We start from the raw sequence: 72,089 nt of genomic DNA, 5'->3' as shown, positions 1-72,089 counted from the left end.
AAGTAAAGTCTGATGTGGTGATTGCCAAGATCGGTGTACACATGGCACCTATGAATGATGTGGTAACACGCGCGACCACGCCTGGAGTCTCCGCAATCTGTCCTGCAGCAACCACAACCTTTCAACCAAATGTTCTTCTGGCTCTACAGGAGCTTCATAACCAAACTCTTCATTCGAGCGCAGATGAAGAAGTCGAATGGAGTGAAATCCAGTGACCGTGATGGCCATGCGATTGGACGACTTCAGCTTACCCGTCTGTGCCCGAATCTTTGCTACAGACTGGAACGGGTGTGATTATCCTAAAGCAGCTTATTACGCTGTTGAACAGTAGGGCTGGACCAGAAGACAAGAAAGCTGCATTCACAGTTGGAAACATGCTTAATCTTTTATTTAAAGAAAAGTCAACAACCTTGTGACGTCAGTGGAATAACTGTTATAAACACATAATAAATTAAACAACTTGTCCAATATTAACGAGTAAATGAGACTTGCAATTGGCATCAGCAAATGCCTTTTAAACAATTGGGAAACTACGTGATTTGTCAGATATTAACAGGTTACTGAAGTTACTCAAGCCGTATAACGTTTACAAAATTTTTAAATTGGCTTTTAAATATAATTTTTAAAAGATCACAGTAACTTTGGTTTCAGCAGTGGCATCATAAGCAATGCATCACGTCCGTTGGTGTCACAAGCCCAGAATCAGGCGATGTTACACAATACAACCCCGCGTCAAGCACGATAGCACGAGGGTCAGACTGAGAGTACCAATAAGACCTATGTGCTCAAAGATTAATTGGCCAACAGTTACTTACGCTAATTACTAATTATGCAGCAGGAACACTCATTATGCACTATTTTGAAATGAAAGAAAATTCAAACTCGGAGCGAGACGTTACCTATAATTATCGAATGGGAATACATTATTTCAGACAGTAAGCAACCGAAACTCAGATGTCAAACTTGGTTTAAAAGGTTTCCCGTAGCAACTACAGTGGAAAAGTACATTCTTGTTTTAGCAGAATTGGCCACAGAAAATCTCAACCCCCACCAGAATGTTTTATAAATATTGAACTAAATTGATTGCAATGAAACGCACTCTAATTAATTTAGACCACACTAAAATTTCTTGCAAATGGTTAACTAAAATGATTACAGTGAAAATTAAATTCGAGTTCAGTGCATTTAAAAGGAAGAACGACAATATTCACCGCTCAACATGGTCCACAGTAAACCACTAAACATATGGCGATTTTAAACAGGCATTTCTGATTAATATAACTGTAACAGCTCTGTGTTACAGACCACACAACTTTCATACATTTCACTAACAAGGATTTAACGTCTGTAATGAAACAATTGCTTCCATTAAGGTAAACTTGAGTTCTTACAGAGGGAACCTGCATAATTCAGCAAACTGAGCACACCTTCCGGGAAGGAGAAAATAGTTCAAATGGCTCTGAGCACTATGGGACTTAACATCTGAGGTCATCAGTCCCCTGGAACTTAGAACTACTTAAACATAACTAACCTAAGGACATCACACACATCCATGCCCGTGGCAGGATTCGAACCTGCGACCGTAGCGGTCGCACGGTTCCAGACTGAAGCGCCTAGAACCGCTTGGACACAACGGCTGGCCGGGAAGGAGAAATTAGTCGCATCACTACGACTTTAACAAATTAAGGCGCAAAAGCTACAGAAAGAGTGTTACCAAAAATATTTGAGAGTGGGTAGCGAAGTGGAACTCAAAATCTCCATACCCTCGGCACAGGCAAAATTTCCAGATCCCCATCGCCACCACAAACAACCAAAAACACCGTGAGGTGATCTGTGCTCTGTAAAAGTCGCAGATGGAACCAGCCTCATGCCCCGCAAGTGCTCCTTCCAATTCTGCCCGCCATTTATGTCAACCTTTCTGCTGGTTAAAGCTCCTCTCATGGATAATCACCAATGATTGTATCCCATTACCGCAGTTTTGCGATCGACTGATAGATGCGATGAGGCACGGCTCACAGATGTTCCCGAACATAATGCGAAAAGTAAGCAGATGCTTTGTCATGCTGAAACCACGTTACTGGACATAAACAAGCTCAATAATTCTTGTAGTTAGGTTGAGCAGATGGGACCCGTCAGCTTGGGTGGAATCATGTATGGTCCTATCATTTGACCATCCAAAATAACTGTCCACATATTGTTACGAAATCTGTGTTTGAGCCGGTGGACGTGGTTGGCATGTGGGTTTCCGTCTGCTCAGACATGGTTGTTTCGAAAAATAAGAACACAATTCCTAGTAAATTTACATTGATCTGTGAAGATAATGCACAGTGGAAATATTAGAGGCTCATTGAGCAGCGGCGCAGAAACTGTGTCCAGAACTTAAGCGACAGTGGTAAATCAAATGGCACTGGTGACTGTATCTTTTGTAGGTAGTATGTGTGTATGATTGGTCATACAGAAGATCCTTGATGGTGATACAAGCCGCCTCCACTGCACTTACAGTGGCTCGTGTAATCGCTGACGGTTTCTCTTCAAAATGATGCAGTGTGGCGTCTTCTAGCAGCACCATAGTCACGCCTGCTGACAATGAAGGTATCCCTTTCTCGAAGCCGTTTAACTGTGGCGAAAAGGGCATGTGATGATGTCAGACGTTGTGGACAACGATCTTGATAAAGGTGATGAGCAGCTCTTCCATTACCGTGAGCTTCACCGTTCAGAAGGATCATGTCGGTGTATTCTGCAAAGGTGCCCTCAACCATGTTGGTCTCTCACAGACATGTAAATGAAACTCGAACCAGATCAGAGAGGCAGGATAGACATTCAATGACATCAGCCGATCGCACGTAGGCACCCCTTGTGTGGTCCTAAAGTATCGACTGCAAATCGACCAGCGCAACGCCGCCAAGCGGCATCGAGAAGTCGCTGACCGCTGCGCCAGTGGAAAGAGTGGGCAGCGCCACACCCCCAGGACGACAGGACTCAGCGCCTCCTTTCAACATTGACTTTAGCAGCCGCTCATCGTTGGTCGGGCCCAACATCAGTACTGAGTGATACGAAGACGATATTTAGCCTGCGTTCTGCGAATAGTATTAATGTGTAAGGCTACTGCTTGTAGGAGACACACGAAGCAAATCAAGCCACTTCTTGACGAGAAGTTACGTTTCTTTCCTTTACAGAAATAAAGAGTGTTATTTATCCACAAGTGTATGTACAGATTATTTTGGATTCCTGCCACCAGCCATCGCAACTTCTCTCCTTCCTTGTTTGTGTCAGTGCTAACTTCCACAATAGTCGACACAACGTCAGATGACTGGGACTGCAGAACCAACGCTGGCTTGGCTCTTCATAGCTCCGTCACCACGCGTCACTAATGTTTCTCTGTTTTCTGTCAGAGGAGCATTGCTACTAATTTTGTCTCTCTTACCGATTAGCCTCAACGCTTCTATTGTTTGTTTATCTAATTTGCTGATATTTTATTTTCTGCTACGCTCCTCTCATTAAAATGGTCTCCAACCCGCCTCCTACACCAGCTGCACCGACGCCTCCGGTTGCTACTGGCTTTGATCTAACGTAATTATAGAGCCACCAAACCTCGTAGCCGATGACGCTAGTCCAAACCTCATTAATATACAAGCCGCCACAACGGCCAGGCACATCCGCGGCACAGCCTCCGCGCATTCCAGCGTTCTGAGCTTTCAGCGAATAACAAGAGGAATGGAACGAGTAGCGCGCTCAGTTCACTGCTCGTTGTGCTACACATCAAGTTTCTTATTTTTTGGCAACAGCCGGCTCAGCAGTTTACTGTCTCGCTCAGAAGCTATTCTCGATTAGTAGAGAGGAGTTATTAATTTTGAAGATCTAGTTTCCACACCTCACTAGGTTTAATGTGGATCAGGTATAGGTTGACGCAGCTCGTTACAATTTCTTTCGATTGCAGAAAAAACCAGAACAGACACACCGTCAGCTGACCATTGAACTCCAGGTTTCGGCACGGCAATGTAATATGGGCAGTACTACAATGACGCAATGATTCCTGATGTAATTACATACGATATACCAGACGGTCGTATTCGTGAACACATTCTCAAACACTATTATCATACTTTGAAAAAGAGTTATACACTATTGAACATCAGGACTCGTGTGATAGCGCCGTGGGAAACTTTGAGATATCTCCCATCTGCTGTGTAACACGAAGTGACAAACACGTATAATCTTGCGACCGATCACCGCGTGCAAACAGATCACTGCACCGTGGGCAGAGTAAACAAGTGTAAACGCATATGCGTGCTGTGAAATATCCCTGCTGCTTTGCCACCCATGAAAAACAAAATCGCCCTTCTTGGAACGCGACTTGTTTTGCTTGTGGAAAGACAGGTCACGTACAGTCTGTGTGCTTGCAACAGAACCCAAGTTCGCTCTCGTAAGCGTGGAGCAACTTCACATCGAGTGAATGTCGCTTTTTTCTAAGACGTCTACCGGTATTAGTAATGACCAAATTCAGGATGTGCCTTCACCCGGCCGAACTGCTGTGCAATGACAGTCAAATAAAATATTTGTGAACTCAGCCACTGCTGGACGCTGTATGCGAATTCACTTAGACACTGGGATTTCCGTTACATTGCTAAATCGTGTCTCTTATGGACAGTTGGGCTCGACACAGCTGACAAAATCTTGAACGCAACCTACTGCGTCTAACGGTCAGGGCATTCCAGTGCTTGGTAAATGTAATGTGCCAGCCACATTCCACTCTCACAGCCAAACAGTAACATTTACAATTTAGCGTTCGCGAGAGTGAGAAAATATTTTTGGGTTAGATTCATTTGATTTAGAGGTTTCAGGAATTACTGCAACCAATAGCAGTTTGGTTGCAGTAATCCCTGAAGCCTTTAACAAGACAGTCGCAGTGTTCCAAATCCAGAATGGATAAAAGTTTCATCTGATTTATTTTGTCTCTGTATTTGGGACAATGTAGTTTCTGTTTCTGCTTTCAACCTAAAGGACAGTGTTGCTCAATTGACTGATTAGATTCCTGAATTATTTTCTGAAGATCTTGGCAGAGCAAATAGATTTGTGGCACACGCTACAAGAAAGGACAATCAAACCTAAGCAAGCAGTTGGAGACAAATTTGCCAGTGGCGAAACTATGGTTTATTGCTAATATCTAGGATAGTTAACGGGCGTCTCACTTAGCAATATCACCAAAGCCTTCTGGAAGATTTCGCCTTTGTGTTGACTTTTAAAACAGTGTAAATCACAACCAATAATTGATACCCATCCGTTGTGTCGCCCTGACGAATTAATTTACAGGCTTGGTACAAGCAGCTATTTTCCACAAATTCACTTACACGATGCGTATTTGCAAATTCCGCTAGATGAGGAGCTTGAGAAAGTGTTTGTGGTCAACACACATTTAGGGTTGTTCAAATATTTGTGCTTAACCTATGGCAGCACTTCCGCGGCTGTCATATTCCAACGCTACTTACAGTTACAACAGCTAACTGCCAAAGTTCCAATATGTTCAAATTACTTGGGCGATATTGTGGTGTCAGGACGTTCACCGGAGGAACGTTTCAGTAACCTTCGTACGGTCTTTCAAGTACTTTCAGCGGCAGGCTTGAAGTGCTGCCTCGACAAATGTGCCTTTTTTCAGACAGAAATTCAGTACTTAGGCCATGTTCTTAACAGCCAGGGTCTTCATCCCCTTCGTACAAATTTTCTGGCCATCCGGAACGTCCCTGTCCCGTGAAACGTGCCGAAACTGCACTCAGTCCTCGTGAGCACGATATATTATATCCGGTTTATACCTAACGCAGCCCATATCACCGCTCCGTTGTAATGTTTGCACTTGACGAATATGCCGTTAGTTTGGACCAAAGAGTGTTACGAAGCATTCCAGAAATTTAAAAATGCTTGGTTGAGTGACAGGTGCCTCGTTCATTTCTTTCCCGCAAAGCTTATGGTTTCGGCTGTGGATACTTCCCCGTAGGGTATGGAAGCTGTGCTCTCGTACAGATTTGGTTCATAGCACAGGCTGACTGCTTTCGCATCCAAGTTACTGACCAAGACTCAATGTAACCATTAACAAATCGAGAAGGAAGCTCTGAAGAAATTGATGAGACATGATGAAGAGCTACCAGAGGTTTCGAATATTTCTGTAATAAGTTCCATTTACAAAAAAGGAAACAGATAAGACTGTAATATTTGTAGAAGTATTAGTGAATCTAGCTAGATGCAAACGATTTATAATTGGATTTAGAGAAACAGAACCGAAGGAGAAATTATAGACACAGAAGAACAGAGTGGATTTAGAACAGGCAGATCGTATACTGATAATACATTCTCCCAAAACCAACAGATAGGAAGAAGTCTGATATCAATTTGGAAAAATATTTATGGTTTATAGATCTCAAGAGTCATATGCCAACGTCCCACTAACCAAGCTGCTCGAAGCACTCGAGCTGTATGGCGCTGACCTGTTATATGGACGAAGTGTATACAATATCTATAAATAAGTGCGTGGAAGAATAAATTTAGGATGTATCATGTCTAAATTTTTTAATACTATTCTAAATATTGCCTTGCACAATTGTAAACACAATGGAGCTCAATGGGAGTTCAGTCATGATAACACAGCTTGTATATCCATTTATTCGTAGATTACCAGCTTGTTTCCACAATCAATGAAGAATATATCGACTATACGGTGAGAGAATTTATAGAAAAACCCAGCAAAAGGAGACTGAAGTTGAAAGTCAGGAAAAGATAATAATTAACCACAGGATTGCAATCGATAAATCTTGAAATATGAGTCAATGTAACCACTGAAAATTGTGAAGGTTATAAATAACGAGGATCATAATGAATAAAGACGGTGCATGTGAATATGAGAAAGAGATTCAAGCCAGGAAGGAAAAAATATCAAAATGGAACTCCCATTTGTGGTCCAGTAAAATCGAATTAAAAATGAAACTTCATACACGTCAACCCATTATTGATCCAGTTAACAGAAATGGTTCCGAGTACTGGACGATTATAGAGAAAAACAACGATAATCTCAAAGCTGCAGGAATGGACTTTCTAGGGCGAGCATCAAGGCTCTCCCACTTGGAATATAGAACAAATGAGGACGTAAGGGAAATAACAGGCATGAAAGTTACCGTCATGCATGAAATAGGATGCAGGAAACATTTTGGTTTGACTTTAGCAGAATGGACATGAAGGAATATCCAAAAGTGTATCTGAATACAGACAGACAAACAAAAGGTGTAGAGGAAAACCGCAGCTGAAATGGATTCAGGGGATAGGAAGGAGTAGGGTTAATATAAAATTTGCCCTTGAAAACACGCAAAACAGGTTATAAGGGAGGATGAAACGTGGGATGCCGCAAGAACCGTAGAACTCACACCAATATGTAAATAAACAAATTGTTAAAATTGTTAAGTTTGTTATATTACAGATAAGGATAAAAATATAAACCTGCCTCTCAGTGTCAGTTCGGTTTAAGTGACTGAGTGAAAATTTTATAGAGCAATTACCGGTGTATTGTCTAGTCAGAAACAGCCAAAGATGGCAGAAGGTTACCGAAACTCTAGTACCGAAATTTAGTGTGCAAAGAATTTGGTCTTTCCTAGTGTCTACTCTCGAGAACAATGGGGTGTTACTAATCATGAACTGGTGATTGTATTTTGATGTGTACCACGACGATCTTTAGCTCCTGAGAGAGTGAATGGGGACATCAAAAATATTCCACAACACGAGCGAATTTTGTATAACATATGTAACTTACGAGACGAGACGTGAAGGGATAATGTGAGTACTGTACTAGTTTTTCAATTTCAGAAGGAAAGTACGTTCCGCTGCATTAAATAAACATTAATTAATGGCCTTCCTTCTAATTATTCAAGGTTACTGCAAAAATTCAGATGAAAACAATCAAGATCATGAAAGGTCTATCATGTTGAGCCAATAAATGTGAAGGAGAAGGACTGATAAACACAATGCTAAAAGGGTACTTCGCAAGAATGGAGACAGTTGCGTAAGTACAGAGGCTCAAGGATAATCGATTACAGGTCGCACTTACTGATAACATGAACTATCACTGAACTAATAGTGAAAGAACTGATCACCATAACCAGCTATCCGCAGAGATTAATGAGTACTTTTAACCTGCGAGTCAACGTAGAGATATGTACGTGGGATGCACATCCTGACAATCGAGAAGAATACATTTACACTTGGGAGAGTAGCATGCAGCCAAACTGGAGGGAACTTCACTGTTTCCTGGACGTAGCTTATGCCAAAATGTTAAGTATGAAAGTGGGTTGGGTTCATCTGCTTTGCTGACTCAAGAAATTTGTATCCTCAATCCAATGTACTCGTAGTTCATTTGTCAAGACAGTGACTGATGAAACAGTTAGAATTCGGGTTCACGCGAAGCACATACTATTTTTTTGTCACCGTATCAGAACGCAGTTACTTCTACCCTCATGTGGCACCATCTAATTTAAGAAATACTGCCTACAGAGAAAAAGAAAAATAACGGTAGCTCTCTCTCTCTCTTTAAGGAACTAGTTATTTACCTGTTAGTTTATTTTGTATTAAAATGTTTAGAATTACTGAAGATATCTTTTGGAAGTGTATGTGTAAATTAAGCCTATAGCCTCAAATTATTGACACTGAGATCAACTGAAGTGTTCTGTCCAATTGTCCAGTACCAATTAGTATTTGTTTTCTATTTTGTTTCAGAAGTGAATGAATGTGTATAACAGTTTTGAACATGGCTGTTATTCAGCAATCGTGTACTAGTTTCATATTAGGATTAAACAGCCAACCGGTTGCACATAAACGTTAGGTACATTGACCTTTTACGTTATTTTTATTTTTCTCTGTAGGCAGTATTTCTTAACTTGGTGTCTTAAACAGAATGAAATGTCGGTAATCATAAAATTACATTACTAGAAAGAAATAGTCAGAATTTGGAGCAGCTATGCTCATGTCAAAAGTAAAATATAACGTTCGAGCCTTTGCCACGTGTGTCCGTCTAGGAACAATATCAGACAAGTGGAAATTGAAAATATCTGATGTTGTTCCCAGCTATCGATTATTTGCAGCCAGTTGGCTGTTTAATCTTCTTGAAGCTGTATAATTTCCCTTTTAATTCACTCATTCAGCGTCCATTTTAAAATATACGATGTCTTTTCACATAGCTTTAGGTGCTCAATGAACTGTTGCTAGTCTTATCCGATCATACCTCAGATATTGCTTAATTAACACATTATCATTACTGATTATGTAATCCTATGCATGTAAACACAATTTTAAGTGCTTAAGACATTCTGCATAGCTTTTTTCGAATAGCTCCAAGACCTAGAAGTGGATTTGTAACGCAGAGATACTGAACGACTACCCGAACGTTCAGTCCGTTGTTTACAGAGACTTGGTCACTATGTTGAAAAATACTGTCGTTTACGTACTACTATTACTTTTGCGTGTAAAGGCGCATTCAATAAACATTACTTAGGGTGGAATAATAGTATGTGACTTACTTTTTGAAGCCCATCGTAAGTATGACACCGAACTTAGTCCGAGTCAGCTCAGAGTTCTATTGAAGCCAAACGCCAAATTTCTGGGAGATGTGCCCACCTGAGCAAATTTACAGTTGTCTTAGTACAATGTGCGGGTAAAGTGCCACGGCTGATCTATGATCGACCTACATCCAGGCAACGATGTTTCCAAATACAATGGGAGACTACGTAGACAAACAAAGAAAATACCAAACAGTCAATATAAAACAGCAGTTTAAGCAAGAATAGTAATAGAAGCTCTAAATGTTCAAAAAATTACCAAAAACGTAAATGGGCGATAGCCTGATGTGTAAGTATTATCAGAAACGACTGGAAAGCACTACATGTCAGTATCACTTTTTTCGAGTGTATGACACCATTTTAATTATCTTCCTGCAGGTGGGGACTGTCAGCTCTTGAACATAGCAAAGGAATCATGCTCAAGGACCGAGCACGAAATACATTTCTATTCACTACCAGTTTTGGTCAGCAGATAGTACGGTGAAACTGTTTCGATTACCTAGTATGGTATCATCTCACAACGGCACAGCGGTAAGAAATGTATTGTTCAACAGATTATTTTACTTTCAGAGTTTCATAACCGTTTGAAATTGATAAAATTGTAAGTGATGAATTTTTTGAAAACAATTAATGTGAATAAGATGGTAATCTGTCTATCAGATGTTGCTATTTAATTTTAGTACCGTTCTCACTTTTGGGTACTTTTTCGGACTCACAATCATGGTTACGTCCTGTCCAGCATAAAGCGTAATACGACAGTTTTAATGTGTATGAAGTCATGTCACCGTAAACAAAAGCTTGTAAGAAACGTACACGTTGTCCACCACATTTTCAATGTGCGCCCATCACAACACTAAATGAAATAAGTAAGTTTCCTTCTCAAAAATAAAATAAAAAGTAAAATCAAATCAGAAGACTCAATGAGAGACCGTGCGGTAAGACGAAGAATGTTTCATCTGTACTCTGTTTCCATACAGGTACGTTGCTGCACGCCTGGAGAGATGATACCGATGACCTCCATTATACGAGTACGGTGGTCATTAAGGTTCCGCACTGCTTTGGCGGACATCCTGTCTTTCATGTAGCTCCAGAAAAAAAAGAAAAAGAAAACAATGTTATGATGTCAGCAGAACGTGGTCCATTGTGTCCAATCCGGAGCCCTGGAAATGTTCGATTCAGAATTTTGCAAACGTCCAGTGACCAGAGAGGTGGAGAACCATCTTATTGAAATCAAAGGTTTGGTTTCAGGTATTCAGTCTGGGGAAAAGTGAACACCGTTAACACGTCTAGGTATATCGCTCCTGTGACGGTCTCCACAGCAAAAAATATCGATCACGTTATCCTGCCATACATGAGGCCACACCAAACATTCAGTTTCGTGCTACCTCGTATAATTGCTCTGATTCTATGACCCACAAATGCGAACGTTATACGTATGGCCAGATCCAGAGGTAGCGAATGTGGCACCTTCAGAATACATTACACTAGGCAAGGAAACAGGATTTCGGTTGATTAGGTTAAGCGTTTCAGATGCAAATCCAGATCGCCGTTGTGTTCATCGGGCTTTATGGCTTGCAGAATCTGCACCTTGTATGACTAATGACTCCACCGCTTTTCGAGACAACTGAAGTTCTTGTGAAGCCTGAAGAATTGTTTTACGTCGACTTTGTTGCAACTCATGGCGGATATTCGCAACTTGTTCTTCAGAGACTCGCCGACCGCATGCATGTCGCTTCAGGGTTCTCCCATGTCCAGAAACTGCCTATGCCATAAAATTATTTTAAAGCAGTCTTCATCGCAGCCGATGTTAACTTGGGACCTGTTTCGGCCCTTTAACTGCCGGCCATCATCAGAGTTTGCACCACCTGGATGACGGTGATGGCGCCTGACCCGCTGTGGATGCCTCAGTCACTGTAACTGATTACAGCTAATGGTTACAGTGACTGAGGCATCCACAGCGGTACAGGCGCCATCGCCGTCATCCATATGGTGCAAGCTCTTATGATGACCGTTATTAAAAGGCCGAAATCGGTCATAAGCTAACATCGGCTGAGATCAAGACTGCTTTAATAATTTGGTCACAATTAAATCACTGTCCCCCGACAATGTTTTATAAGATTATGCCTATGGCATGCTCATATCCTCTGGTCGCCTGGCGCTACTTTCTTGTCAGTAGGATGAAACTACATTTGCACCATAAGAATAGATTTATTCTCGGTGTACCTAAGTACATTTTGTGCCTTCTCTTAAACTGAAGCCGTTTTCGTTTGGTGGGAAAATAATAAGACAAGGAAAACGCTCAAACCTTGGCAAAAATTAGGCAGCAACTTCTTAGGTCCCTCTACGTGTAGTCAGACCCGAAACAAAGAAGTATTTACTACTTTAAAAACAGCCTCAAAAGTAGGGCATTTCGGTGCCGACATCCTGTAAATAAATCTCGCTATGAAAACGTTAGTGTTTGTCGTAAGTCGTCATGCGGTGCACAAAGAGCTTCCAAGTTTAGTAACAAACTCTCGCTTACAATAAATCAGCTCTGAAGTAACTGAAGATTCTCTTATAGGAATTCAGAAGGAGTCAGACGAAGTTGATCCTGGAAATCTGAACACCTGTAAAAGTGTTTTCGTCACATAACACATTTGCAAAATCGAACGCAAAAGAACATTATCCACTCAATTTACCAGAACAGAAATGCACTAGCGCTTTAATACAGTAATTAATCAAAGCCCGCATTTTTATGCATCAGTAATTACAATTCACGCGCATCACCGCACCGACCGCCGATGTAATTTATTAACACACGTTTTTCACAGTAGAAAGTGTTAAAATATTCATCTATGAACAGTGAACAGGTAAACTAATGGAACTATTTCCCACTCATGTGGATGAAAATTACAGCGGTGTTAGATAACGCAGCCGATTTTTAGGCAGTGTTTATCTCGAAGTCCAGAATGCGTTAAAGAGGCTAATTTACAAATTTATGAACCATGGACCTTGCCGTTGGTGGGGAGGCTTGCGTGCCTCAGCGATACAGATAGGCGTACCGCGGGTGCAACCACAGCGGAGGGGTATCTGTTGAGAGGCCAGACAAACATGTGGTTCCTGAAGAGGGGCAGCAGCCTTTTCAGTAGTTGCAAGGGCAACAGTCTGGATGATTGACTGATTTGGCCTTGTAACAATAACCAAAACGGCCTTGCTGTGCTGGTACTGCGAACGGCTGAAAGCAAGGGGAAACTACGGCCGTAATTTTTTCCGAGGGCATGCAGCTTTACTGTATGATTAAATGATGATGGCGTCCTCTTGGGTAAAATATTCCGGAGGTAAAATAGTCCCCCATTCGGATCTCCGGGCGGGGACTACTCAAGAGGATGTCATTATCAGGAGAAAGAAAACTGGCGTTCTACGGATCGGAGCGTAGAATGTCAGATCCCTTAATCGGGCAGGTAGGTTAGAAAATTTAAAAAGGGAAATGGATAGGTTAATGTTAGATATAGTGGGAATTAGTGAAGTTCGGTGGCAGGAGGAACAAGACTTCTGGTCAGATGACTACAGGGTTATAAACACAAAGTCAAATAGGGGTAATGCAGGAGTAGGTTTAATAATGAATAGGAAAATAGGAATGCGGGTAAGCTACTACAAACAGCATAGTCAACGCATTATTGTGGCCAAGATAGATACGAAGCCCACACCTACTACAGTAGTACAAGTTTATATGCCAACTAGCTCTGCAGATGACGAAGAAATTGAAGAAATATATGATGAAATAAAAGAAATTATTCAGATAGTGAAGGAAGACGAAAATTTAATAGTCATGGGTGACTGGAATTCGAGTGTAGGAAAAGGGAGAGAAGGAAACATAGTAGGTGAATATGGATTGGGGCTAAGAAATGAAAGAGGAAGCCGCCTGGTAGAATTTTGCACAGAGCACAACTTAATCATAGCTAACACTTGGTTTAAGAATCATGATAGAAGGTTGTATACATGGGAGAACCCTGGAGATACTAAAAGGTATCAGATAGATTATATAATGGTAAGACAGTGATTTAGGAACCAGGTTTTAAATTGTAAGACATTTCCAGGGGCAGATGTGGACTCTGACCACAATGTATTGGTTATGACCTGTAGATTAAAACCGAAGAAACTGCAAAAAGGTCGGAATTTAAGGAGATGGGACCTGGATAAACTGAAAGAACCAGAGGTTGTACAGAGTTTCAGGGAGAGCGTAAGGGAACAATTGACAGGAAAGGGGGAAAGAAATACAATAGAAGAAGAATGGGTAGCTTTGAGGGATGAAATAGTGAAGGCAGCAGAGGATCAAGTAGGTAAAAAGACGAGGGCTAGTAGAAATCCTTGGGTAACAGAAGAAATATTGAATTTAATTGATGAAAGGAGAAAATATAAAAATGCAGTAAATGAAGCAGGCAAAAAGGAATACAAACGTCTCAAAAACGAGATCGACAGGAAGTGCAAAATGGCTAAGCAGGGATGGCTATAGGACAAATGTAAGGATTTAGAGGCTTATCTCACTAGGGGTAAGATAGATACTGCCTACAGGAAAATTAAAGAGACCTTTGGAGAGAAGAGAACCAGTTGTATGAATATCAAGAGCTCAGATGGCAACCCAGTTCTAAGCAAAGAAGGGAAGGCAGAAAGGTGGAAGGAGTATATAGAGCGTCTATACAAGGGCGATGTACCGTATGAATTGTTATTTCTACAATTTAAATTCAGAACGCAGATACGTTACCTAAATTTGCGCAGGTATTGTGATGTTACCTTAAAAATTCTTAACTGTTAGGTGAAAATAACGCTGTTTCACGCGAATAAGCGAAATCTTCGTGTTCTTGACAGTGGCCACTCAACATTTAATGCGATTCACGCCATTTATACAGGGTGTTCAGAAATTCCTATTACAAACTTCTAAGAGTTAGAGAGGGGAGTGCGTACGTAATATTTTGAATGGAAACAACTGTTTGAATGCGTACAGTTTCCGTTCTACGACTGTTTTAGTTCAAATGTGTAGTGCGTCCACTTCCGCTGAGAAAAAATGACAAGTCGGAGAGTTACTTGTCCTGGTACGCTACAGTTCAGACAGCACGGCGTGTACTAGGTGCAACGAGCACCTAATTTCACATGACGTTTGCCTTGCTGCTGTACTCCTGTACAGACAGAGGAAGCGCAGCTGTCATGAGTTGTGGCTGCTGCATTAAAAATCGGAGAGCCAACAGGTGTGACGGAGCTTGGGTACCAGAACATGCTTCGCAGGTACTATGTCTGTAACAATGCTGGTGGTCGCCACGTCAAGTCGTTTTTATACTTCATCAGTATTGCTCTGAACTTATAGTATACTGGGTTCTTTTCTGTTTTGGAATAATGCAAACATGTAATGTTTAGGTTTTAGTACAAACAATTGGGCTTAAGGAATACATGGATGTTTCATTATGTTTCTTTTCCAATCGTTACCTAATAACTGTACTGCATCACACCTAATTCAAGTCCTCAAGCAGTAGTGGATGATTTCAAACAGTCGTAGAACTGAAGCGGAGTGTTTCCGGACATGGGTTCCTATTCCCAGTGTGACATATTCACTTCGTTCTACCAACGTACACAGTGTATAACTCTAAACACGAGCAGCACTTATAATGGACTCTGGTGGTTATTTCACCTCTCACTGAAAATTAGACCTCCAAACGTTACTCAATGACTGGTGGTGTGCACAAGCATGAAGCGACATTGACAACCGAGCACGTGTTCTGGATGCTTCACTTTTCTCGTCAGTCAGTCCACATGAAGCGAAATAATTTTATGTAACGCTGCTGGCTGCTAAACGCCTGAATGGCAAGGTTTTTAATATTTTGCGAGTAATGGTGTATCGCAAATGAACGTGACGACTGAAAAGTAGTGTGATGATTTCGCACACAAATTTGAAATCTTGCGGGCAGGAGAACCTTGCTTTGTCGAAGTAAACCATGGGGTAACAGCTGGAGAAGTAGTACGAGGTGTCGGGTCAAGCGTGGACGATTGCCTGATTTTTTAACTTCAAGCAAACCAATAGGCCTATCACTAAATGAGGTATACGTATATTTTTGGTATTTTATTCTACGTTAGGCCACGTGGTGCAATTTCTTTTGAAGTTTAATGCACACTGGCGTCCAAAATGAAATCAACAAAAGGAATTTTTGCGAGGTTGTGTTTACTTTTGCGCAATACTGTGTAAACGTGTGATATTAAAGTATAAAAAATGCAAACTACATAACGTAAGCAATTGCAACATGCATAACGATAGACCGAAATGTCCTTCGTTTTTTCTCACAACTTAACGGATTTGCGCACACATTCTGACAACTGACTAATTTGCTGAGTGTGACGTGTGACCACCTGTTCCAGCAATACAGGCCTGACAACGCCGGAGCACGCTGTGTATGATGTCATCAATCTCATGTTGAGGCAATAACTCCAGTTCTTCCTGCAGAGCTGCTCGCGAGTCTTGAGGAGTGGTTGGTGGACGCTGATGTCGTGCAATTAGTTTCCGCAGAGCAATGGAGACATGGCCTTTGGGATTCAAATCTGAAGAGCGAGCAGACCACGCCACGAGTGCAACATGTTCTGTTTCCAAGAAAACATCAACCACCTGTGCTCTATGAGATTGAGTATTATTGTCCATTAACGCGAAGTCTGGGTCCACATGACCTCGCAACAACTGCACGATACCTGATAATAGTTAAACCATGCCGATTCATCCGTACAATTTCATAAAGAGCTGTTCGAGTGGTCACCATAATCCCTGCCCACATCATTCGGGATCCTTCTCGATATCGATCTTTTTGCACAATTTTTACGTCCAAAAATCGTGTTGCACGTTCCCTCCAAATGCGAATGTCCCTCTTCAACCAGTTTGGGACTCATCTGTGAAAAGTACATTGGCCCACTGATCGACCGTCCAGGTGGCATGTTGACGACTCCAATCTAGACGTTCTCCTCTATGAAGACGCGTCATAGTTACCCATACAACAAGACTCCGACAATAAAGGCTACTCTGTCAAAGCCCTTTGCGCACCGTTTGTCTCGGTACAACACGTCCAGTTGATGCTGCAAGGCCAGATGGCAGTTTATGTGCAGTACTAAGGCGGCACCGTTGAATCCTTACAGCCAAATAACGGTCTTCTCTTTCTGATGTCATACATGATTGGACCTGCCTTGGTCTTTGGGACATGGTTCTGCTCTCTAAAAACTGTTGCCACATCAGTGAAACAACAGAATGATTCACTTTAAGACATTGGACCACATCAGTTTTGTGACTGTTCTGCTTCCAGTACTCTTACGGCTCTCCATTGTAAAGAGTGTGGAGGGCGCCTTCTACTTGCCATAGTACACCGTCTGCGGCTGTCTAAACAGAGATTGTGGATGTGGGACAACCAAACAAATACACCCCCGTTTGATGGGTGCCTTGACGTCATCGCTGGAGTGGCTGGCCTTTGACGACAGTCATCTTCCGTGCACAACACGATCGTACGGACACCTGTTGTCAGTTGGTACGATTATACCGTGACTTAGAAACAGGACGGAAATAGCGGTTTGTCGCTTTAATTTTGGAAACAGTGTATATATTAAGGATTGACCGGTTTTCGGCGTCTTTGCTGCGCGCTGCTCACTTCACAACCACATGCCTTAAAATGTATTTGTCCGATTGTAATGAAATTTTAGTAGGTTTGTAAGTACAGGTCTGGTATTGGAAATCTCAAGTAACAGAATTTTTCAAACACCCACAAAATACTTCTTATGATTTTTCAACAGTAACTTTTCTCATCCCAGAATAAACATGTAACAGAAAGCGTGGGGTTGTGTTGAAGATCTCTTTTGTGGCTGTAAGAAGATACCATCATAGTGACTGTAGAGTGTAATACAGATCGTACGAAGAGTGATTTTTAAGACAGGTTCTGTGCGTGCTGGACCTCGCGAATAACAGCACGCACGTAGGTGAAAATGAATGTTCGGCCTGTTGAAAAACGGTTTGCCCATGGCTGGCGAGGGAACACCTGATTTCTCCACTGCGCCCACTGTTATTTCCAAGGTCTCCCGCTTTAAAAACTAGTCTTAAATATCATTGTTAGTAAAACACGTGTCACACTGTACGGCCACAGTAGTTTTAGCTTGTTACAACCACAAATAGATACCTTAAAAACAAACCCTGGATTTACATTGTGTGTTTAACCTGGACTGAGAAAAAGCTACAGTAGAAAATCATAAGAACTTGCTTTTGGGCCACTGAAAAATTCTGTAACTTTAGATATCTACTAATAAATATGTGCCTAAAACGTATGACTACTTCATCAACATCAGCCAGATACATTTCAAGCAATATACTTTTGCCCACTGGGGACCGAACCGCCCAATAACCCTAGGTTCGGTGTAGGGCGGCGGTGGGGTGGGTCGACTGCTGTAACCAGTTTGGGTTGTGAACCACTGAGGCCTACGGCGGGACGAAGCCTCTCTGTCGTTTCTAGGTAACCCGTTTCATACAATACAACAACTGTAATATTCTGTTCATTACGCAACATTGGTTGAAAACTATCAGCCTAGGGAATTACAATCCAGTGCGTAGGCTTCCGTTAACACCACAATGAGTCTGCGTTTGGAGTGTGGTGCTGTGCTGCTGTGACCGGGAAGCATGGGAAATTTGTAAATTTGTGGTAAAGTATTATGGAACCAAACTGCTGAGGTCATCGGTTCCGAAGCTTATGCATTACTTAATCGAACTTAAACTAACTTACGCTAAGGACAACACACACACACACGCATGTCCATTGGAGGACTCGAACCTCCAGCGGGGGTAGCCGCGACGACCGTGACAAGACGCCTCAGCTCAACCGCGCGGCTACCCAGCGTGTCGGGAAGCATGGACCGATGGACAACGTCGTCGAGTGTGGCGGTGGCCTGGGAGAGATTCCGCTCTTCCAATTTCACGTTTTTCGGTAGGACAATGCTCGTTCACACATGGTATGTGTCTCTATTAACCAGCTGTGTGGTGTTAAAGCACTCTCGTGGCCAGCAAGACCTAGATCTGTTTCCCTCGCAGTGTCAGTATCCAGGATATCAAAGGCTAGCTCGAACAGTTGCGGGGCAGCATGTCTCAGCAGAGACTAAGCGGCTCTATGATATCCTTTTCTTCCCAGTCGGATCATGCATGCAGACGAGAACGCATGCAAAGTCACACTGATATGTGGGGACAGGCCTCCAAGTAAATTCGATTCGATTTTGTAATCACTGCGATATCATCGCATATACTCTCGAGAAGTGTAGTTTCACTTCGTTTCTATCGCTGCTTCTGGGTACAATACTTTCTTTTTGTCAAAGGATTACAAATGATTGATATCATGTGCATCCATTGCACTAGTAATACATTTCAGTTAATGAAAACCCCAACAGCTGGACCAAAATGATTTATTAATCACTAGTAGTAAAATGACATTATAGTCATGTCTTCAGATAACAGTTGACCTAAAAATGATACAAAACTCATAATTATAACCATTTAACACCAGGCTGTGTCGAGTTGGTACACTGTTAATTAACAAGTGAAGAATCAGACCATTCGACTCCTAACGTCTCTAAAATCTCCATAAGGGCAAATAATGGAAGATCCTTAACTTCCCACACAAAACTTGACTCATAAGAATTTTATACTCGTTTCTCTTCTTACCAAAGAATCTTTGTCCTTCCATTAGACACAAAAAGACGTGCGGATAACACTCCTTTAACATATCGAGTGTTCACAGTACCTGTTGCGACTGTTGGGCAATTATATATGTAGTTCAGACGGACCGAAGATCCAGTGTTAGATAAGACGAACTAGAAACACGACGCACGTTTATGTTCCGAAGGACAGTCCATTACTAATGTTTTAAAAATCTATTTTACAGGGGGAGCCTAACAGCCATCTGCTTAACACATGAAAAGAGGTAGAAATAACGAGGTGCCTTAGTTTAGCCTTAATTGGCAAAAATTATTGCGTCACTATTTCCTTTGGCAAGTTCAAATGGTTCAAATGGCTCTGAGCACTATGGGACTTAACTTCTGATGCCATCAGTCACCTAGAACTTAGACCTACTTAAACCAAACTAACCTAAGGACACCACATACATCCATGCCCGAGGCAGGATTCGTACCTGCGACCGTAGCGGTCGCACGGTTTCAGACTGTAGCGCCTAGAACCGCTCGGCCACTCCGGCCGGCCCTTTGGCGAGTTTTGATTGCACGAAGTACCCACGAGTGACGGGGAAGCAGGGAGGGGGAGACGAGATACATTATCAAGTATGTTCATCGTTCACTCTTCTTTGTGTGGTTTGACATTTGGCTTGTTATTGTGATACGGGCTTGTTGTCATGTGTTCATCTTAATTCCTCTCTGTAGTTTAAGAAAGCTCAAAAACTTGTCTATATATTGCATTTCAAAGATATCTTTTACCTCTGAAGTTTCACGTTTCGCTCACCTGTCATTTTATGCCTCTTTACACAACTAATGTGTACTTTCCCACATTGTAGCACATAAGGTCGAAGATACGGTGTGTGAGCCATGATATTTTATATCTTGTTGTTACGTGTAATGAAGTTAAGACCGACTGTCTTGGTTGTTGGGTTTTACTTAAGTTTCCCTATCCTCCGATGATTTTTGGTATCTATAAGAGGTGTTCAGGAAGAGCCTGAAATGCTTTCGAGAGTGTTGCGGGATATGGTGTGCTAATAAATAACTGTTACGAAATAAATTCTAAACGTTGCGCCCTTTCCGAGTAAATCACCATTTATGTTAGCCAATCAGGCTTCAGGGAGCGCAAATTCTAGCGGCCGGCCAGAGACGGTGTCGCCAGACGAGCATTTCTTTTGGTGTCCTAAAACTGAACAAGGGAGCGATACAGAAGTTTGACATTGGACGTCAGAAAGGCTCGAACGGGAGTCAAAGGCTGCGCAGTCTTGTACCCTATCATCTACTCTATGATAATAGCTGATACCAATTATATCTGGATGGTTGTTTGAATTTGCGGGCACAGTGGCCTTGTTTCTAACTTCGGTGGTAATAAACTCGGAAACGGCGCGATGTATCGAAGTTTTATCTGAAGAATTATTTCTCAGCACTATCAACCCTACAACACTCTTACAAGCGCTTCAGATTGTTTCTGACCACCAGGCATATCGGTTTGGTTTGGTTCCTTGTGGTCGCCTTTCTCGTACTAGTGACCTCTGGCCGCCTCTGTCGGTTTTTCAGGCTGCTGAGCGACATTCCGATTACGGCGCCCGCATACTCCACATGTGGCACTAGTGGGTTGGCCAAAGTCCCTGAGAAGACGCACTGCATAAGTCCGGTAAGCTTGTTTAGTTTGGGTGGTTCTTTTCCACGTTGATGATGGCGGTTGATATTAAAAAATATGTGGGGTTACGTCATGTTGTTGTTTCTCTGGTTATTTTATTGAGGACGGTTGTGTACCTCATGACAAGAGTTTTGTACAAGAACATACGGGACTTTATTATTTACCCTTACAGATATTTTAAGGACATTATATATTAATCTATTGAAAGGCGTGTATTCTTCACTTGCTAATCTGCATTGTATCAGTTCGGTACGTCCTGGTTTAAGATCTAATACGAATTTTGCATCTTCTTTAGGTAGACAGTTTGCCACCTGAGAGTGCGACTGTAATGTAATGATACTAGTCGTGATTAATCAGTCATTTTGACGCAGATTTTGCGGTTTTCACTAGCTGAAATGCATCCAACGATTGTTTCGTAGACACAAATTGCTGTCGCGCTATTTGTCATGGATTGCAGCACAAAATTTCGTTCCTAGCTCTGAAGACAGTCTAATATTTTATTAGATATTTTTTAAAGGAGGTATTCAAATACAACACATTGTTTTTTTCTAGAAAATCACGAATTGCGCAATATTTCTTATGTCATTTTGTTAAAAACAACCAGTGTCAGACAGAAGAGCATCCTCACGTATTAAGTACCTGAGAATGGTCTGTTGTTTGACTGAAATTAGTTAACTGAAGAATCCTTCCACCATAACTGCGTGTAACTTAATTATTAAAATTTTATTGATTAGCTTACTTGTGTATGATATACAACGATGAGCAAACTCATTATGATCATAAATAGCGTGTTGGTTCACTTTTGGAATGTAAAACAACAGCAGTTTTGTTGAGTCCTTTGTACGTTTCCAGAAATACCGAATGATCAAAAAGTCAGTATAAATTTGAAAACTGAATAAATCACGGAATAATGTAGATAGAGAGGTACAAATTGACATACTTGCTTGGAATGACATGGGGTTTTATTAGAACCAAAAAATACAAATGTTCAAAAAATGTCCGACAGATGGCGCTTCATCTGATCAGAATAGCAATAATTAGCATAACAAAGTAAGACAAAGCAAAGATGATCTTTTTTACAGGAAATGCTCAATATGTCCACATCATTTCTCAACAATATCTGTAGTCGAGCAATAATGTTGTGAACAGCACTGTAAAGCATGTCCGGAGTTATGGTGAGGCATTTGCGTCGGATGTTGTCTTTCAGCATCCCTAGAGACGTCGGTCGATCACCATACACTCGCGACTTCAGGTAACTCCAAAGCCAATAATCGCCAGACTGAGGTCTGGGAATCAGGGAGGCCAAGCATGACGAAAGTGGCGGCTGAGCGCACGATCATCACCAAACGACGCGCGCAATAGGTCTTTCACGCGTCTAGGAATGTGCAGCTGTTTTTTTTTTTTTTGTTGTTGTTCTAAGAAAACCCCATGCCATTCTAAGCATGTGTGTCAATTTTTACCTCTCTATCTACATTATTCCGTGGTTTATTAAGTTTTCAAATTTATACTGACTTTTTGATCACCCGGTATGTGGCCCCCGATGCATACGCACAGGCTTACGGGGTACGGAACTCCTTTCTAATTACCGCTGGTGGTGTTTCAGGTACTTGACGCGGCAAGGAAGGTATTTCAGCGAAGCAGAGATCAATGGGGAAGGTTCTAATGTCCAGACCGTCCACACACGGAGAAATTCAGTGATATGCTCGACTATGTAAAAGGGCAGATTGTTATGGTCTAGCGGCTCCGAAGGTGAGTATCGGCATAGACGAAGGTGATCGACTCCTCGCATGTTACAGACGTGAGTATCTATGGGAAGTGTTTGAAGGACGGTAAAACAACATATAGGCGACGACGTGCTGGACGTCCACACCTCATCAAACAAGCTGGAGATCGGAGACTTGCCCGCCCTGTGAAGCCAGCTAGACACTATTATGTGGTAGACTGAATGACAGAGTACAGTGTTGGGAAAGGCGCAAGTGTTTCAGAGCACACTTTTGAGTTCGCGTTGTTGAACATGTGTCTCCGCTACTGATGATAGCTATGTTTTCTAGCATTGATCCAAACGCATCGTCAATTACGACTGTTGCTCAACGTAACTGCTGTGACTACTCCGAGAAGTAGTCACTTCCATGTCACGCAGAGTCAGTATACATTGCGTTCCAAGGACGGTCATAATGTCTTAGCTCATCAATATTGAATATTGATCATAGTGCTATAAGTCCTTACGTCCTAGGCAACGTAAATGCACACGCGAGAATCGGCGTTGTTCGTATTAAAGTCATTAGCCATAAAGTATACCGCTCCACTTCGGTCCTAGTTGCGCACGAGGAACTCATTAATAAACATAATTTATGGTTTAGCCAGTGCGCTGTATCGAACACGTGCCCATAAACTGCCTCTACCTAGGCTTCCATAAAGTTGCAGGAAAGGGCGCTCCGCATGAACTTGATTCAGTTAACGACCCGGTATTAAAACTTCTACCAAAGAACTCGCCGTAAGGATTACGGCGTGCTTACCTCTTACGGTAAATAAAGTCCACGAAAGCCTTCCGGTCATCGGAGGGCTAAATCGACTCTTTCTACTTTCGTAACAATTTTAAGGGCCCTAAAACAAGATTCCGTGAGGTACTCGTGTAAGTGGAAGCAGACGGATTACTGAAACACATTATTTTAGGCTCCTCACATACAACGGTGTCAGGCCGCAGGCCTGTTGTCGTGAGAATATCACAGTAACTTCCATCAGTGGATTTCTTAACAACTGTTGCAGTCTGTCAAATGGAAATCCTCCTATAAGTCTAGTCGCCGCTTGATTTTCACAGGGAGTATACAGAATTTACTAGATCTGAGAAAAATATTTTCTAAACAATAGTTTCTTTAATTTTTCTCATATCTATCTCATACATGTTTCATTCGTTACTGTTTAAAATGAATATGTTACTTGTAGTTATAACTCATTTCAGTTGCTTCAAGCGAAGTGTCGGCATAACGAGTGGTTCCCATATAAACAGAACGTTACGGAAGTTATTATCTTCATGTGATTTCTCATTTACCATTAGCATAAAGCAATGAAAATGTCAGGATTCACAGATTATTGTCATCACATATAAACTTAGTGGATGTAAACCACGCTATAAGTTACAAGTCAACAGCTATGCTATTGCTTACATTACGACTCGACTTTTCGGAAATGACAAGGTCGTATAAGCTGCCATGAAAGGGAGGAAAATATGGATCGTGGTACCACCAGGGGAAGAGTTCTAGGTACGTTGCGATAGAAATAGTTGCATGGAGATTAGAACACGGTCCTTTTCCACCTAAGACAATTAATTTAAGTAGCTCTACCGCGCCAACGAGATAATTAGTCTCGGATTACATACACACATCACATCAGTCATGAGTATATGATAAATTTGCTGCGTAGAAGCCCTTGCAGCAGTTGAGGGTATCAACTAATCTCAAAATAACTGTGGATAGTACTGAAGGACTATATTTAATTAAAACACGTATATCTATGCATTAATTGATGTGCAGCACAAGGATAATACACACAGTTACATAGTTGTATATTTATTCTACGAAAAATTTTGCAGCTGCTCTGAGAGAAACAGTTGGATGCAGATTTACTGTCCTTGTATTTCACTATAACCACCAGCAAGTTCCAGTTACCAGAACATAATTCCGATGAATCTGCGATTTATTCTGGAGAGCGTTTCTGAGACGCTGCACCACCATCTGTGTTATGTAATTCGTCTTACTTTTCGCTTTGACTTCAACATTTTATTGAATCTTAGGTATACTGATATGTCTATTTTTCACAATTATGTTATTGTATTTGCCGCCAGGAGATACCGTTCTACCACCTACTTTTTAAATACTATTTTGTCCACAAGTATTCAATTATTTTGTTTTTAGAAGGTACAATAGCTTCACTTATTCTTTTGTGTTTTCTTCCAGTATTGAAGTTACACCCAATTGTAGGAACTTCCGTGGATGTAACCTGTTATTCACACGTAACGTGATATGTACTGCAGTCAGTATTAATTACTTACTGTCGGCCTTAAAAATACAACTATCATCATTCGCTGCCATTAACACTGATGCATTATTTTAAACTCTGTTACTTCTGCTCCCACGCTAATTCACATAACTCGTATGCCACAGATGCTACTTCAATGCGGCAAAAATATGTATCGCACGCAGTTTCGTTCATGAACTTCACCTTTTGCAGAATTTTTTCGATTGAAGTGCCTGACGGTCTCTACGTAACAACTTTACATTCTTGGAGGTCCTACGTTACTTTCCGTTAAACCATTGCACACTTTCAAAAACCCCTACCGCAGGAGGTTCAAGCCCTCACTCGCGTATGGCTGTGTGTGTTGTTCTTAGCATAAGTTAGTTTAAGTACTGTGTAAGGCTAGCAACCGATGACGTTAGCAGTTTGGTCCCTTAGGAATTCACACACACACACACACACATACACACACACACACACACACACACACACACACACACACACACACACACACTTTCAAAAATTGAGATGGCATCTAGAGAAAACGTTTCGAAATGTACAGCGATATGAGGTAGGGTCCGACAAGTAAGGCATGTGAATTGCTTCAATTGAAGGAAAACTGAATAAAGTCAGTTTATTTCAGGAAGGGAAAAGGTATCAGAGAACCATTCTGACACTGCGCATGGTGCTGTAAGGCAGACTGGAGAAAAGTGAGCATACTTTCCTTATTCTTGTGGGTGTAGAGCAGACTTTCGACAACGTATGTGGTAATAAGACGTTCAAAGCACTTAGGTGATTGGGGCTGAAGTACACGGACAGACAAATAGTCAACAACGTCCTAACACTCTAAATAACAATAATAAAATGGGAGATTAGAGTTATACAGGTTCGTTTTCGAAAATTAAAGTAATGGGTTACTGCTTAATACCACTATTGGTTGTGTTGTTCTTCGAAGAAGCAATGAAGCAAGTGCTGGTGAATAATTAAAAGTGCAAAGGTGAAATATACCAACGTTATAGTTCGCAAACAACAGACCCTTTCTTGCTATACGTTAAGAAGACATAGAAGAAGTGTTCTACGGAATAGATTTAAGTATTTGTGTAACATGTGGCGCTACCAACGAAAGGATAATATTCTACCAGTAGGGGCGTGGAATGTCAGATGCTTGAACGTGGTAGGGAAGATGGAAAATCTGAAAATGGAAATGTAAGGGCTCAATGTAAATAGAGTAGGGCTCAATAAATTGGAATGCAAAGAAGGCAAGGTTTCTCGTAAACTGAGTATGGAGTAATATCAAAAGGAGCAGAAAATGGTGTAACGGGAGTAGGAATGTTTATGAATTGGAAGGGAGGGCAGAGAGTGTGCTTTGTGAACAGTTCAACGACGGGGTTGTTCTTACTAGAATCGACAGCAAACAAATAGCGACAACGATAGTTCAGGTATACTTGCCGACTTAGCAAGCTGAAGATGAAGACACAGAGAAAGTATACGGGGATACTGAAACGGTAACACAGTACGTAAGGGGAGATGAAAATCTAGTAGTAATGGGGGATAGGAATTCAATTGTAGAGGAGGGAGTAAAAGAAAATGTTACAGGAGAAAATGCACTTGGGACAAAGAATGTGAGAGGAGAAAGACTAATTGATCTCCGTAATAAATTTCAGCTAATAATACCGAATGCTGTGTTCAAGGATCACGGGAGGAGAAGGTATTCTTGGAATCGGCTGGGTGGTACGGGAAGATTTCAGTTAGTTTACATTATGGTCAGACGGAGATTCCGACATAAGATACTGGATTATGAGGGGTAACAGGGAGCAGATACAGACTCAGATCACAACGTAGTAGTGATGAAGAGTAGGCCGATGAAAAAGAGATTAAATAGGAAGAATCAATAAGCAATGAAGTGGAGTAGGAAGTACTAAGGAATGATGAGGCACGCTTGAAGTTCTCTAAGGCTATAGATACAGCAAAAAGGAATAGCTCAGTAGGCAGTACGGTTGAAGAGAATGGACATTTCTAAAAAGGGCACTCATAGAATTCGGAAAGATAAACATATGTACAAAGACGGCAACTGCGAAGAAGCCACAGGTAATAAAGATACACTGCAGTTAATCGATGAAAGAAGGAAGTACAAAAATGTTCAGGGAAATTCAGGTAAACAAAAATACAAGTTCCTGAGGAATGAAATAACCAGAAAGTAGAGGGAAGGTAAAATGAAATGGCTGCATGAAAAATGTGAAGAAGTCGAAGAAGAAATGATTATCGGATGGACTTCGGTACCTTCGGAGAAATTAAAAGCAAGGATGGTAACATTAAGGCTACAAGGGGTATTCCGCTGTTAAATGCAGAGGAGTGAGCGGATAGGTGGAAATAGGACACTGAAGGCCTTTGTGAGGGGGAAGATTTGCTTGATGTTATAGAAAAACAAAGAAGAGCCAATTTAGCAGAGACAGGGTATCCAGTATTAGAATCAGAATTTAAGAGAGTTTTGGAGAACATAAAATCAAATAAGGGAGAAGAGATAGATAACATTCCATCGGAATTTCTAAATTTATTGGGGAAGTGGCAAGAAAACAACTATTCAGGTTGGTGACTAAACAGTACGAGTCTGGCGGCATACCATCTGACTTTCGGAAAAATATCATCCACACAATTCTGAAAACTGCAAGGTCTGACAAGTGTGTGAATGTATCCAGGCTGCTGACAAGATAACGTACAAAAGAAAGTTGAGGGTGTGTTAGATGACGATCAGCTTGGCTTTAGGAAATGTAAAGCCCCAGAGAGGCAATTCTGACATTGCGGGTGATAATGGAAGCAAGACTTAAGAAAAATCAAGATACGTTCATAGGATTTGTCGACCTGGGTAAATGGTGTAGGATGTGCGAAATTCTGAGAAAAATAGAAGTAGTCTATAGGGAAAGACGGGTAATATACAACATGTAGAGGGAATAACAAGGGTACTCGACCAAGAACGAAGTGCACAGATTAAAAAGGATGTAGGACAGGGATGTTGTCTTTCTTCCTTACTCTTCAATTTGTACATGGAAGAAGCAACGCTGAAAATAAAAGGACGGTTCAGGAGCGGAATTAAAATTCGAGGTGAAAGGATATCAATGATACGATTCGCTGATGACATTACTATCCTGAGTGAAAGTAAAGAAAGATGACATGATCTGCCGAATGAAATGAACAGTCTAATGAGTACAGGGTATGGACTGAGAGTAAATCGAAGAAAGACGAAACCAATGAGAAGTAGGAGAAAAGAAAACAGCGAGAAACTTAACTTCAGGATTTATGGGCACGAAGTAGGTGAAGTTAAGAAACTCTACCACTTAGGCAACAAAATAATCAATAACGGAGGAGCAAGGAGGACAGCAAAACCAGACTATCACTGGCAAGAAGGGCATCCGTGGCAAAGAGAAATCTACTAGAATAAATCATAGGCCTTAGTTTGAGAAAAAAATTTCTAAGAATGTACGTTTGGAGCCCAGTATTGTTTGATAGTGAAATATTTGGTAGTGAAATGTGGACTTTGTGAAAACCGGAATAGAATAGAATCGAAGCATTTGTAAAGTGGTGTTACAGATGAATGTTGAAAATTATGTGGGCTGATAAGGTAAGGGATGAGGAGGTTCTGCACAGTGTCCGAAAGGAAAACATTTGTGGAAAACACTAAAAAGGGGAAGGGCAAGATGATAAGACATTTGTTAAGACACCAGGGAATGACATACATGCTACTAGAGAGAGCTGTAGAGGGCCAAAACTGTAGAGGAAGACAGAGATTGGAATATATCCACCAAATAATTGAAGACGTAGTGTAGGAGTGCTCTTCTGAGACGAAGAGGTTGGCACTGGAGGGGAATTGGTCGTGGGCCGCATCAAACCAGTCAGAAGACTGATGACCAAACAGGAATGGCGCTACAGACGTGATAAAATACACTGTAAAATACATCAAAGAAGGATGCAAAACAAATGAAGATGTAATGAGATAACATATAGAATTCATTAAGACAGTAAAACAAATTATAAGGTGCCAGCAGATAAATTGTGTAACTCTTATCTTCAAATCCTGAAATCCAGACATGCGACCTATTCAAGGTAGAACGATCTGGCGTTGAAGAATTCAGCTAGGCTATCCTAATAAGTCCCTCATTCGACAGACCCGAGCCATGTGTTGGTCAGTTTGATTTGGAACCCTATAGTCACTGCTAGCGCTAGGTAGCTCTCCCCACATTTTGACTGTTTGCATTTATTATATGTCTTGTCTGCATACTGTTTAGCCTTTTCCATGTCTTCAAATTGTCCAAATGGCTCTAAGCACCATGGGACTTGACATCTGAGGTCATCTGTCCCCTAGACTCAGAACTACTAAAACCTAAGGACATTGCACACATCCATGCCCAGGCAGGATTCGAACCTGCGACCGTAGCAGTAGCGCGGTTCCGGACTGAAGCACCTAGAACCACTCGGCCACAGTGGCCGGCTCCATGTCTTCCGTGGATGTTCAAAGTTCTAAGTCTTTTCTACTGGGTTACTGTGGTCATGGTTCCTGGTGGAGGCTGTGACACGCCATCTCTCATGCCACTTAGTATCCATGCTGAAGTTAGTAACTACCAGTTGTTAGGCAACCGTCAGAGGGTGGTGGTGGTGGGGGTTCTAGAGCGAAGTGGAGTCATTTCCAAAGTGGAACATCTTCGTGGACGGAAAGTCGAGAATTAGTCCTTCATCTAGGCTTCCATGCCTCCGCAGGGAATGTGGAGCTTCATGGTTAAGAGTTTTGTTGTTCAAATAACAAAAACTGACATCGATCTTGGTGGGATTTGTAGCAGCCTCCATTTAGTGAAATACTCTTGTGATTTGCTTAGATCACCATCGATAATGTGGCTCTGAGCACTATCGGACTTAACATCTTAGGTCACCAGTCCCCTAGAACTTAGAACTACTTAAACCTAACTAACCTAAGGACATCACACACATCCATGCCCGAGGCAGGATTCGAACTTGCGACCGTAGCAGACCTGCGGTTCCGGACTGCAGCGCCTAGAACCGCACGGCCACCACGGCTGGCATCGATAATGTATTCAAGAACGTCGAACTACTGTGATTGGACAGATAGAGACGTACAATCAACATAGCTCAACTTCTTTAACATCGGTTCAGGCAGGTCGATGATGTAAAGGTATAAAGTACGTGCACTCTGGGTCATGTTAAGTGAACTAGAATGGTAGCTGGCGCCTGAAGTATGCCCTTGAAAGGATCTCCTGGCTTTGTGCACATGGAACCAAATCTACGGAATGGAAAGTTTAACTAACTTAGGTACTGGCTTAAGAATGTATAAGACGAACAGTGATGAAGAATGAATATTTACTGAAATCAAAATAGTGATTGGAGAAGTAGTGAAAGGAAATAAGTCTCCCACATAGTAAGTAGGAGTACAGAGGATGTTCCATGCCCGGAAAAGATCGGAAGTAAGTTAGCATAGCTGAAGACAGCTTTCTCAAATAATATTGCTGAAATATATTCATATTACCTAAGGAAGAAAACGAGCAGTATCTGTGGCTCAGAGGACTATACGGAAGTCAAATGTGATCTAACGGAAGCTGGAGGAATGTAACTCTACCGATGTAATAATAAAACAAAGTGTGCAATTAAATTACGGAGTGCTAACAGCAACCGTTGTGGAAAGAGCTCTATGGAAGATTTACTTGACGAAGGTGTATATTTGTGGCATAACTATCACGGCATCCACGAATACTTGCCTTGGCTGTGGAAGTGTCTGTAGGCGTAGGCAATGGCTAGAAAGAAGCGGAACTGATTGATGGATACCTTATCCTAACAACGTCAGTGGATACAGCTTTGTCTGATATGACACAATCTCAAAAGTGTGCTGACGTAATCGTGATCTTCCAACTTTTTGTGGGGACTTCTGTTAATTGAGCAACATGTTGTTGAGTTCATTATGGGTCTTAATGCTTCTTCCATTTCTAAATGCAAACACAATAAGTGGTCACCAGCTAATGGCCAATACACAATGTATTGCTGACTGCAGTTTTGTGTGGTGAAGAGAGCTTCGGGGTATCCATTGGTAACGACCGACTGCCGTGTCATCCTGTCAATGGCGCCAATAAGTGCGGTATGGAGGGGCGTGGGATCAGCACATGATCTCCCGGATGTTGTCAGTTTTAGTGAGCAGGAGCCGCTGCTTCATGGTCATGTAGCTGCTCTACTGGCATCGCGAGGCTGAATGCGTCCCATTCCACTCTTCCCACCGAGGAAAAATGCCTGACAGAACCGGTATCTCAACCCAGGTCCTCCACATGACAGTCAGCCTCAGTGTACACTCAGCTCCAGAGGCAGACGCCACTGACTGCACTTGAATGGCTTACTGCCAATAACCATTAAGTTCAGTGCGATATGTTGTATGGTTATCAAACAGGTCAACCAGAATTGCTACTAGTGATGACTGTATGAACAAATTATAAACCGCGTGTAAGAACAATGAAGCAAATGACGCAATGGTTCAGACCGACGTCGAAGCGGTGTTGGCGGAGTCAAGGGCAAGGTTGGAGGAAATGGGTCATCGTGTGCCTAAGCGCGTGCTGTACATGCATCGAATGCAATTTCACAAGCCGTCTCCCAGATCTTACGAAAAAAAAAAAAATTTGAAATCACCCATGAACAAGACGAATCATTGATCTCAAAGAGCCTATGGATATTCAGAAGTTTTAGCCATCACACATAGACTCTAGCAACAATAACTGGCACAGTTTTATGCAGAATTTCATATGCCGTCACCATTACATACGCACTACCACTGTGAAAATAACACCACTCCATCTTTCGGCTCGTAGTACAGCAAGCTCTTGAGATTTTCAGGAAAGAACAGGCAGTCGTGGTTGCAAAATCGTTTTTTTATTCATTTAATTCGTGACGCGTTTCACACTCGTACGCATATCATCAGACATCTGAGGGGAAAAACAATTTTCCTTAGTAAAAGTTAATGAGGCCAAAATCACCTACAATTAAATAAATCAACTAGGAAACCACGGCCTGAATTATGAAAAGAGCTTAACCAAAGGCAAACTCACCGGGTAATAACACTCGACGACTACTGGCAAGTGTACAGAATGTCCGCCACTCACCAAAATGGCACGCCATCCAATAAAATTTACAGGACACATCCATCGGGAAATACCTCTATCATATCTCACCAACACAAGCGAGGGTCACTGTATTGGGCGACAAGTATTTTCACATATGTCATCCGAGAATAAGAAAGAGGCTTCCTGCAAAATTTTGTGTCATGGCGTACCATTCGTCTCAGTCTTTTAGCTCTTCTGTGGATTTACTACTGTTTTAATCTCAGGTATACCAGTAACACCTTTATTAAGGTCTGTGAGATAGAATGCTTGTGTGAGTCCACACAAGTGAGGTAGGAGTGCGTGAATGAGTATCATTATACAGGTTTCCTTCTCATTGTGTACCAACAATTTTAGGCATTTATCCAAATGTCCATGTACGGCTGTCACTAAGCAGGTTCTGGAAGTAAATGAACATATGCTGCTCTGAGCGACTTCTGGTACCTGAAGAGAGTTTTCTTTTGAACTTTAACAACGTCTGTGGTAATGTACTTTTACTACTTCACTCGCAGCAATTCTACATTTCATATTTAACTCTCTCGTAAGAACATGCATTTCAAGAAAACTGTGATTGCGTTTTGTAATTTTACAATCCTGGCTTCTGTTGTCAGTTTTATATTTGAATTTCCAACATCGCCCGTGTCTGTGTGTTTATACTCATCTACTTTTACAACCTCCTGAGTCATATACTTTCTGTATACATTCTAATAAAGTTATTATATTATGTTCTTATAAGATCTCTGCATTTATCTAATACATTGTTTTCATTCTACATTATGTTTTTGGGTTTTTCTGTATCTCTTGACTGCAATTTCAGCTATATTTTCTCTTCTAGTACTGGTACTTACACCGTAACTGCGCGACTCTGCAAGTCCTCTCTTCATTGAAATGGCTCTGAGCACTATGGGACCTAACATCTGAGGTCATCAGTCCCCTAGAACTTAGAACTACTTAAACCTAACTAACCTAAGGACATCACACACATCCATGCCCGAGGCAGGATTCGAACCTGCGACCGTAGCGGTCACGCGGTTTGAATTGCCCTCTCTGTTTATTGATGGGATAGCCACTGAAATGCTACTTATTTATTTAATGGGATAATAATAATTATTAAAGGGTGACAATTTTATTTAAGAACTATTTTTACTCTTTCGATTGTTGCGAGTCAGCGATAGTGTAATGCTGCTCGCTTTGGAGAATACACATTTTATAAGAATTATTTGTTCCAGGAAACAATTTTGCGACCACGGTTGCGATTTAGAGGGTATTCGCGTAATTGTACTGATTAAAAATTATCGTTTCCGAAAGACGCAGGTTCGATTAAAGATGTGTGCACTTCTGCGCGTGTAATGAAAATATTCATAACACGTCGCGTAACAAATAGAAACATACGAATCACAACCGTGATCAAACGAAGAAAATATCTGATAACATAAATGTTCTTCGCTGTTATTCAGGACAGGCTCAGATTAGACCTTGCAATTTTTAGTTATAGGAAATCACAAGACGTGACACTTTAGAGATATTTGTTTTGTATAACTTGTATTTACGTTCTCTTTTTACAGCCTTTATACCTTCACATCGATTAAGGAACTTTTCCTTCTCTACCAACCAGTACGAGAACAAAATTCAGACTCAACAAAATGTCTTACATCGAATTATTACATGCTTAACCCTTAACAATCGTATATAGTTTCGTAGTACAAACAATGCTAATTTATTCCGTGCACTAGAAAGTCTTTGATACACTGAGCACAAAAATGAAAATAATAAAATTATAATTACATTTTTAATATCATGAATATTTCTTTAAATCACGAAAATAAGGTTTGACATCGTCGTAATATTAATTTTCATCGTTGTAGCACTACAGGTTCCAGACTGAAGCACCTAGAACCGCTTGGCCACACCGGCCGGTTCTCTTTATTCAGCTTGGAAACCCTGCTTGTGGTGCACGGAGGTGCGCGGTCGTCTCTCTTGTTGTGTTGCTTGTCATGCTGGAAATGCACTAGGCATTACGACCTGTGGTACGACATCCTGTCAAAAGTTTTATTTAATTAAAAAATTATCCGTTAATTTGTTATATCTTGAGCGTTCATCGTTCTCACGACCCCATGTTTCCTTTTCAACTGATACATGTTATCAAACTGCTTCTTTATTTTCCGATCAAGGCAGATAAATTTGGAGTTAGAGTTTTGATTTGTAAAAGCTGTTATGTAAATTACGCCTTAGTTAATGCTCGGCAGCTTCTTCAATCTTAAACTGGACATTCAGAGAAATTGTATCCGTCATAACAAGAAGTCGATTGATATCTCTATTGGAGGAAGAAATGGTAAATTTATAATTTTATAATTTTTGCTGGTACAAATAATCAAGAGTTCGTCCTTTTGTGGGCCTTAAAACCACGGGTCCCAAGTAAGGCTCAGTGCATGTCCTCAATAACCCCAAAGCTCTTTTATTGTGGAAGTAGAGAGGAAAAGACACCAGTGGGGATATGTAAAGCGCTTCCGTGGTAACCGGAAAGTCGCGCAATGGAATATTGGTCGGATCACGAACTTCTCGGTTTGTGTTTTAACGTCTCAGCGATGTGAAGAGTTACCAGGAACAACGGGTGGTTAGGATTCCGTGTTTATAGGGTAAGTCCCCTATCCCCGGTTGTACAGCTAGGGTAGGTTATTGACTTGCAAGTCACCGAAGTGACGTCTAATAGAAAGACACGCACCGGGTCAATGAGCCACTTGACATCATTGTAATTACCAAATTAACTGTTGTTATACTGTTGTATGAAAGTAATCTAAAGTAAAATGCAGAAGTCGTAATTATCATGAACAGAAAAGTCTGTTTAAGGAAGCAAAACGAATGTAAAACGAGATTCGAAATTATCAGTTAGAAAGTTATTGAAATGTTCAGTTTCCACTTTATAGGTCTTCATCATAGTCAGTACAAACAGATAGGACTAATAGAGGAAACACAAAAGATTCCAAGAAGGGTAGCTCGTTTAGTTGCGGGTTCATCTAACAAGCGCGAAAGCGTCACGGAGAAGTTCAGCCAACTCGAGTGGCAGACGCAGCAAGAGAGTATCGCTCTCTGTGATAGGCGATTGCAGAGCACATGGCTGCAGAAGCAGGAGTACCAGACCCATTTAAAGATACAATTTAACAATACGCTTTTTATTTTCTTTCTTTACCACAACACAGTAGCATAATAGCACGGCAGACTGTTTTCAGAATAGATATTCAGACCACAATAATCAGTTCTTAGCCGGTAAACTTCATTTTACATAAAATGTAACAATAAAATTAAAAATTAACACCGAAAGTATACTGCATTTATAATTCGGAACCACCGTCGATTGTCCCGTGATATATAACACACAATAAATAAAAATCATAAATTCTTAATAGAAAATTGAATATTTATACACGAATGCCTAAGTGTAAAGTAGCGCATAAATTATCGAGCCAAGAAAGCAAAAGCAGATCGTGCCTGTAGATTGTGAACACTTGTCTCGTAGAAGTATTGCTCAGTTTTCAGATTATCATCCAACGCAACTCCCTTGAACCTTTCAAGCAGTTATTACGCCAGGAAAGTGTCTAAATGCACATTTTATAATAATTTCCTTCGCTTGGTGTACAAATTCCCCTTCGCTGCAAGCACTTCAAAAATGGCTCTGAGCACTATGTGACTTAACTTCTGAGGTCATCAGTCGCCTAGAACATAGAACTAATTAAACCTAACTAACCTAAGGACACCACACACATCCATGCCCGAGGCAGACTGTAGCGCCTAGAACCACACGGCCACTCCGGCCGCTGCAAGCACTGTCAAATCCCTCGGTCCCTGGCTCTCCCATTGTCGTGCTGATGTTCACCGAACCGCAAAATATCAGCAATGGCCGGGAAATTCACAAGCGCGACAGGCCTCCCACTCCCTGGAGCCTCCAGGACTCCCTAAGGTTCTACACTAACAATAAGCCAACAGCGACATCCGCAAGCCCTCTTACCTGTTTATGTAATGGTACTCCAGTGACCAGGATCAATAAACAACCGCAATATCTTGTTTCGCCGCGCTCAGTGGCCACGCGATTCAAGGCGCCATGTCACGGATTGCGCAGCCTTTAGCGCCGGAAGTTCGAGTCCTCCCTCGGGCATGGGTGTTTGAGTCTTGTTCTTAGCATAAGTTCGTTTCAGTAGTGTGTCAGTCTAGGGACCGATGACCTCAGCAGTTTGGTCGCTTAGGAACTCACACTTTTTTTTTTTACCTTCTTTCCTTCTTCCTTCGATCGTTCCCAACCGAACTTCCAACACACTAAATGTTTTGTCCGCCAGAGACTGATACTAAGGTACTACAGTGATGCTTACCATATGTGACCTCCCATAACTTTCCAAAAACTCCGCTGTAATGAAAACACTGCTAAACATCTTATTTTTGTATTATGAAGAAATTGCCCCACAAGTCATTCGTACGCCCAAAAAACACAAAAGAAATTCAAGCCAGAATATTAAGATACACACCGTGATAAGTTCATAAATATTGTACTGTCCAGTCACATTAATGTGACAACCGGTGAAAAGCCTGAACAACCACCTTTTGCAGAGCGAACAGCTGCGAGACGAGCAGGAAGAGAGTCGTCGAGGATCTGGAAGGTATCGACTTGGATGTGGAGCCACATCGACTCTAGTGCCGTGGCCAGATAGTCTAGGCTTCTAGGTTGCATGGTCATATAGATTCTCGATTGGTTTTAAATTCGGAGAGTTTGATGGCCATGACATCACGGTAAACTCATCCTGGTACTGTTCGCACCACGCATGTACACAGCGAGCTGTGAGTCATGATACGTTGTCTTGCTGGTACGTGCCATCGTGCGAGGAAAAACGAATTGTCGGATGGGGTGGCCATGGCCTCAGGGATACGAACATACTTATGTTGAAGCATTGGTCCTTCGAGAATGACAAGATCGTCTACGGAGTGCCACGAAAGCAATCTTGGCGTGCAACTTCAACCCTTCGTCGCCGATGTACAGCATTCAGTATGGGTGCTTGAAACAGGCACCAGCTGCGGTGGCCCATATGGAGTAAGTTTCGAACTTTCGCTGAACTGTCGTTGAGGAGAAAATTTTAGTAGTCTTTGGTTCCTCTAGGCGCTCAGCTGCTCAAGAGTTGTATATCTGTCCGCCCTTACACATCTCCACAGCCGTCATTCAGCCATATCAGGCCCGCGGCGTGCCACAGTTGCCTCGGAGACCGTTTTGGATAGTGCCATTTGCCGTGCACGGTGTACTTCAACCACGTCGGCACGCGAATAGTTTACAGGTTTAGCCATTTTGGAAATGTTTGTACCCTTTGCCCGAAAGCAAATGATCATGCCCTTTTGGACGCCAGATAAATCACTAAGTTTCCGCATTAGCACAACGACTTGTAACACCTACAATGCCTCTCGGTATTAATAAACCAAAATAGCTCCCAAATTAGCTCCCATGCCCTCGAAATATAAATTCAGAAAATGTCCCAATCCCCTCCACACGTAGTAATTTACGAAACAGAAATAAGAGACAAATAGAGGGAAATCTATAGTAGAAAAATAATAGAAAAAGAAAAGAATTTTAATCATAAATTTTGGAAGCATGGGAGGGGGGAAACGATAGAAATAGTTAAATTATTAGTTATTCTTATATATTAGAAAATCAACATTATAGTCACTGAACGTAGGTCTTGAACACCAAAGATAGTGTTTAGTATAATATAAATAGACATACAATGCAATTATGATACTCCAGTCAATGTCCTCTAGTCTGTTCGAAGTCAATTAGGACGGACAGCTTTAGGAAGTAACAATAGGAGCTTTAATTAACCAGGTCGCAAGAATAAATCGCGACGAGATTGTTTTTTGGGAAGCATTAATTTCAGATCAGAATTAGAACGGTCATATTAGAGGAACGGGGAGGTGATCAATAGTCTCTCTGACTTTAACGTCACTTCGTGTGAAGATTTAAATATTTTGCAGAATTAACGATTTTTGGACAGATTCGGACTTTGTTTTGTGATAGTGGAAAAGCTTTACTTCACGCGACTAGTAATCGTAGTTCGTGACAGTTTATGGATATTAAACGGGAACAATATTTTTATCGAAAGTGACAGAACATTGTTTAGTATCTCTGATATTGACGGAATTCCAGATTAGGTACTTATTCAAGGAACCCCTTCGAATGCGATCGTGTGAATGAACTGATTTATTTATATTGTTAAATAAAATAACGTGTTAATTTGAAACTGACTATTCGTCTTGAACTTTACTTCGATTTAGGTTCGTAAATAATTAGGTTACGTGATTTTCACCAAGAATAAATTGCAGAATAGTAACTGAAACAAGTGAACGAGAATCTATCGAAAACACTAGTACTAATTTACTTATGGCTGTTTTTCTTCAAAACTGGGAAGACAATACGTGTAATGACTCAGTGGGGTTAATTTAAGAACTAGCCGGGATAAAACAAAACCCCTCAATACCAGTCAATGTATAGATAAATTAACATTCCTACTTTCATGCAAGATACGGAAGTCGGGGTAGAAAGAAGTGTGGCTACAGACTGCACTGTTATCCCCTCCCCCTCCCTCCCCCCTTTCCTGCTATATACACCGTCCACTGCCAGTGATGGCGCCTCCCGTATGTGAGTGATTGATGCACGTTGACGTCGAGCATAGGTGGTGGTCACATTAAAGTAACGTGTCTCCTCCACGACAGTTCAGCGAAAGTTCGAAACTTACTCCACATGGGCCACCGCAGCTGGTAACTTTATTCCTTGATTGCGTTTTACAAACACTACTACTAACTTTTTCATTAATAATAACATTGAAAAATATTCACCATTAGATCATTAAAATTGCAACGATGTTTCTGGAATGTTATAGCATGTAACAAAAGGTAAGAGCGCTGTTTAAAAGCCAAGTGCATAACAGCTTTTAAAAATATACTTATGGTCTCCTTCCACACCTATAACGGCGTCTTGCAGTCACCACGTGTGTGCATTCGTGGACTCAAGAACGTAGCCTTTTTCCTTGCGAAAATTTTTCAGACGGACCGTCTGGCTGTGGGTCATCGACGTTCGTGTGTGACTGGCTGTCCACGACCTGCCTACAACAACTGAAGAGCTGCTGCTTTGCAAGAACTCTGGTGGGTGGAGATTAGCACTTCCGTGGTTATAAGTTTTAATTTGATACCTATGAATCATTTGAATTTTCTTAGTTTGCTTCCCAGTGTACAGTTTTCATTACATACATTTTAATAAAATTGTGATTACACTATATAAATTACGAACCCTGCCGTCTGTAGTCATTTCTGCTTGAGATTTGTAACAGCGCATTTTGTATGTTTTTATTGCCCTTCTTACAAAGCACCATTACTTACAATCTTTATCTCCTTGATAACATGAATTATTTCCCAAAGCAGGTCGTATGCAAGTTCCATTAAACAAAAATTGGGAGTTATTATAACAGCAAAAACATCGCGGATGACAACACCGTGGCTATTTATCTTTTAGGCTCACCATTGGAACCTACCAAGAAGGATAGTGTATGGTCATACACTGACTCCCATATGGGCGAAATTATATAGTACGTTTGCTCCCATCTCTTTGTATGTGATGCTAAACACTAGCAAAATGTCTATACACGTATGTCTAAAAACAAATATTTGTTGGAATGTCGGCCATTCTCTATAAAGTTTATTTTTCAGTTCTCTCGACTGACGGCTGCGTCGCAGCGTATGTGGGTCAAGCTTTCAATGAGGTTACGAGTCTTGCACAACAGCTTGGTTAATGCCTTCGGCAAATCCAATTCTTCGAACTTTCAGGACCAATTTCTCCTCGTCGAAACAAGGGCTTCTCCATAACCGGTCTGCAGTGAGTGCATGGTTTATAACAATCCCTGTACTGTTCAAAAATTATTCTCTGGCTGTCAGCTATTGAAGAGAGCTCCTACAATTTTCGTCAGGGGGAATGTGTTAGTGTTGCCAGTGCGACATTCCGTACGAGTAAATCAGCAGATGACGATGACAATGACAGAGACCTTTCGTCACATATCACGGGGAATCGACAGCTCTTCATTCGGTCAGTGCTGAAAATACGTAAAACCTTGTATCGAGTACAGTTATTACATATCTAGGGTTACGCACTTATAATAATTCCATTAAATTTGTTTTACATATTGACGCCCGGCTTGCACCAGTGTCCTTCCTGGGCTGAGATCACATTGACTCTACGTTACGTGTGTAATGTGAAAAGACTATGTGTCATTTTCTAGATTCCTTGGAAATTACGAGGATTACATGTAACCAATATAGGTTACAGACGGTATTTCTCCGCTTATCATTATATTTCTTGTTGAAAATTACTTTTTTCCAAGGTTCATTTTTTCTTTGTGTTAAATGTAGTGTCACTCAGTTTTATAAGTCACAGTTAACTGTTTTCGTTCATAATTTATATAAACTCTGTGACATTTAAGTATTTGTAAACACTCGAAAGAAGTGTGTAGTGAGACTGTAACTATCAGAAAAAAGTAAGTACCTGTAACATCGCAAGATTATTTCCAACTGAGTGACTTTTTCACGTGATTACTTACCTCCTGCTTGTTTCTGTTTAAACTACTTGCTCGTTTCAAAAGATTAATTTTTTCTAAAAAAATCAAAATTATTAAGATCTCCTTCTTTTGTACTTATGTCGCTCTGCCTACACTGGCGTCTCTTGATGTTATTTATTTCATTTTATACTATTCACCACGACTACTGTCTTATAAGTTTTGTTCGCAGGTTCATGCATCTAAGTTAAACTAATTTCACTTTCTCATCTTACATGATTTTTGATAAATGTAATCGTCTTGTTAGAGGGTTTTCATTTACCCAGATAGCAGTAATATCGACTATTGGTTTCGGCTAATTTAAACTGCCATCCTAAGATCATCTACACACATCAAATATTGTGCCACTGTGTGTAGTGCACTGTCATCTACACTTCATCATAAAGGATATCAACTCGCTGGATCAGACGTGCAACTGTAGCGTCATACATGAAACAATAAAAACGTAACTGTTGTAATTATTCATAAACTTTACTGACGAAATAAGTTTGGTAAGTAAAGTATTACTTGATCTACGTCACTGTACTAGTGCGTCTGATCCATCGAGTTGAGCTCCTGCATCTTCATCATCACTAGACAACAGTGGTCTACGTATAGTCTGCTGTGTGTAGATGATCTAAAGATGAAAATTATAATTTTTCGAAACTACTGGTCCATATATGTAATCTCTGAAAGATTACGTCTTCCATAATAAGAGCTCGCTCCCCTGTTGACAATGTCAGGTATCCATTATGTTATTTTAATAAGAAAATCTGGAGCAGGTTTATGACAGGTTTCAAGTATATGTGCATTGAAAAAAGGCAGGAAACGGAAATAAATTAACTTGTGATCCACAAGGATCAATTTTGATAGGTTAATCGCTGGTGCCTCCAAGAATAAGTTATTGCTGAGGTGAGGGCCACCGTAAGACGGAAACTATCGCAGCGTACGCGTAGTTCGAGGACCTTTCGCCAAGTGTAATGGCCCATTTCGGTGGCCACTAACATTACCAGTGTAGCCGGGTGGAAATCATTGTCCATAACCGGAACACAAGGGCAATATCCCACGCCATTTAACTCGAGTGTGTGAGGACAAGTAGTCTCTATGCGATGCGGTGTTCACACACGGGACTCGCATTCATGAGGAAGGCGGTTCAAATCCCAATCTGGTCCTTCACAATTACGTTTTCCGGGCTTCCCGAAATCGCTCATGAGAAATCTCTAGGCAGTTCGCTTGAAATGTAAATGGCAGATATCCTTTCCTACCGTTTCCCCAATCCGAGCTTCTTCTCCGTCTCTAATGATGTCGTGAACTACAGGACGTTGCACTACAACATCGGGTCAGCACACCGGACTCCCGGTCGTTGTTGTGACGTTCCGATCTTTGAGCCGCTACCTGTCAGACAGGTAGCCCATCATTTGCCATCGCGAGGCTGGCCTGGACCAGTCCTCCCACGAATCTGGCAATACCAGGAATCTAACCGGGTCACTCGTATGAGGATCTGTCACGCTGACGATTCGGAGGGACCATTGAGTATGAAACATTTTGATAGCTTGTCAATCGTGGTCTATTCACAACGTCCTGAACCAGAGCTCCCTAGTTCAGGATCGGTTGAAGCTGACTGTAGACAGTTGACATCGAGATACAAGTGTCTGTGTAAGGTTGCTGCCAATATTGGCGATCTAACAACACTTTACACCAATGTGTACTGTAGCCATTTCTATATAATTCACGTGCCGTGCCAAATCAGTAAGTATACGCGTAGCGCCGGAACTGCGTGAGGGAACTGCAGCTTGTTTCTGCCTGCACCGCTTCTCTTCCTTCGGGCTGTCAGTGTGCTTGGCCCAAAACAGTCTTATATCACAGTTTTAATTTATTCAGTTGAGCGACCGATGTGAGTACTTATGAGTAAGAACATTATGATAAAGTATCAATAGTAACATTGATTCATTGTAAACTTTGTAAACGAAACAAGCGAAATTTCTGGCTGCGATTGCAACTTGCGATCAAACATTGTTTAGGTCTCTACGTATTCTCAAACACTGGATCGCAGTAACCGTCAACGTGACAATGTCAACCCTGATCATTATGTACAGGCTTTTTTGGATACCTACTCAAGTGAGAGATCAAAGTGAGAGATCACTACTGCGAAAGAAATCAATACTTCAGCCAGGGAATTCGTCCTAGCGTTGTGCTCTGGGCATTTATAATGAATATATTCAGTTGAATAAAATCTGTTACAGAACTTGGAGCTGCTCCATACTTTGCGGCTACTATAAGATTACAGGAGTCAGGCAGTTACGGAAACAGCCTGGTATAATTTCACCGCAGCGGATACTGATTTCATTGTCCTTGGACTGTTCTTCAGTCTGGTACCCAGAAACTTGACCTCAAGTTTTTAAGCTAGGTCCGAAAGACGTTGGCGGCCAAATTGTTCAGAACTAGTACGATACAGGAAATTGGATCTCATTCACGTTGCTTCTCATTTCTTTCAGCTGGCGTGCCTAATCTCATATTTTCATTGTCATTTTGTATCAAAACAAACGTGAAACTTCCTTTTAGGTTAATATGGATCATATCCAATAGTCATAAAACATAAGGAAACATTCCACGTAATTTAGAATCTACTTTCAAATAATTTCTGATGAAATTTGTACTAAATTGAGTGACAGGTCGACAAAATAGTCACAGAATAAAACGAAACATTGTCATACATTCCTAGAATAGCTTACATGTATATTAATGATTAACGATTACTAGCGTGGAAACGCAATAAGGAGTCTGGTCGTCCAGTTTCGTGCAATATATGATTACTGTCCCCTTCGCAAGCTGTGGATATTGTAACCTGTCCTATCCCCCTCTCTCTTAATTTGGGGCTATCGTACATGAGTATACATTGGTTAACGGAAAGAACACGCTCAGTTGCTAAGAGAATTGAACGGTGCTGCTCAATAAGACAAATTGTCTCTTTATGAATATAAAATTTTCTAAAGTTTCAAGTGGAAAAATGTTCCTCTGAAACAATGATAGTAGCCTGCGAATCGTTTTACTTCGTCTATTGGCTTTTCGCAACTGACACACTTTCTAAAATTCCTAGAACCAACTATGTATTCACAGTAGAAATGCCTTCCAGCCACACTCAAGTTTGCCATTGCAATAGTACATTCCAGAGATAATCTTTCAGACCGTTACTGGCCATGGTAGCCTTTTTGTAACTGTTTTAATAGTAAAAAGTACCGCCAACCGAAGCTACCGACTAACGACGACGCTACAAAAATGGTTCAAATGGCTCTGAGCACTATGAGACTTAACTGCTGAGGTCATGAGTCCCCTAGAACTTAGAACTACTTAAACCTAAGTAACCTAAGGACATCACACACATCCATGCTCGAGGCAGGATTCAAACCTGCGACCGTAGCGGTCGCGCGGTTTCCGACTGTAGCGCCTAGAAGCGCTCGGCCACTCAGGCCGGCGACGACGCTACAGCTTCATCCACTGCTCTCACATACAGTTACGCGAACCTTGCGTGAATAAATGTGACATTAGTCTCTGTGATCTTACCTGTCGATGTAATACTTCCAGACTTACAGCTCATCACTATAGCGAAATATTCAAACAATTTTTGGGGGAACCGAAGAAAGTAGCTCTCATCATCGTTAACTAGCACCTGATCGGTGGCGACTGGGCACTGGTAAACAGCACTCCGTCTTCAGGCCACAAGTGGCCCAGTGGGACTATCCATCCGCCGTGTCATCCTCAGCTGAGGATGCGGTTGGAGGGGCGTGTGGTAAGCGCACCGCTCTCCCAGACGTTATGATGAATTTCTTTGAGCAAAGCCGCTACTGTTCGGTCGAATAGCTCCTCAATTGGCATCACGAGGCTGAGTGCACCCCGAGAAATGTCAACAGCGCATGGCGGCTGAGATGGTCACCCATCCAAGTGCCGGCCACGCCCGACATCGCTTAACCTCGGTTATCTGACGGGAACCCGTGTATCCACTGCGGCAAGGCCGTTGCCACTGGGAAACAGAATAGCAAAATAATGCAGCTGAAGGAGAAACGGCACACGCAGCTCTGAAAGTTCCAGAGCAGTAACGAAGGGGCGAGATTAACTACATTATGCTATTGTCTATAGTAGCCACCTTACGATATACAGGAGGTCGATACATAATTGGGGTGGTAATTGAGCATAAGAATCGTAACTGTGGCAATTTTTGAAACATTTTTATTTTCAACGGATTCGTCACAGCAGTCCAACCAAAAATTGCTCACAACATTGTCTCTGAGCAGATCGTAGTGTGATATTCCTGGCTGTGGCCTGCAGTACTTTATTTTGGTATGAGCTTGCCTTGATACAGCTTGACACACGTCAAGTAGCATATTGTACAAAAGTGGAGTGAGTTGCAAGCGACAGGTGGTACAGTATGTATCAGTCCCTTGGGGAGTCCGTACTGAACTTGCATCTGATTGGTCGGCATGTTCGGGTGCTGGTCACCATAACGTCAAACTTCTCTTATTAATTATGTATATACTTTTTATTGTATTTAACCCACTTGTTAGTACGACTATCTCTCTTGATTACCCTACAAGTCCATCGTTTTTGTTTATTAAATTTCACTAGTTTTGAGAAACATCAGAGTAACGATATTGCAACCGAAGTACTTTGGACACCATCTGGTCGCTTTGGCGCGCCTGGGAAACAAAGCAGTTCGGCTGCGCGTGTCGCACCGTTTCAGGTGTTCTGGAGGGTCGGACACTTTTATCTCAGTGTCGTGCGTTACATAGATGTGAATATGTATTAGTCACTCTGTTTCGGTTGTTCTTCAGAGCCGGACATGCTGTACTCTATAGTGGGGGTAACTTAGCCGTGACTATGTAATACTCACTCTGTCTTGTGCGTACCAGTGAGCCGGACATGATTGTCATATTTCGGAAGCTGGATGGAAAAGTTACCATACAATCAAGAAAGCTATGTCGAGTGTGTAAAAGACAGTGTAAATGTGTAAATATGTGAATAATAACCAAACAGGATACATGAATGAGAAGTGTCGCCTATCATCATTCTCAGTAAAACCGATCTTGCCCTCTGTAAATACAGCGACTAACATGGGCAAGTGGCTTCCCGCAAGCTGGAGGAAAGCACGGTCAGAGACTCTTATTCGATCTCTCCAGATCTCTCCAGCTTCCAGATCTGCCTTCCAAAGAGACACAAAATTTATAGTACACTCAATGCAGGGCTCTCACTGGCAATTGTTCTCACCTTCTCTGAGCAGATATGCTTCCGATAAGATGTATGCTAACAATGTCGTTGATAATAAGTTGTTTCAAACGAGCTGCAGGCGATTTATTAGTGGTCTATGATGACATTTAAGCTCATTCCATTACCTTTCCACGGTTATCGTGCTCAGTTTTTCATAACCCGTGGTAAAATTTAATACTCTGCAATGATTGAATAGCTAGGACTTCCTTTAGTTTCTCCTGTTATACAGTCAGCGTGTTCATTAAAATTTATTCTAGAATGAGCAGGACTCCACAGCAGGCCGATATTTGTGCTCTACAATTACTTGAACTTTTAAGTGGCGCCCTGGGTGCTGTATGGGGTTTCACCATACTATACCACTTCGTATCCTCTATTCACTGCATTATATTTCTCGAATCAGCTCTAAGAGGTTTCGATCTCTAGGTTTAATATGAGATAAACGACAGAACAATAGTGACATGTTAGAATAAGTATTTAGATTCATTGATTTAACGTTCGTGGTCTTTGGGACGCATATGTTTCCTTATTCTTTGAACCCAGAAGTGGCTGACTCTGTTTGAAAATCATGAGATGGGAATACATCGTATTAACTTCCGTGTACATATTAAATTTAAGAAAAGAAACACTTTTAAGACACAGTACTGGAAATGCTATGGATGCCATATTGGCGAAGGCCACGACACTCTAAGTTAAGGTCTTAGGGGGCGACTTATGTACAATTTAGTAGGGAGATAACATACAGGATTACTTTTCGTCCGTTCCTGGTACATGAAAAGGCTAACAAAATGGAAAACATCTCATTAAGTGAGAGCCATTATCTTCAAATAATTCCCAAAAATTTTAACACCTATCCAGAAAGTAGCCAAAATAGCAAATGGAGAATTCCCAATGGGCTCTGTCCTTTCACCTCTAAGGCGAGACCCACAGAAAATTAAGGCAAAAATCAAAGGCGACTAATATGAACTCCGATCAGTGTTTCAGTTATAAAGTTTAGGGCTATACCTATAAACAAGAAACCAACCGAACAGCTGTGTTTCGATACGACGTCAAAACACCATAAGAAACAGAACATAAATTCACAGAACTAATTCTCTCCATAGCGATATACTTTGAGAATGCGAAAGGACAGCTGATGTACAGAAGTCAGGGATCTAAAACAGAAAGAAACTGTGAACATTGTAACCTCCCCGTGAAAATAATAAAAAAAAGTCAATATTGGTGAAATTGTAACCTCACAGCAAAATTACGAAAGTCAATGTTAAACCTGATAAATCTTATAAGGCCAGCTGCGCTGACCTTAGGCCCTGTGCAATAATTAATCTGATAAACTGATTGTGGGAGGAAAAGCATAGGAAATATTGTTTCAATTGGAATGATTCTTTTCTTAAAACGATTGCTTTGAAAACAAAATTATTATTAGGTCAATTCTTGAACAAATTAATTACAATTAACATATGTTACATTATCAGATGTGCGCAATGCTGCTTCATTACCTTATTTAACAATATACCTCTTCCCGAACCGTGACCAGAGATGTAAAGGGCGCACGCCGCCGACCCATGCCGACGTCCTCTCAGTACTCCCGTCCACTCGCTACTACAGTCGGCTGACTACTTCCTCTCGCGACTCGCTACACACAACATCCTACTCGCAACTGAACTCTCGCGCAGTCAAGCGCAGACTAGCAACGATAAACAACTCTCTGATCAGAGATTCTATCATGCCTCGCCATCGCTGGTACTGAATACATACGCGTTTCATAACCCTCCACTGGGGGGGGCAAAAATTTGGCAGCGATGGTGATCATTTGGACTTGCCAAGAGCAACAAATTTTTTCTTGACTAATTAACTTTACAATCACAGAATATACAGATGTAGAACATGAAGTAAATGTGATGCACATACACTGAGTACAAAACACATTAGACAATAACAAAATGTGAGTACAAAACATGTTAACAAATGACATAAGTGCACATGCACTGAAAAACTCTTTAGCATTTTCACAACAAATAAACATAATGGCAAAAAAATCATGTTGACAAGTGACATAAGTGCACATGCACTGTAGTTCAGAATATATCGAAAAAATGTGTAGGCCATGAATACAAATGATGTTGGCAAAAAAATGATTTTCACTATGTTACAAGAATTAGGATAGGAAAGGGAAGGATTGCATCATGGTTGTAGCACTTTAGGTTGCACGCAGCTGCACTGAAAGTCCATATCTTTCTACAGAAGTACAACACCAAGTGTTTATCAGCGTAGCCAACACACTGGAATGTCGTAGTAATATTCCATGTTATCATTTTGGCAGTACATCAGGTACACCAAACAGTGGGACCATAATAACGTCTCCATCGCTCACGGTGGTGGACAGCATGTCGTGTCAACACCACGCTCTTACAAGGCACACCAACGTAGAATTAGTGTAAATACCAAATATTGTGCTCCATGGTCAAGAGGATATACAGGACAAATGGATATTGCAGTAATTCAGGGTAGTTAGGTCAGAAGGTGAAGGACATTAAGTCACATACTAGTCTTCATTGGGAATTACATTAGTAGTTGCTGGCATTCATAGCCCAGTTATTGAACATTTCTCTACCATGTAGGTAGTATTACAGAAAAATGTTCATTAATTGTTTTACAGAGAACATAGGCATTCATTGCCTAATTACAAAACATCAGATGTCATTCATTTTACAGAGAACATTGAAATTCGTTGCCTAATTACAAATCATCAGAAGTCATTAGTTTTACAGAGAACATTGGCATTCATTCCCTAATTACAAATCATCAGAAGTCATTCGTTTTACAGCGAACATTGAAATTCGTTGCCTAATTACAAATCATAGAAGTCATTCGTTTTACAGAGATCATTGGCATTCATTCCCTAATTACAAATCATCAAAAGTCATCAGTTTTACAGAGGACACTGAAATTCGTTGCCTAATTACAAATCATCAGAAGTCATTAGTTTTACAGAGAACATTGAAATTCGTTGCCTAATTACAAATCATCAGAAGTCATTAGTTTTACAGAGAACATTTTACAGAGAACATTGGCATTCATTCCCTAATTACAAATCATAGAAATCATTCGTTTTACAGAGAACATTGAAATACGTTGCCTAATAACAAATCATCAGAAGTCATTAGTTTTACAGAGGACATTGAAATTCGTTGCCTAATTACAAATGATCAGAAGTCATTAGTTTTACAGAGAACATTTTACAGAGAACATTGGCATTCATTCTCTAATTACAAATCATCAGAAGTCATTCGTTTTACAGTGAACATTGAAATTCGTTGCCTAATTACAAATCATAGAAGTCATTCATTTCACAGAGAACATTGGCATTCATTCCCTAATTACAAATCATCAGAAGTCATTAGTTTTACAGAGGACATTGAAATTCGTTGCCTAATTACAAATCATCAGAAGTCATTAGTTTTACAGAGGACATTGAAATTCGTTGCCTAATTACAAATCATCAGAAGTCATTAGTTTTACAGAGAACATTTTACAGAGAACATTGGCATTCATTCCCTGATTACAAATCATCAGAAGTCATTCGTTTTACAGAGAACATTGAAATTCGTTGCCTAATTACAAATCATCAGAAGTCATTAGTTTTACAGAGGACATTGAAATTCGTTGCCTAATTACAAATCATTAGAAGTCATTAGTTTTACAGAGAACATTTTACAGAGAACATTGGCATTCATTCCCTAATTAAAAATCATAGAAATCATTCGTTTTCCAGAGAACATTGAAATTCGTTGCCTAATTACAAATCATCAGAAGTCACTCGTTTTACAGAGAACGTTGAAATTCATTGCCTAATTACAAATCATCAGAAGTCATTCGTTTTACAGAGAACATTGAAATTCATTGCCTAATTACAAATCATCAGAAATCATTACTTAAAACAGGAGGTAGTCAATAAGATAGTATTACAGAATAATGTTGATAATTAATCATTGGTCATCCCAATACAGTAATCAGTAGCATTCATTTCCCAGTTACAAAGCATTATTAATTAATCATTGGTCATCCCAATACAGTAATTAGTATATGTGCATAGTATTTAAGCATTCATTATTCAAGTGACATACTATTCAGAGCTAATCAGTATTACACAGAACTCTCTTAAACTGGTATCATTATTTGGGACTGGTAATACATTTTTTGTTAGCAATGCATTGCTTTGGATAATTATAGGGGAAAGCAAGAAGAAAAAAAAATTTGCTTCTGGGTTGTTCCTGTAAATGAAAATGTGTAACGTCATTCGTCATGAGTCAGCTGTAGCAAGGTTATGGAGCAAGTAGAGTATATGTAATCACATTCATAAATGAGATATATTTAATGAACAACTGCTAATAGCACATTAATTTCATAAATAATTTCTCCTGCAAAAATATATAAAAAATGGATTATTAAGCTGAAAGAAGAAACGCATTTTATGCTGAAAAGTAGTGAACTTCGAATTAACAGGTCGTGAAATGTGTATAGAAATGTGTTCCATAGCTGTCCTTTCCAAAACCTTCAGTCATTATACTGTGCAATATAACACCTGCGGTCTTCAGTCATTATACTGTGCAATATAACACCTGCTGTCAAAGCAAACTGCAACAAATACTTAAATTACTACATAGCATAAATACATAACTTCCACATTATCCTCATCTGTAAAGAAAAACTTCATTATCCATCGCTTCATTATCTATATTATCATATCTCCATTATTATCATCACCTGTAAAGAAAAACCTCATTATCCATAGTAGCATATTCTTCATCATTATTCATCAGCATTCATTATCATCTGCAAAAATTCACTTCATTACTCATTATACTACTATTCCTTATTTCTATCATATTTCATCACTAAAACTAAGATGTGTAGTTCTGTCTGACAGCCTGCATCAATCGCCTCGTATTCTGAAAGAGAAAATTAGTTAAGACTGCTATTCTACGATGTGTATAGTATAATCTTGTTAACGCTTGTTAATTCTGATCCATTTACTCTTCCTCACGAGGTTTACATCTTCTTTCGATCATTCCGAAGGTGAAATTCCCATTTCTGTTTAATTTCTTTCTTTCACGCATCATTTCTTTCTGAAATTGAAGAACAAAAATTAATGTCTTGCATTTAAATCATATACTCATTAAATAATGATTGGTTTATGGTAACATAATTAAGCATACAGCATAACATGACAGAAAACGTAATGTGTGAAAAACTTATATAGTGTTCAGAGGCAAAAATGTACTCAGTGTATCACAATGTAGCAGTGAAGTAGTCACGATGTTGAGATATCATAAGGCAAAATGTCAAAGTCAACTGGTGTTTGCTATATCTTAACTACTTCATAGTGCATACAAACAAAACATGAAACAATCGTATATACTTAAGAAAGACAAAAAATGTGACGTTCGTTGTGTTCAGCTTGTATGTTGTGTTGCTAATAGAGGCGAGAATTAAAGACTTTAATGGAGAGAAAATTTAATAAAATTAATATGTCACTAGACAGCATTGCATAATTACTCATAAGATACGTAAGTTTCTCTGGAAAAAAATGTGCACAGTCTGATACGTAACGACAAGAAGAGCGACCTGCTAACCTTACCTTGCTGGGCACTTGCCAAGAAAAAATACGATAGTCAACAATAAGTAGTCACATAAATATAGTTGCATAAGTGGTCATAAAATGTGTAACTTCATCTGGAAAAATATGCACGGTCTGATGTGTAACGACAAGAAGAGCGACCTGCTAACCTTACCTTGCCGGGCACTTGCCAAGAAAAAATACGAAAATCATCGGTAAGTAGTTACATAAATATAATTGCATAAGTCGTCATAAAATGTGTAAATTCATCTAGAAAAATATGCACGGTCTGATGTGTAACGACAAGAAGAGCGACCTGCTAACATTACCTTGCCGGGCACTTGCCAAGAAAAATACGATAATCATTGGTAATTAGTCATGTGAATATAATTGCATAAGTGATCATAAAACTAGCAAAATGGCATTATAGCATGTTAAATCATAAAGTGTCTTCTTTCAATAAAAGGTTTGATGTTTGACCAGTGGTGGTTGCCTTTGGATTTGCTGGTTCTCAAAGTTTCGACGTGTACAACATTGAGGTGAGGAATGCTGCGAATCCGATATAGACCTGTGTATAGAAGTTCAGATTTACTGCACCTACCTTTTCCTTCGTTGGATAAATAGTGTGTACATACTAATATTTTCTGTCCAATGTGAAAGTCACGGCGAGTACAAACCTGTTTTTGCTGTCTTCTCCGGCGCTCTGCGGCACGTTTGATGTTGTTCAGCGCAATGTCGATTATTTCGTGGTGTCGTAATCGACGAGATGTAGGAAAGTTTACTAACTCTGTAATTTTGTTATGTGGTTCAACATTTTTCAGTATAACAGACGGAGATAGCATAGTGGATTCATTTGGTATGGAGTTAATTACATCTTCGAATGAGAATATGTGTGTGTCCCAATCAATATGTCTTTTGTGGCAGTATATTCTACACAGTTTACCAATTTCTTTCATTAATCGTTCACAAGGATTCGAAGAAGCATGGTACTTGGATATATAGATCGGAGAAATGTTTCTAGCTCGTAACATGCGTGTCCATATAGCAGAACGAAATTGTGATCCATTATCGGAAATTACTTTCAACACATGCCCTACATGAATTAGAAAATGTTTTACAAATGCTTTCGAAACGGTTTTAGCAGTAACTTTGCGTAACGGAGTGAAGGTAACAAATTTTGAAATGAGTTCAAAAACGACAAAGATGTAGCAAAAACCTCTATTAGTTCTGGGAATCGGACCAAAAATGTCTACAGCGGCCATGTGTCTCAATTTAACAGGTACAACGGGAAGTAATGGAGGAATATGTGAAGACGTATCTGACTTAGCTTTCTGGCAGATTTTACATGACGCTAAAACTCGTCGTGTACGTTTCTCCATGTTGGTAAAATAACAGTTCTGTCTCAGTATAAGAAAACATTTTCTGGCTCCGTAATGTGCGTAACTTAAATGAGTATACCATATTAATTTGTTAACCAGTTCGTCAGGAATGCATAATATCCAATTGTTGCTGTCAGGATGAGAGCGGCGAAACAGAATGTCATTGCGTACAGTGTAATGGTTTCTAATCGTAACATTATTCCTATCTTGCCAAAGGTGTTTAATTTCTTTCCACACATTGTCTTTATTTTGTTCTTTTGCTATGTCCTGTAATGACGACGAAATCAAATTTTCAAATGCAACTTGTTGAATGTACATGACACTGAAATTTGCTTTGCAGAAACTGGTTGCGATGTCATGCTGATTGTTGCTGAGAGAACGAGATAGTGCGTCTGCTATAACATTTTGTGTGCCGGGAATGTGAACAATTGTGAGATTAAATTCCTGTAAATAAAGCTTCCATCTGCTTAATCTGTCGTGTGTGAATTTAGCTGAAAGTAAAAATTGTATCGCTCTGTGGTCTGTGTAAACGGTGGTATGTCTGCCATAAACAAAGTGCCGAAATCTCGTAAAAGCCCATACAACACGTAATGTTTCCAGTTCTGTAACACAATAATTTCGTTCAGCAGGTGACAGAATGCGACTTGCAAATGCGATGTTTTTAATTATTGTAGATTCATCTTCTTCAATTTCCTGAAAAATATGTACGCCTAAAGCGGTGTTGGAACTGTCGGTGGCAATGGAAAAATTTCTGGTAAGATCTGGGTGAGATAAAAGTGGTGCATTCAACAAAGCATGTTTCAGGTTCATAAATTCAGAATGTGCTTGCTTATCCCAGGACCAAATCGTGTTTTTACCTGCCAATTGGCATAATCTAGGTGTGTCTAAAGTAGAGTGATGAATAAATTTACGAAAAAAGTTAATTAAGCCCAAAAAACTGCGTAGTGGCTTCTTCGTTGTAGGAACAGTAATGTCACGTAAAGCTTGAAGTTTTTCCGGGTCAGGCGCAATGCCTTCTGCTGAAATTACATGTCCAAGATATTTTATAGAAGTTTTGCCAAAGTGCGATTTACTGAGATTAACTGTGAGTCCTTGTGCACGAAAAGTTTGCAACAGTCGTTCAAGAATCATATTGTGTTCAGACCAGTTAGCTTCTGCAATAAGAATGTCATCTACGTACGTCGTAATTCTGTCTTTAAGTTCTGTCGGAAGTATTGTGTTCAAACCGCGAATAAAAGCTACAGAAGAAATAGTTAAGCCGAACGGTAGTTTACAAAATTGATAACAGTCACCAAAACAGAGAAAAGCTGTATGCTTTCTGCAATTCGGATGGAGCTGAATTTGCCAAAATCCCGATGTCAAATCTAGTGTGGAATATATGGCCGTAAATTTCTGTAGTAGTTCTTCTAGTGTCTGTGGCCGATCTGTTTCATTAATAATAATGTCATTGATGTGACGTGAATCAAGTACGAGGCGAAGTGGGCCATTTTTTTTCTTAACAATATGTAGCGGGTTTATGTACGGACTAACTGACGGTTCAATAATTACTTGGTCAAGCATAGCTTGCAATTCTTTCTTAAACTGTTCTCTATGGATATATGGAATGGGATAATGCTTGGCTTTAAATGTGTCGTGCTGTTTGACTTGAAATTCGTACATAAAACCGGACATAGTACCAGGAATGTTGTCAAAAACTGGAGCTTGCTGTAAAAGAATTTTGTGTAGTCGATTGCGTTCGTCGTCTATATTTGCACTGCTTTGTTTAACTTTATCAGAATTCATCTGTATTACGTCATAGTCGGCTTCGTCTGGAGTATTATAGTTATGTACGTACGTATCTGTGAACAATGTGGAATTACAGTCTACGTTACGTGATACGGGAATGACCTCTGTGCGATTAAATTGTTTGTTCTTCCGCAGATAGTGAATGCTGATATTCTAAAGCCAGTTGTACATTTTCATCCTTTAACATTAAATTGGAATTTTGAAAATCAATAACTGCGTCGTGTTGTACCAGAAAATTCGTACCTAGAATAACGTCTGTTGTCAATAAAGGAACAATCCAAAAATTTGAGTGAAATGTATGACCTGCAATACAAAATGATAAATGCGTCTGTAATTTTGCATCTACTCCTTTGCTCGATACTGCTCCTTTTACTTTCGTTTTGCCTCATGGTAATGTAGGATAGGTATTCTCTTTATTACACTCGTTGAACGTCTCCTCATTTATAACAGACATAGGTGATCCAGAATCGATTACTGCTGAAAATTTCGATGATCCAATTTTAATTTCGATGACAGGGTGTGAAATGGATTTCTGAACAACTGGTCTTTCCTGTAAAAGAGTGTCTCGGATGTCGTCGAAAGTAATAACATTTTCGTGAATAACATTCTGTGTATCTGAAGTTGTGCTTGTGTTACTGGATGATGCGACCTGTACAGTATCTAGTCAAATTCTATCTGACGTGTTATTATTGTCAGGACGATTCTGTGGCAATTCGACTATTTGAACTGTTCTATTATTTCTTCCAGACGTATTACGCTCTGGATGATACTTACTGTCTGGTTCATTCACAAGAATATGTTGTTGCTGATCATTTTATTGCTGGTAAGACCGACTGTTATTAAACATATGTTGATAATTGTGCTCATCGTTTTTATGTCTGTCATGATAGTCATTTATATACGGAGCATTACTATAGGAAATGAAGTACTGTGTTTTCTGCACGTAGTTGTTTCTTTGCTGCCGTGCGTTACCATTTGTTGTACCCTGGACTACATGTGCACGCGGCGAAACATTAAAGCTTGGTTGACCCTGTGCACTACATTGTTGGTTAGGTATGCTAACCGGATCACTTTCATGCTGTTGCGGTGGAAAACGTCTATTGTTACCTAAATGTAGTTCCTGTTGCTGAAAATTTTGACGATATTGATAATTAGAATTTTGTCTGTTATTAAAGTTCCGGTGGTTGTCATTCCTGGAGCGTCTAATACCTTTACTATTGAAATTACGTGGCTGATCGTAATTGCTGTATGTAAGTTGACCTTGGTTATTATATGAAAAATTTTTGTTTACAAAGGAATAATCCGATTGCTGTACTTCCAAAAGCTGTAACAGATCTCTGAATGCCGAAATGTTTTCTTTTTGCTGACCCGTTAGAAGTGACACTCTTAATGACCGTGGTAATTTAGAAATGCATAATTGTATGAGTGCAGATTCACCATATGGTTCACTTAAGTACTGGTTTTGTTGGACCATATGCTCAAAAAATTGCGTGACACTGGGAAAATTCGAGTTCTCATAATTCGGTACACTAATTAGTTGATCTTTAATTCTGCACTGTGTCTTCTTCGACCCACACGCTGACAGAAATGCATTCTGAAATTCTTCTACTGAGTAGCATTGCCTCACGATCGGTCACATACGCGTTGCCGGTTCGCCTTCCAAAAAACTGCAAATAAATTCAAGTTTATGCATTACGGGCCAAGTCGGTGGAAAAGCAAAGCTAAATTGTTGTATCCAATCTAGTGGGTGAATCTGTGTTCTGCCATTTTTAAACACTTTAAATTTTCTCACTGACAGAAAATGTTTGTAATCAAAATTATCGACTCTGTATGATGGAACAGGTTCAGGATTGTAAGAGAATCTGTTGAATTGTGGTTGTTCAGAATCTAAGTCCCGTACTCTCTGTAGATTACCCAAATTATACGCGCTGCGTGAGTCTGACAAATGTTCGAAAAGTGGCGTCTGCTGTGATGTGTTATTAACTGAAATATTATTCATCTCTGTTACATCTTGCTGTAAACTTGACAGTTTTCTACGTAATGTGTTATTAGATGAATCGATCTCATTGATTGTCTGCTGTAAGTTTTGGAATTCAGGTGTTTGGTTAAACGAAATTGGTGCAGTATCATCTGATTTATTGTCATTATTACTTTCGATAACATCAATACGACTGGCCAATTCATCATATTTTTCAGTCAGTATTTTTGCCTGATCATCGTTTTTACTGTCAGAAGCATTAATCTGTTTTTGTAATTTACGTGTGGTTTCGTTCAATTTTTTAACATCAGCTTTCACGACATCGGAATCCTGTGTTAGTTCTGATTGTTCGAATCTGTCTGTCTGAATATCTGCTCTGCGTGTATCTGTTTTTGATTTAAGATCAGAGATTTCATCACGTAATTCTATGTTCAACTGTTTGATGGTATTAATTTCGTCGGACACTGTAGCAATATTGTTCTCTACGTATGTTTTTGGCTTCGCAAACAATTTACGTTTGTCTTCTTGTCTCTGTGCTGTGATTGTTTCCATTACTTGACGTTTTACTTTATTTTGATCCTGTATAAATTTGCAGAAACGCGTGTCACTGTTTTGTATGTGGTTATTAAAACGTTCGTCAATCTGAGTGTTCTGTTGGTCGAATTTCACGTCTATCTTTGCATCCATTGTGTGCGAAAGTTCTGCTGTCATTAGTTTAAACTCGTCGCATAATTGTGTAGCTTTTTCAGAGCATTGTTTACCGACTGCATTAATTTCGTCCCTAAGTGATTCTGTAGTAGCTATTTGTATATCCCTTAATTCTTGCGCAACAGATGTAATTTCTTCGCTACTTTTCCTAGCACAAGCCTCAATTTCCTCGCGTAATTGTTCCTTAGTGTCATGACACTGCGCGACAACGGCTGTAATCTGCTTGCTAAGCTGTCTGGAATTGTTGTCTAATTTTTCATTAAGGCTGTCATGTTTTTCATTAAGCTGTTGTCTGAGATCTTCTTTAAGTTGTTTGTTTGATTCAAGAATTTGTAACAATAATGCCGTCATTTGATCCAAGCCAAAATTAGCATTTCTATTCTCTGTGCTGTTTAATGGTGGATCTGGAATTGTCTCGCTTTCTGTAACCATTTGGTTATTCTGAGATTCACAAAAAGGTTTGCCAGTCAAATGTACACTATCACACTATTTCGGAATTAAATGAATTCGTCGTACTTTCAGTACACTGTCCATTTTCATTAGAAAAATTTGTCTGTACATTACTTGAATTTTCCAAACCGGGTGTTTTAAGCTGGGCAGCGCTCATTACAATAGAGCGCCCCGCGTCATCAATTGTCGTCAAGTTAACAGAGGAGACAATTGAGTTCGTTTGTTCATCATTAAGATAAAAATCATCATTAGTGGTTGAAACGCACTGATTGTCAGTGAACGCAGGATGGTCATCATTACACTGCGTGTCACAAGTACTATCGGTCAAGTTGTTTAATTCGGTTATTTCACTCATTATACTTCACGATGCACTATTCACAGTCTTTCACGGCATTTTTACAATAGTCACAATTATTCACAAATGAAATAAGCACAATGCAAAAAGCAACAAACACAAATACAACAAAGAGCAACAAATTGCCGATGACCTGCGGGAGAAAGTCACAGAATTAGTAAAAGCGTTGCGCCAAATGCTAATTATATTTTATTAAATAAGAGCAGACATCTGACTGCTTCTAGGAAGATTCACAATGAAATACGATCCTGGCCGGATGTCGCCAAGTGTAACCTCCCCATGAAAATAATAAAAAAAGTCAATATTAGTGAAATTGTAACCTCACAGCAAAATTACGAAAGTCAATGTTAAAGCTGGTAAAACTTATAAGGCCAGCTGCGCTGACCTTAGGCCCTGTGCAATAATTAATCTGATAAATTGATTCTGAGAGGAAAAGCATAGGAAATATTGTTTCAATTGGAATGATTCTTTTCTTAAAATGATTGCTTTGAAAACAAAATTATTATTGGGTCAATTCTTGAACAAATTAATTACAATTAACATATGTTACATTATCAGATGTGCGCAGTGCTGCTTCATTACCTTATTTAACAATATACCTCTTCCCGAACCTTGACCAGAGATGTAAAGGGCGCACGCCGCCGACCCATGCCGACGCCCGCTCAGTACTCTCATCCACTCGCTACTACAGTCGGCTGACTACTTCCTCTCGCGACTCGCTACACACAACTTCCTACTCGCAACTGAACAGTCAAGCACAGACTAGCAACGATAAACAACTCTCTGGTCAGAGATTCTGTCATGCCTCGCCATCGCTGGTACTGAATACATACGCGTTTCAACATGCTTTGACGGATCATTTAACTGCTTGGAGATAACAGAGCAAATCCGAGTTAGAAGGGGACTGGTATACAGACTAAATACAATTACCAAGAACAAGCAAGCAAATGTGCAGTCAAGGGTATAAAAAGGAAGAGAAACTAATGAACGAAATGTAGAAAAATTAACAGCAAAATGAATCTTCTAGACATGGCAGAAACTTTAAAAAGAGGATACAAAGATTAAAATATCCCACCCCCCTAAGATTTTGAAGGAAAAATGTAACTTTACCAAATTCAGTTGAAAAAAAATAGTGATATTTTTGTCAAATAATTTAAGAAAACCTGAAGAACAGGTAACAGAATTAAAACTAATAAATCGAAAGATCGAAAAGGACCGTATGCTTCTCCGAATCGCAATGTGACACTACGCAATAAAGACTAAAAGAGCAATTAAACTGTTGCAGAAGAACAAGGCACAGAACTGCTACTTAAGAACCAATGGATATTTCACATAGTTAACAAATGCGTAAGAAAAGAAATACTACAGAGATTACAATGGTATCTTATTACTCCCAGTAACGTATAAGATCCTGCCGTTATCATTCTTTAAAGACTAGGTCGAGAATATCGAGGAAGGTCCCGAAAAGATCCGGCGCACATTATAACAAAACAGTAATCGTTATATGTTGAGTGGAAGACAAAATGTCTTTGACTTTAAAAGGCAAGATTAATTAACCAGTCCAAAGTAAAAGCACATATTTGTTCCTCTAAAACTTTGCAACCAAAACAGTTCGACAGGAACACCTTTAAGGAGTCGGACTAAGTAAATAAAGTAAGTTAGTGTGAGAACAGATTATTTGAATTTTATTCTTGGCTGTCAATCAGCAGCTGTGAAGAACAATTTAAGAATACAAATAATCAGTCATCAGCTGCACAAATTTTTATTAAATTAACTTGACTAGTTTCGACAAATTAATCTGCCATCCTCAGGCCCTAAAGTTAAGCTTACATTGGAAAGCAATCGTCAAGCTGACACTGAACGACAGACTCCTGCAGAAATGGGTATAGAATAAGAATTTTGTTATTACCAGAGTTGGACTACATTAACAGCTGATTAGTAATAAGTGTACAGTAATATACAGATTATAGACGTACCTTCATTAAAATACTTACATAGTAGTGGGAATTAGTTAAAAAGTATGTAAAATGCGAAGATATGGTGACCAAACAAATTTCGCATATTAAGTAAAATATTTAAAGAACTAGATATATGACGATTAGTACCAGCAGACTCATAGTTCGATTAGAAAACATTTCACTTATATAAGAAGAAACGAGCGCTAGTGTGCCTAAAAGCTTACGAAGACTAAGTACAATAAGAGCGCTCGTGACTGTAACGTAAGTCAAACTAAACCGAAAATCGGTCTCAAAGAAATAAAACGCCATTAACACCTTACGTCACATGTTAATCAGACGCTTGAAGTTTAACACAAAAAAATGACATAGCTTGTATAAAAGGGCTGAAGAACTAATGAGGTTTATTTTTCAGCTGATGGTGGTGCTGTGGGCCGACGGAGGAGCGGCACTACGTTGAACTTTCCAGTATCCTGACGAGGCGGCCGGCCGCTGGATACGAATTTTCAGCGACGCAAGGAAGTGGGCCCGTCCCGGCTGAGACATCTGAATCCATGGTGACCGGGAGTCCTAATGCGTATTTACAAGTTGTCTTTTCGTTTAGAACCTATAGATAGTAGCTGCAGTACAGTATATCCACGTTAGTAACTTACAACTTGAGCCACATAACGGTGTAACGTAGCAAAAAGTATACAAACAGGTGGCCTGCAGCTCTGAATAGCCATATATATATATATATATATATATATATATATATATATACATATATATATTGACTAGACAACAAAGTTCAGGACAAAACAAGCAAACAACAGATGCAAATGATCGTTCTTAACATGCAGCAAAAAACATTAAGCGAATAGGGAGGTTAAAAGTCATTTGAATCGACGGATACAAAAGTTCGTTAGTACTGTTTGACATAAACCATTGGATAGACAAATAGGCAAGTTACAAATCATTTCCGGAATGAAATTTTCACTTTGCGGTGTAGTGTGCACTGATACGGAACTTCCTGCCAGAGCAAAACTGTGTGACGAACCGAGACTCGAACTCGAGGTCTTTGCCTTTCACGAACAAGTGTCTACCGGCTGAGCTACAAAAGAATGACTAACGACCCCTCCTCACAGCTTCAATTCTGTCAGTACCTCGTCTCCTACCTTCCAAACTGTAAGGCCGGGGCGTGAGTCGTGCTTGGGTAGCTCAGTCGGCGCCGGAACGGTAGCTCACCATGTTCGGTCAGAGGCCTGCGTGCTCTCCGTAATAAAACAAACTGAGTCAAGGAATCAACGATCAACATGAACGGATGTCTTGTAACGTCCGCCCAGACCAAACGCAACGAACTATATCGAACAAAATGAAAAAAAAAGAAAGGTCGGTAGAGCACTTTCCCGCGAAAGGCAAAAGTCCTGTGTTCGAGTCTCGGTCCGGCACACAGTTTTAATCTACCACGAATTTACAACTCGTTTGTATATAGAGAAAATGCAATCAAAAAACAGAATGTTTCCAAGCGAGAGCTGATCATTCACCAGATCTCTGGATCCCGGACGGGATTGCTTATAAATTACTGTCTCTTCTAAGCGATGAATTTTGCACCCCTTATCCACTAAGTGCAAGATCCCATATTGAGGAACGAAAGCGATTGTGTAAATGCTTCCCAGCTTTAAGACGTTTTGCGAAATTTGATTTATAAACATTCTCGCCGTCTTTATTCAGTAGATGTTCGCGGGACCGAGTTTAATGCCCTTCCCATTTGTCCTGTATAAAATCCTGGGCAAAACCCAGCACTGAATTTTGTATATCGCAGATTTTAGAAATTTATCAGTAGGAGGTCTCTCGTTATGTATGAAAAGAAGCTTGGTGAGATTATTAGTGGTCAACGCCACATAGAGGTCGTATGTCTTAAATAACCTCTTAATCCGATTGCAAATATCACCTAAGAACGGAATGAAAAATTTGGCGATTTATCTGGTAATAAATATGCAACCAGTCGCTTTTTTAAAATTATTTGATACGATTCATTCTACCATAAACATGTTTTAGAGCCACTGCAGGCTCATCAGATTGTGTTACAAGAACTTTATGTTATGGATCAAGGGTAGCTAGATGACGAGCTGATGTTGCTGGCGGAAATGACGGAAATGTAGTAATCGATGACGAAAGTTTGTTATGTTTTGGGTACATAGAGAACGCTGCGTTGTGGTATCCACATCAAATCTGTTCCTATACCCTACATTATCAAGGTATGTAAACAAATATACACAATATGTAGCTGCACGTGCCTCTACACTGATTCACACAAGGTAAGAATTGGATATGATAGACATTACACTTTACTACATCATGGTCTTTGGCAAAGTATACATTGTATAATAGCAGAAATATTACTCTTACAGACAGTATATTTAAGTAAATTTTGCTAGCTGCAAGATTGTTTTCACATTGGCAATATAAATGTATGGATTAACAGTTATAGGAAAGGTAAAGAAATAGACTGGAATATTTGCAACGCAATTACAAATTTTTTATGAGCTGCAGAATGCCATAATTGTTCATGACAAGGAGAACAACATTTATGCTGGAATTATGTTATGAATAACTCCGCTTACAACTGGAAAAATTCTTGTTTATTAAAACACAACCTGTTTCGCGGTTTAGAACAGCATCATCAGGTGCAACCTAAACGGTAAAAAGCAAAGTAGAGTGTCACGACATGATGTGAATATTAAAATAATAAAGTAATGTCCAAAATATATTCACAACGTTAAGAGATCACAGGCATACCCACCGCTCGTAGTCAAAATTTGCTATTCAGTGAATATCGTCTTTACTATGTCGAGCAATAGGTAAAAAATTTGTCTGCATCAGTGTCGACAGCTGCTCGGAGCAGGGCATGTTAAAAGCGGTCCGCAGCAACGACAAAGAGTTTTCATAACCAACAATTTTCGCACCTGTAAGCGGAGTTCTTCGTAACAGCTTCTGTTGCCCGGAATATAAAGTATTTTATATAGAAATATGACTACGTGTTATTATTATCATTTTTGGTGTTTTGGTGCCAGGATGTATCGTAAATTCTGGAAGAAAAAGTTCTGTGTTGATTCAGTTTATTCATTACGGATTTCTTGAGGTAATTTTAGTTTGTTGATGTAAATCTTCGATTGTTCGTGGAGATCCTTCTGCATTCCTTTATGAGCAGTGTGTAGCACGGGAAGATTGTCATTGATATCACCAGCTGAGTATTCATAATGAGCAACATGTGATGCAAAGCTTGACTCATTTAAGTTTTCGGTTTCATTTAAATCACAATCGCAGTTCGTCAACCAAAATGGGTAATTGGAATGTAAAAATATTTCTTTGCAATGGGGTCATATTTATTCAGTGAAGATATGCTGTATGTCTTACATCTTACACTGAAACTGAAAACAAAAATACTGCAGTTCATGAACTTGAAAAATGATGTACAAAATGGGTAAACAACCTGAAGACAATCAAATCAGAAATATTTTCATACTAACTGCAGTGAATTTTCTAGCTGTGATTGATGAGGAATGACAAGATTGTATTAAACAGTCAGAGGGACGTCCTGCTACATACAGTGCGTTAATGAAAACACGAGGCCTAAAGGAAACAAAAAGGCCTGACAGCAGTTGTGATAAATATTGTCGGCTTATAGTGTTTAGTAGGTAATCAATCAACGACGTAAGATGGTAAATGAAATTTTGAACCCATAAAGGGACCACTCATTTCTTTCTGACTGAGTTGTACTCCTAAACGTGATTAATGGTCTGAATATCATACGCCGCGGTTGACAGCCCAAACCACGGGAGATTCACTCTCAAACGTGTTTAATCACCTAAGTTTCATTTGTGTCACCACTTCCTATTCAAAAAGAACAGATATGAATGTTAATGGCATGTGGTTAATATGGTATTATTATTTCCTTAGGCATTATTTGAAGGAACGTTTGATTTGCATTTCTCTAAAATTTACTGTTTGAGAAAAACTGTCTTTTTTTCGTTTATCCTGACATAGCAAATCGACAAAATAAGTGCTTCTTGTGTTATACATAGTCAACCCGAAGCCTACTAGGTTGATAAGTCTGTTTGATTACTTTATTCACTAGAGGTACCATAGACGCAAAGGAGTGTTATAGAGTGATTCATTCAGTTTCAAAGCGTGTTTAACTTTTTGAACATATTGTGCTGTGAATATCTGTACCCCATCACATATTAATCTAAAAGAAACCAAAGTAACGTGACAATTTGCAGGAACATAAAACACAACCTTTTCGTTACAAGAGTCGTTTAAACCGTGGACCACCGTGATTACGGTTGACAATCTAGATGTTACTTTTTACCGTAAAGTAAAAATATTGTTGTTCAATTAGTTAAAATGCAAGAAATAAATAACACTGCCGTGGAAATAATGGTAGCGTGAAAGATATTTTATTTTTCACATTGCTCAAGATGTTGAACAAAGGATAACGTAGTGCGAGACACAATCACAGATGGAATCCATTCATCGTTGGTAAAGGTCATAACCTGCGTTTCGATCAATAAAGGCTTTATTGTTGCCCACGTGCATAGGAAGAAGTTATAATCCTAATAATGTAAGACAAATCCGATCTCGTAAGGAGATATTTAAGAGTTTGTCTTTCCCGCGCGCTGTTTGAGAGTGAAACAGTAGAAAAATATTGTAAAAGTAGTGTAATGAACTTCTTGCTAGACATTTCAGTGTGAATGGCGGAGCGATCGTACAGATGTAGACGTAGATGACTGTAAAGCCTCATATTCAGTCATCTAAGTCAGTGGCTGTAAAGCGGAGTCCTAAAATAAATTTTCTGTGTAATCCTTGGCGTAAAGTAGTTCCAGAAAACGTATTCCGGGTTTATAGAGTGTAGGAGATACTGCCGGGTGTTTTTGTTCGCGCTGCACTAGCGACGTCCTTTTCATTCGAGTTCTCTCTCATTTGTGTAATGAAGAGCCCAGCTGGCGGGCCACTTAAAGACCTTTGCTTCTGAGCTTGTAGAGGAAACATTAATTTAAACTTGGTTATCAGCGTACTTTCGTCCCTCATGCGCTCCTTGTTTCTGTTATCACCAGTTTTATTGCCTAGTTTCCTTTATTCGTTGGCACGTTCCTAGTGCTCGTTATCTCCCTACTGCACCCTCCAAAGCTCTGTACCATTACTGCTGCCACGTGACTCCTTCGCGGGACTCTTTTTAAACGGATGTGATGAAGATAAAGGAGAAAATTAGCAGGAGTACTGCTGTAATATAAGAACTCGTTCACAGCGACTAGTGTAGGTCACTCGGGTTTCAAAGGAAAGCACAGCTTTTTGTGAAACAATTGCTGTCCATTGCGTTGTTATTCTAACATTTCTGCCTGTTAACCGAATGACGGGTGAGAGGCTTTATAGCTTTACATTTTTTTATTGTTCATAATTTAACCCTAAAACGTACACTATGAGACAACAAAACGGTGCACCAAGGAAGAGCGGAAATCGGTACATTTACAAGTACAGACAAACGAATGATTACAATTTCGTAAAAAATGAATTATTTATTCAAGAGAATAAGCTTCACAAATTGAGCAAGTCAGTAATGTGTTGGTCCACTTTGGGCTCTTATTGAAGAAGGTATTGCGTTGGTCATTGATTGACAGATCTGCTGGAGATACTCCTGAGGCATGCCTTGCCATATTTTGTCCAGTTAGCACACTAGATCGTCAAAATCCTTTGCTGCTTGGAGGCATGTGCACGTTATTCTCCAAACCTGCCCAACAGGAGAGAGAGCCAGCAAAGTTGTTGGCCGAAAGCACGAAGACAGGCAGAAAAGACTCTCGCTGTGTGAAGGAGGGCACTATTTTGCTGAAAAGTAAGCCCAGGATAGTATGTCATGAAGGGCGACAAAACGTGGTATAGGAATGTAAGCTCAGGTTGGGTTACCATGAAGGGCGACAAAACGGGGCCCGGAATATCGTCCTTGTACCACTTTGCTGTAAGGATGCCGCGGAGGGGTCTTGCTATGAAATGAAATGACACCCCATACCATCAGTCCTTACTGTCGGGCCTTACGGTAGGATATAGTCAGGTGGGTATCGCACCACTATCTGGGGCGTCTCCAGATACGTTTTCGCTGGTCATTGAGACTCAATTCTAAGAGGGACTCATCATTGAAGACAGTTCTACATGACTCAATTCTGCCGGCCGAAGTAGCCGTGCGGTTAAAGGCGCTGCAGTCTGGAACCGCAAGACCGCTACGGTCGCAGGTTCGAATCCTGCCTCGGGCATGGATGTTTGTGATGTCCTTAGGTTAGTTAGGTTTAACTAGTTCTAAGTTCTAGGGGACTAATGACCTCAGCAGTTGAGTCCCATAGTGCTGAGAGCCATTTGGACTTTGAACAACTCAATTCTACTCAAGTCAATTAGATTCCATCCCGAATTTGGCCAGCACCAATGCAAAAGGGGTTGTTGGCGTACAGAGATGAAATGTAACTGGCGCAAGGGGCACGGTGAGCTCAGTCCCCTTTCTGTCAGCCGCCTGTCAATGGTTCTTCTGGTCGCTGAAACGCCAACTGCACGTCGGATTGATGATAATAGTGACATCTCGTTCCTCACATTCTGTCGTCTCTCTCTAGATCGTCCGCTTCGTTCTTGACACTGTATTCGGCCATGGTGCACCCATTCCTGGTCGGCCGGTGTGGCCGGGCGGTTCTAGGCGCTTCAGTCTGGAACCGCGCTACCGCTACGGTCGCAGGTTCGAATCCTGCCTCGGGCATCGATGTGTGTGATGTCCTTAGGTTAGTTAGGTTTAAGTAGTTCTAAGTTGTAGGGGACTGATGTTAAGTCCCATAGTGCTCATAGCCATCTGAACCATCTGAACCCATTCCTGCCAACATGGTCGAACAGTGGCATAACTTCAAATATCGAGCGAATCGCCGGATTCTTTGAGGCCAAACAGTGCTGAAATCTGCGCATATTGTTCACGGGCCTATCTACGAAGCATAGTTATCGTTCAAATGATTACACGGAATTGGATTCACAAAGACTTTGTGACCTGGTATCGGCACGCCTCCTATTTATCATCCTTACCAGCAGCGTCACACATTCATGCATCGGCCGCCAGATCTCCTCCGTTTCGGTCACTTGTTCTTGTCTTGGATTGTGTTTTAAGTTAAAAATGAGACGTTCCTTATAATTATTACAAATATTTGTCGACGAGTAACATAAGATTATTACTGACATTATTCTCTTGGCAACGGAAATAGCCTTGTCACACTTTTCTGTGTGATGGGGCGGCTTTCTAGGCAAACCTAAAGGTGTGAGAAAGAGTTCTCCGCATCTTAAAGATTGAAGTCAGTCCGCCGTACGGACGTGAACTAGTTTTTGCGACCATTGTATCGTCTTTTCGAGGTGAGACCGCCTTATATCAACAGAGGATCACAGGGTATTTTGTCCTCTTTTCAGTTTAGGTTAGTTCAAATGGCTCTGAGCACTATGGGACTTAACTTCTGAGGTCATCAGTCCTCTAGAACGTAGAACTACTTAAACCTAACTAACCTAAGGACATCACACACATCCATGCCGGAGGCAGGATTCGAACCTGCGACCGTAGCGGTCACGCGGTTCCAGACTGAAGCGCCTTGAACCGCTCGGCCACACCTCAGTTTAGGTCATTGTCCAGTGCAAGGGACTTATAATTCAGGGAATACAGGTGTGTGTGTCTTACCGCACAGCCATTTGTGGGAAGTCGGTTGCAATCGACAAGCTTAGGACGTTTCCCAGAACACAATTTCACTGTCCTCTCTCACTGAGATCACGGATTCTTACATCGTTGTTTCTCCTCAGAATGAAGGTTGGTTGGTTGCTTTGGGGAAGGAGACCAGACAGCGTGGTCATCGGTCTCATCGGATTAGGGAAGGAAGTCGGCCGTGCCCTTTCAGAGGAACCATCCCGGCATTTGCCTGGAGTGATTTAGGGAAATCACGGAAAACCTAAATCAGGATGGTCGGACGCGGGATTGAACCGTCGTCCTTCCGAATGCGAGTCCAGTGTCTAACCACTGCGCCACCTCGCTCGGTTCAGAATGAGGCTCACTGGACAAAATAGTAGTAACTTAAAGGACCACAATGACCGCTTTGACAGTATGGAACTGGTACCTGTGCGATCTTCGAAAGCTAACATGACAGTGACGTGGCATTCATGTGGCAGCCAGTTATATGGAACCAGCGAAGGATGGCGATCAATATGAACTGTTGTAGAATGGCAGAAACGAGTCATCGTATTTGGGGATGTCCATGGAACCCTCGTATAAAATTCCTTAATTGTTCGTGTCAATACGGAGCGTGTAACGTCTTTGGTGTACCACTCACAACCACATACGAGCGGTGTGGGGAAAGTAAGGAGACTGATTTTTATCTACAAAAGTTTCTATTTCTTTCAAATAACAATATCGCCCTCTTCAGTATTCCCTTAGGCAGTTATACGAATAGGCCGGCCGAGTCGTTGCTGCAAGACCTGAAAGGCTTCATCTGGTAATTCCTTTAACATGTCGGTCGAATGCTTTTCAATGTTCTCCAGAATTCCAAATCCAAATCCTTTCAAGAATTTTTCCAGTTCCTAAGAAAGAAAATAGTCACAGTGACTCAGATGAGGTAAGGGGACTGTGGAACAACAGGAGTGCCTTTTGAGGTCAAAATTTCCGTGATGGATGGAAATGACCGCGTGACATGGACTGATGTCATGATGCAGCATCAACTTCACGTAGAAAAATACAGCGTTGTTAGATTGCTCACGGAGTTGTCAATCTAATTACTTTTCTCACTTCCCTCATAAAGTGACGTAAGAGGTGTGATGACAAGAACATCCTGATCGACAGGGGCCGGAAACGGGTGTCACAAATTATCATTGTTAGTTAGCTTTATTGCCAGTTGGATTCAAACAAGATACGAAGAAGGTAAGTGACAGAGTGCGTGTAGTGTGGTACGACGACTGAAGATGTGTCTACGTGTGTGTGTGTGTGTGTGTGTGTGTGTGTGTGTGTGTGTGTGTGTGTATGTTTGTATGAGGGGAGGGAGGGGAGCGAGCGGGAGGGGAGGGAGATGCAGAGGGGAGGGTGAAGGGTGCGTGTAGTGGAAGCCGGAAGAAGTTCAGTGACCTTTGGAGATATTTATTTTTCCATGATTCCATGTCTTGGTCGTTTAAGTTAACATGATAATGGACTATGATGTTTATTTTAATATTCGCAGTGACGAATTTTTCCCCTTTTTCCAACTTCATGATGACTATTCAGTCTTTTTTCGAAGAGGTGGAGCCCCTCCACGCCCACACCGGAATGATGGCCGACTCAATAGGTCTACTGCCATCTCTGCATAAGGGTTAGTATTCACTAAAGTGAGGTGTCGCAGATGTGGGTACTGCGATGTTTGCGTACGTCTAGTTAAGGTTAACCATTAATACGCGCTCATCTGGAGATAGATTGGGTCGAAGTCGAACGAAGGGTAGCGGTTTGAAGGGCAGAGGAAAAAAAGTGCCAAGGCAAGAGCCAAGGGAAAAGAACCTCTGCGATAGTTAGGTCGGGTGGTAAGAGCAGTAGCGGATGTCTTGCTGCCTGCGACAGGTCGTGCAAGGGTAGGCCTCGTTAGTAGTGGGTATCATGCCTGTCGATACCTTTGAGGTTGTGCGGTTGTGTTGCTCGGAGGCTGGCGCTGGGTGCCGGTGTAGAGCTCTCGTTCAGCGTCAGCAACCCGCAACAGTTAGCCTTATTATCGTTTTTGTGTCCGATAGGTCATATATCGGATGCACAGTATAAGGTAACGTTGGCGGTATGTTTGTGCGTCAGTGGGCGAGCTCGTCGGTGTCCGTGCTGTGGCCTGTTGGTCGGCTCTAATAGCAGCTGGTAATTACCAGTCAGTGTTGCTGATATGCAGAGGCTTGCCGACGTTTATTGCTTGTTTGCGTATGTTATTTTACCATAGTTGGCTATGCCGTAGCTAGTAGTATCTTTGGCCGCTTGTGCTTCCACCTATGGTTGTGATCGTAGTTTCCCAGAGTGAGGATAAAAGGATTATTCGAGTGTCTCGAGTTCCTGTATAGTCGTGTGGCGTGTTTTTTGAATACTTACTTTAGAGTTTGAAGGCGGTATTCATGGTGAAGATCCACGGTGCGTGTGTAGCGTGGGGCGTTGCTAATGATTCGTACCACTTTGTTCTGTACGATCTGCAGGCGGCGCAGCCGTGTAGGAGCTGCATATCCCCAGACGGGAGCTGCGTACGTCATCAGAGGTCTAATCAGTGTCATATATATGGACCTCCACACCCTCCTATTCAGTGTGCTTTCCCTGTTGAGCATTGGGTAGAGCTGTTTCAGCCTCGCGTGTGCTCGGTTGGCAGCGTACTCGATGTGGTCCCCCCATGTATGTTTCCGGTCCAGCCAGACACCAAGGTATCTGACTTCTTCTCGGAAACGTATTGGGCGAGTATGTAATGTTATCGGTCTACAGTGCTGATGTTTGTGCAGTAGTTTCGGTCTACGTGTGAACAGAACTGCTTCGCACTTGTCGACGTTTACTTTAATACGCCATCGTTCCAACCAAGGCTCAGCTGTTCTGAGTGCTGTCTGTATTCGTGAATTGATGGTCGACGGTTTCCAATCTTGCGCAAGGGTGGCGGTGTCATCATCGTAGATGACTAACGTCGTGTTTTGTGTTGCTGGGAAGTCATTAATGTACAGGTAAAACAAGATGGGCCCTAGGATGCTACCTTGGGGTACTCCAGCTTCGATACCATGTTGTATTGATTGTTTATACTGCACGTTAGTGTTGAAACGCCTGCTCGTGAGATATGAGTGTATGAGACGTACGAGTCCGTCCGGGAAACCAGCTTCGCTTAGTTTGCGTATGAGTCCCTTGTGCCAGAGACGGTCGAAAGCCTTTTCCATGTCCAGGAACACGGTTCCTGTGGCTTTGTTCATGTTGTAGCCGTGTGTTATATGTTCGACTACGCGGAGGAGTGGATCCCCTTCTCTTCTTATACAGGGTGATTTTTTCCACCGTGTACAAACTCTAGAGATTGATCGATATGAGCATAAGGAACAAATAAGGTCTAATCAGCTTATGTCCGGAAATGCATGGATTCCATAGTGGAGACCATTTATTCAATCATATTTGTTACAAAGTCTGTGGTTTGTTACGCGCTGTACCATGCCGCCACGGTTACAGTATGTGAATCCGAATAGTGTTAAAATTCAGCATGAATAGGCTACTCCAGTGTCTCCACATGTGGAATGGGCTCCGCATACACGATACTTTTGGGATGGACCCATAAACAAAATTCGCACGGGTTGAGATGAAGCTTCCATCGTTGTTCAACGTTCTTTCGATTTTTCCGCAAATAGCTTCAAATTTATTAACCTTCTTCTCAATCTCTATGCCCTAGTTAAAACCAATATCATATCCCAGATAACTGAAGCGGGATACTTGTTCTAGTTGTCTCATTTATTATCATTTGCGATCCGGTTAGCTTTTTCCACTTGAAAGCTATTATTTTTGTAAACACCTTTTGATTTTGCTGAGCAACAGTCACACAATAATTTTGAAATGAACACACTGCTATTTGACTGTATTGCTGTTTATTTAGTTACGACCCAAGTTTCGGCCTTTCATGCCGTTTTCATTCGCTTGAACGTTAGTAAACAACAATGCATTGTGTTCATTTAAAAAGTGTTATTTTGGTCTCATTTTAGGATTTTTGCTCAATCTGTATTCTTCTCTTTGTAAATCATAATGTTTCCCTGTGTAATTGTCTTATTATAAGCAAACAGTAAACTGAAGTAAATTGTGGTAGCGGCGTCATAAGTTGCATTAAGAAGTTTTTTTCATTTCTTTATGGTGAGTAATTTTTGACGCCT

This window comes from Schistocerca americana, chromosome 1, assembly GCF_021461395.2.
Source record: "Schistocerca americana isolate TAMUIC-IGC-003095 chromosome 1, iqSchAmer2.1, whole genome shotgun sequence".
Taxonomy (NCBI): Eukaryota; Metazoa; Arthropoda; class Insecta; order Orthoptera; family Acrididae; genus Schistocerca; species Schistocerca americana.
The sequence above is the reverse complement of the archived record's forward strand: the minus strand, read 5'-3'. Positions refer to the sequence as shown.